General features: G+C 33.3%; 2 protein-coding genes across 2 annotated transcripts in view; both read right to left on the bottom strand.

Moving 5' to 3' along the window:
* The window catches only part of LOC139491299 (uncharacterized), an 18,361-nt gene extending 2,628 nt beyond the window's left edge, over positions 1-15,733 (bottom strand). The window contains exons 1-2 of the mRNA XM_071278917.1: positions 15,576-15,733; positions 1-1,344 (exon numbers count right to left, since the gene is read on the bottom strand). The exon at positions 1-1,344 is cut by the window's left edge and continues 2,628 nt beyond it. Coding sequence (XP_071135018.1) covers positions 476-1,344; positions 15,576-15,615 — 909 coding nt within the window. The 5' untranslated portion in view covers positions 15,616-15,733 and the 3' untranslated portion in view covers positions 1-475. The remainder of the gene's footprint in view (positions 1,345-15,575) is intronic.
* A 32,004-nt stretch (positions 15,734-47,737) lies between these two features.
* On the bottom strand, positions 47,738-48,247 carry LOC139485287 (beta-1,3-galactosyltransferase bre-5-like). Its single transcript, XM_071269723.1, has one exon. It carries the CDS (start codon positions 48,245-48,247, stop codon positions 47,738-47,740), a length of 510 nt encoding a protein of 169 aa, XP_071125824.1.
* Positions 48,248-72,089: the final 23,842 nt, after the last annotated feature.

The following is a 72,089-nucleotide window of genomic DNA, read 5'->3' as shown; positions in this document are numbered from 1 at the left end:
TGAAAGCAAAGAAGAATATATAGAAAATATGGCCTTTTTATTAAAATTTGCAGGTACATGTACAAAATAGTTGAAATCCTTGTGAAAATGACTATGTTTTTGGTTCTTTGTTCAGGTTTAATTTATTTTGGTCTTTTGTTAAATATCAGTTCTAAAAATGTATGGGTTAAAATGTTTATTTTCGAATGATTTTGCCCTGTGCATAATTTTTCAAAATGCGCAAGTGGTGCAGTAAAATTGGTATTATTTGATTTATTACCGTCCTCTTTGTAAAATTAATGCAAATTCCTATGTGTTTGTTTGATACCTTAGATTTAATGACCAGTAGGGATATTTGATTTAAACATCAAAATACTGATGAATGATGCATCTAGCTGGTTAAGTATTGTCTTCTGGTTTCTTGTATATATTTGTTTGATTTCCTTTTTATGCACATCACTTCAATTTATTAAAAATAAGATAGTATGACATGCAGTTATTTTGTTAACCTCTGACAAATATTCCCTAAATAGAACCATGATTCACCCTTTCCTGATTTTAAAATGTTCTCGTCAAAGAATGGTTGAATGGGTACCCTCGGCTGAAAACATAATATATTTCTCGAATACATTGCATACAATATTTGCTGATCAGAGTTCATTAGATTCATTCCCATCAAGGTTTCTACTGCTAATTTATAATCCTCGATGAACAAAGAGAGATATTCTGGTCGTCCAATGAAAAGTCCACCAGCTAAATAATATTTAGTTTGATACATTATTTCTTTTAGAGTAAGCATAGGTTTGAAATAATCTACTTGCGAAAATGATATATGATCATCTCTCATATTTTTGAGCGGTTTCATAACAAAACAATCAGATATTTTGCTTCTGAAGTAACCTATATCAATCCATGCAAGATGTGTCGTCGTTAAGATATTTTCTTTTATTACATTTCCTATCAGTTCATACTTAGCATGCATTGCAGATGAATAAGCTGGTTTACCTGGAGTTGGGTATCCTTTTTGGTTGTAAATAGCTTTGATTCTTGATTTCAATCTAAAAGCCCAAAGACTTGTTTGACGCCGAATATAAACTTTTGTCATGTTAACTGGGAAATGTGTACGATACGATTTGAATAACACAGATAGATTAAAGTCATCCGTATAAAGTATAACATAATTATTCACAAACTGAAAATTTTTCATCCATTTATAATATGTGCTTTTAGAATAAATTAAATGCGGAGTTTTGTTAAATGAACCTATGTTAAAATATGCTGTGACTAATGTTAACTCGTCTCCATTACCTCTGTGCTGGTAAGTTGCTTGACCCGACAACTGAGTTGATGAATTTGACTTGAACTCTGAAACATATACAAGGTGCAATTTTACAATTATATATGAACACTTTTCGATCAATTTGAAATGGTTCCGTAGTGAACTGAACATAAATGGACTTAATTGCATTGGCGTTATCTTGTTTATGGAGAATGAAGATAAAACACGCTGATATATGTATATCAAAAATATCAAACTATGATCTAACAATGCACGCAATTATAGTTTTCGTGAAAAAAAGGTTCAGCTCTTTTGAAACGGCTGTTAATTTATTTTGCGCATTTTTATTCTTTTAACTCAAGAAAACTGGTTTTCATTATTGAGTCAATATGGGGCAAGAGAACGCTAAAGAATGTAATAGACATTTAGAGGCTTCATACTGTACAACATCTATTACTTATGTCATAGAAAATATCGTATAGCGGGTTATTTTCGCGGGTGTAGAATTTCGCGATTTTCATTAAATAAGGTATACGAAATATTTCGGCGGTTATTATTTTTGGCGGAATTTATTTGGCAATCTACGAAAATAAGCGAAAATTTGCATCCCGCGAAATTTGAATCAGGTATTGAATCCCGTCTACACTGGTATGTCTTCGTATCAATGACATTTCAGTCATGGTGTCAAAGGGGAATTTGTAGCCAAAATCACATTTCCATCAGATTTACATTAATTTTTACCGTATGATAGTTCCATCTTAGTATATAATTTCTAGAAAATATACTTTCATATGACTTCATTAATACTTTGTTGCACATTCAAAAATTCGTTTGAAACGGTGGACTTTTGAGAGAAAATTTAATATACGACCTCCAGTGGCGACACGGTTCATATAACATTGAGAATGGAAATGGGGAATGTGTCAAACCGACCATAGAAAAGACAACAGCAGAAGGTCACCAATAGGTCTTCAATGTAGCGAGAAATTCCCGCATCCGGAGGCGTCCTTCAGCTGGTCCCTAAACAAATATATATACTTGTTCAGTGATAATGAACGACATACTTACTCCAAATTATACACAAGAAACTAAAATTAAAAAATAATACAAGACTAACAAAGGCCAGAGGCTGCTGACTTGAGAAAGGCGCAAAAATGCGGCGGGGTTAAACTTGTTTATGAGATCTCAACCCTCCCCCTATACCTCTTTCCAATGTAGAAAAGTAAACGTATAACAACAGACTACTCGCATTTAACTGACATGCCAGATCCAGACGTCTATTAAACAGCTTGAAAGATTATGTATTTATCATATGAATATCAGGCACAATCCCTCCCGTTAGGGGTTTAGTATCATACCATCATAACATATATGAAAAGAACATAACCCGTGTCATGCCAACAACTGGTTTTTAAATAAAATGTGTTTAGTTCCAATTCAAAGACCCTATAAGTGAATCAATAATAAAGCTTACATATGCAATCTTTAAGGACCTGACAACAGTGTCGTAACTATATCCCTTCTTAATAAGTATATTTAAAGGTTTTGTTAGTTTCTGAGTGGATACTGACACTTTTGTGCATTGTAAAGAATATTTCCATAAAAGATTGGATGTAAAATACCTGAACAAATAAGAAGTATGCATGTTGAGCTATATTTACGATTGATGTCCTTGTACCGATGATACAATTTAGTAAATGTTTTGACTAGTTTGTGATATCGAAAATAATAATAATTTTCAGTAAAACATAAAGTTCTCTCGTTAAAATCTAAAACATTGTTACAAACACTAGCGAATCGTACAAGTTGATATGTTTAAACACCGAAAGATGGTGACAAGGGAACGTCACCATCTATAGATGGATAATAAACGATAGGAAATAAAAAAAAATCATCTCATTTATCATAAATGTTAGTATTAAGTTTTCCGTTAATGATATAGATATCAATATCGAGGAAAGTGCAGTGGTAATTGTTAGTATTAGTTTTATTTAAGGTAAGTTCAACAGGATAAATGTCTGCAGTATATATACTGAAGTCGTCATTATTGAGAGCCAATATATTATCAAAATATCTAAAAGTATTATTAACTTTTTGTATCAAATGTTTTTTCGATGGGTCTTTGCAGATTTTTGTCATAAATTGTAACTCATAGCAATACAAAAACAGGTCCGCATATGACTACTTTCTCTTTTAATATGAAAACCCCATGCAAGATTGAAAAGAGGGACGAAAGATACAAAAGGGACAGTCAAACTCATAAACCTAAAACAAATTGACAACGCCATGGCTAAAAAATGAAAAAGACAAACAGAAAAACAATAGTACACATGACACAACATGGAAAATTAAAGAATAAACAACACGAACCCCACCAAAAACTAGGGGTGATCTCAGGTGCTCCGGAAGGGTAAGCAGATCCTGCTCCACATGCGGCACCCGTCGTGTTGCTTATGTGATAACAAATCCGGTAAATAGTCTAATTCAGTAGGTCACATTCAGGAAAGGGAAGGGGATTGTAGTTACGACGTAAGGAACTTATCCGATATCATTTGTGATACGGTTATTCCATAACGGTCAACCAACTCGTAATGGCGTCCGTAAAATTTACGAAGGGATGATTTCAACTTCACCATTTGGTACTCTTGGTTTAATAGTTTCCTTGTGAGCAGCAACCCTCTATCAAGAAAATCATGATAGGAAATGCAAGCACGGGAATATCGTATCAATTGGGAGATATATATTCCGTATGCAGGTGCTGCTGGAATGTTGCTACTTAGAAATGAATTTAGGTCTTAATATTTCATTTTCTACGATCTACATTTTCCTGGATGTTTTTGCCATTTTTACACGATATGCACTTCCATAAAGCATGCATTTGAACGCATTTTTCTTGGTACAATGCCTGATATCACTGCGTCATATTGAAGCTCTATATTGCATATGCTTATGAATTAAAAAATGTCCACCTTTTCTTTTTTGTAAGTTTTTTTTTCCAGTTTTCGCTGTCTGAATTGACTTTGGACTGATATGACCTTATGTAGTTCTGATGCTTATCTGATTACGCTTATATCATGATTATGTTACTTCTTGATATATTAAAAAAAAATACACTATATGTTGTCGTATCCATGATACACAATCAGTAAAATCAAAGCAAAAATTAAAAAAAAACCCACAAAAATAATCCACAAAAATAAAAGGAACAGCGCAAAGGAATAACCTGTTTTAGATCTAGTATGCAAATTATCAAGTATTTTGGACAAGTTAATGCAGGATTCAGGTTGCAAAGGCGCAGCCCAAAATGGGTATACAGCCCAAACAAAATGTAGAAATTCCTACACATAAGTTTTTTTTTTACTGATTATTGTCTGTTCTTTTGTCCTTTTATAAAGTTTCGGAGCCAATATAATATTTACACTATTGTTCAAAACTAGATGGATAAAGCGCTTGTAATCATACCCCCCCAAAAAAACCCAACAAAACAACAACAACAAATACCCAGCTCACATTCGAGGACATATGATTCTGTGGTAACAAATGAGTACTTGCTATGTGCCACACTTATCACTCTATTTTTTGGCGTAAATAAGGCATTGGTTTTCCATTTTATTTGTTATAAAAATTTGTATATGCCGTTGTCTTTTTAAAGAAAGTCGTAAGATACTAAAGGAAAATTCAAACTTATAAGTCAATAATGAACTGACATCGCGATGGATAAGAAATAAAAAGACAAACAGACAGACAACAGTAAGTACACAAAACACAACATAGAAAATTGTAGACTGAACCTCATTAAAAAAAAACTGGGGTTGATCTTTTAAAGCTTGCTTTAGAGTATTGGGTTTGTTCATTGTTGAACGATATTATAATAATTATTAAAAACTTACATGTAAGTCATCTTGTATTAGGTGTATAGTTTTCGTATTTGTAATTATGCCACAACTCATTAGTTTTAACTCTTAATCTGACCTATAGAAGACAGGATTAACACTTCAACAAGACCGAAATCGTTGAGTGAGTTATTGCTTTTTATTGATAGTTTTTACCAATCATTACGTTTTGCCCTCTAATTCGGAAAACTAAAATATATAAAGAAACTCTTTACAATGAAACTTTTGTACCTGCTCTTTCAGAATCTAAATGATAATTTTTGCTAGGAAGTTCAATCTGTTGCTAAGGGTTATATACTTTGTACATATCTGTTGTTAAAAAATAAATATTCATTGAAAGTAAAATTCACATTTTTATTAAATATGTGTGTATTAATGTTCATTAATTAAAGTTTATGTAAGTGTTTATTTCCTTGCAGCTGCCATTTGTATCTTTATCTCTTATTCTTGACTTATTTATGATGTCTGCAAATTGTTTAACCGCAGTGTTTTGAAATTCTACTTTGTCATGTTATCTGATAAATCAGACGCGTCAAACTGGAGGTCACTCCTTCCCAACATCGTCTATAGCTATCAGAAATTTTGTAATAGTAGCAGTTGACACTTTGTATAGGATAGATATACATGTTTATTTTTGTAATAAGTTTATTTGTATTTATTGAATATTTCAACTACAAGTTACAAGTACCACCATTGATCACTTTGTTGATCTTTCACGCTAGTTTCAAAAGTTTATTTCTATATACAACATTTTAATTGGAATATATGCGGATGTACACGAACTGCACAACAATACTTATTACGTTTATATTACAATTTTTGTTCGCTGTTAGATCGCGGAATATATTGTGGATATAACATTTGACGTTTACATTCTCAAATATTCACAGCTGAACATGCCTCTATAGTACCTTTATTGATACTTAGTAAAGTGAAATGGATAGTGTGTGTGTTTTTATTCATATCTTTATTGCAATAACTATCGTTTCCAATGTTTTCATTTAACAAATAAACAATGTGTACTAGTATCTGTAACATACAAGAACTGTTCGTCATTAAAAAAAATATATATGGATAGTAAGTGATCGATCTTCGGTCATAGTCGATTTATTGGTCGACTCATCGCCTATTACTGCAGAATAGGTGGATACAGTCTTGACGATATGGATGGAGGCATACAGAAGTTTTGAACAGTTCAATGATTAAACTGGTACAAGTTTATTTTTCCAAGACAGGTCAGTTTATTGTACATTTTTTAATTTCTGAAGACAATCAAAATGTGGTTCATATTACTTGGCTATTTGAATAGTTACTAAATAAATAATCATATTCATTGCTTGAAAATCGAAACGTACAATTCAATTATTGATTACAAGAATCAGCTTAAAAAGCTTCAGTGCACTTGATGAGTGTAACATATTTGGATTATCATATTCAACAAAAAATATGAATGTATTTTCTCTCGTTAGATTATCGTTAGTATGCACCTTAAAATGATTTACTTTGGATTTACTATATCACAATAAATTTATTATTTTGCTTCCCTTTATTGTTGCGGACGTACACATACATGTATCTACTATTTGAGTAAGAGGCAACACTCATCATAATTATTGATTACATTCTTAATATTTCACCTCAATATATCATACATACACATTGACATGGCCTAGAAGTGGCATACATTATCTGGATCTTTTATACGATGTAAATAACGAACTATGAAACAGAGTTGCATCAGGTTGTATACTATAGTTTTGTTCCCTGTTTCTCAAAGCCCTTTACCATATGAGAAGTTTATCCTGTAGTCATACACTATTTGTATGCATTTACCTTTAACGTTTATTAAGTTCTTATTATATATTCTATGGCTTGGAATATCACTTCAAGCATATGTTCGGATCTTGGCTACAAGTTAACTCATTTTCACGTACGCATTTTAATAATGTACAGCTCATGTTATATATATTTGCTTTATGATTAATGGTTCATATACGCATGACCATTCACAATTATATTTTATACTTTCTCCCTGATGTCACACACAACATTATTTACCTCATTTATCACAACTATAGAGAAAGGTATAATAGACATGTAAGTATGTAATGAGGAGTGATAAAGACAAACAAATCTACAGCATCATCTTTTCTCAACACATGCATTGACCTTATCCATTTAATTTTGTCTTGGACAATTAAATATTGCATTACAGATGGGGAAAGGTTAAGGAGTACAGATCTACGACGATTTAATACGATAAACAAATGTTGATATTTCTAGCTTATGAAAATCACCTGTATTGTCTCTCTGTGTTTTTTGAAATTACAACAATGAGTATATAGAAAAGAAGTTGTGTGGATGGAAATTGATAATAATCGTCCCAGTCATGCAATATATATGTTAGCGGCTATTTATACATTGTTTTGAACAGTATTTTATTTATTTTCATATTTCGACTACGGAGAAAAACGTTTGGTGCTCACATAACTTACCAGATCTGCGATACTATTAAATGACGAGTTTACTTGAAACAAAGAACTAACACCAATTGAACATGTTAGTCTAGACACAGAGTTAATTTTAACGGAACAAGATCGCTTGAAATCAACATCTTTCCTGATAAAACGTTCATACATCAAAGTTTATTTACACAACACGACAATATTGAAAGGTTGTTTCTTCAAGAAATTGGTATCATAAACAGTTGTACATTGTTTTCTATAACATCTATCAACACAGTATTAATTCCATAGTGATATCTGCTTATTCATCTAGCAAATAGAATGACATGTGTTAACTAACTCAAGTGTGATACGATATATAAGTTAACTTTTACAGAGAGGTTTGCATTAATTCCATAGTGATATCTGCTTATTCATCTAGCAAATAGAATGACATGTGTTAACTAACTCAAGTGTGATACGATATATAAGTTAACTTTTACAGAGAGGTTTTTTGATCCGCACTTATATAACAATGAACTTCAGTTATAATGAGATGTTTTTTGATACCTGCTTTATTCCGAATATACAGACAAAGCTAATTGACTGTTAAAGTAATAGTTTTACATTGTTTTATCTGACTGCCATTTTGTTTTTTACCAACGAGTAATTATTCATCAACGTATTATAAATCATATTTGTCTATAAGATCAGTTGTATAAATATGTGATTCATTGGTTACAGCAGCATTTAGCTTTACATAAGCACCATTTATATTTAATCAAAGATACTATTTATAATGGTTTTTATCGCATATTCAAATTTGGGTGCGTCAGATATCTGACGGAACACCCGTTAACTAATAATTGAAAGATAACAGGCATCAAGATCTGTTGAATGTTACGAAATCATATTCAAAAATTGGGTCTTTTATTTCTTTATTGAATTAGTAGATGGCTATTTATAATTAATTACTATGTCAAGTATTTTCTTATATATATATATTTTTAGAAGGAATATTTTTTTTTACAATTTTTTTAGCACAATCACTATCTCGGAATAATTTTGGGGATACTCAATGCGTTACAAGGACAGCATGTATGTGTAACACATTTTGTTTGGGCAATGTAATAATCGGTTTTACCCATTCTTTACTTGTCACAAAATTATTACCCGAGTTCTCAGGCAGCCCTGAATAAAACGGATAACTAGGCAGCCCTCTCGTCGGGTGAACGAATCATTTGTTTGTCCATTTGACAGTTCTTTTGGATACATGTTTTAGTGTGTAAATGGTTTTTTCACTCGAGGTTATCCGTCTCAGGTTGCAAAGTGAGCCCATACCCTCTAAGCATGGGCTGGGCCAGCGCTCAACAACAGGTATAAAATTTAAGAGTAGATATTAATATACTTGAGTTACCTATGTTTGACATGGGATGGGCCAGCGCTCAACATGTCACGCGTAGAGAGGTATAATATTTCGAAGTAACAAGTCTTCTTCGAATTATGCTTCAAGCTCTTGTCAATACTCTCTTTTAAAGGCTCTCTTTACTATTAAGTTCACGTTGTTGAGGGTTTCATTCAAAACTCTACGAGTTATGTTTCTGATAGATGTATAATCAAGCGGCTCGTAACTTTCTCCTTATGGTCTAAGTTATTTGAAGTCACATTTATACATCTACACTCTATCGTCTATTGCAGTTGCAGCGATAGATGCTCGAATAATGTGAAGTTAATTTCTTGATTGATATATGTATTTTATTTATTTTTTAAATACATATCAATCATAAGCATGTTGCTCGTAACGCCAATTTTTATATATTTTATATTTGTATTTATTGTGTTTTTATGTTGTTATGTATATATATTAAATATTTTTCATTTTTGATTTATTTTGATTTTCCATCGGATAATTATAATTTATTACTATTAATTATTATTATTATTATTATTATTATTATTATTATTATTATTATTATTATTATTATTATTATTATTATTATTATTATTATTATTATTATTATTATTATTATTATTATTATTATTATTTTCTTAATTGAATGTACTTCATCAGTCGTTTTGGGTCTGTTTACATAACAGGTTTGATTAATACCACCGAGATGCTTCCAACATACATTTAATCTTAAATCAGCTGAGGGAAGGTTATTGTTCGTTCATATCTTGGATTGAAAGAAACTAGCACATAAATAGATGTTAAAAGGGATTTGAGGTTGCGGAATAGATATATTGAGATTCTTTAAACATGAGGGTAATTTAATTTAAATCAACCAAATCATTTATCTGTTGCCAAGGATTTCGTTTCTTTTGCTACGGAAAATAGTGCATCGTGGTTTCTAGTTACAAAACTAAATGTAAACCAAATTTCATGCCAAAAATTGGAGTTCAAAGATACCCTCAAAATTATCTATCGATGTTCATATAGAAAAAAGCTTCTGCGTAATAACGTTTTATCGAACCGCGGGTAAATCATGACGTTTTGATTTGTTTAACGCCGTCACGTGGTGACCCCCTATGAGACTGTAGGGGACTAGTAAATTTCATAGGGGGTTCGTGACGCGTTAATGGTGACATCATCTATTAATGTTGTTGTGTTTCATTGTTTATTGTTAAAAAAAACCGCAGCATAAAACGGTTGGGAAGCAGGTCACGGTTTGACCTTATTTCTATCAGTAACAATAGAGTTACGTAACAGTGAAAATCAGTAAAACCACGGACGAAACAAACCTCATTTTACTCACTAAATACCACTGTCGTAATTTAAACTTATGGATCCAAATAATCTTGAATATACATATTTTGTTTTGTCGTCCATACTTACACATCAATTGAAGGTCCGTCATTCTTTATTTTATCTTTCAACTAAAAGTTTGTGTGAAAATTCTCAAGTCTCGAAATACCTATTGAAAAATATTTTCGAGGAAATTAAAAATGATGGACTGAATTTAAATTTAATAAAGTGTCTCATTAAGAAAAACACTCGATAGGAATATAGGCAATAGAATCTTGGATACGCAAACATCAAGTTATTTTCAATACGAACAGTCGAATTTCCAGTGACACTAGAACAATAGAACAGTGACTTTTCTTATGAAATGGATAGAAAAGGTAAAATTATATAAATAAAGGTGTTATGTAGTATCCAAACCGATTCTTGGGGTGCACACACCATTTTCAAAAAAATCTCGCGGCCTGCTAGGTGACTTTATTTGTTTAAAATTATTATAAACGAATTCTGTTACATGTAATGCAGTACAAGCTAATGTTGATTTTTTCAGAACATGTATTGTTATACGAATTTCAGTTAATTTCATGCATCTAAGTGAACGACTATATAAGGTACAAGTCATAAATTGGACAAATACGCCATTGAAACATATTTATGTGACAAACCAACATTAGCTTGTACTGCATCATCTGTAATAGTATTCGTCCATACCAGTTTTAATAAAAAAAAAAGTCTTTTCAGGCCTCCAGATTTCAAAATGGTTTTAGTGTGCACCTTAAGAACCGGTTTGGCCACCACATAATAATTTCAAGTTTACTTACAATTTACACAGTGTATGTTAAGTATGTTTAAATGAACATATGTGCCCATAGGTTATGACTTTATTCATTATAGGTTGAAAAATACACGCAAAGGTAATATATATGTTTGTGTAGTGTCCTATATTTTGACTTTAGTAGAACTTTAAGCAGTTTGTTAAAAGGCCCCTCCGTAACTGTTGGATTCTATGACAGACTTCCATCCATACAAAACCGATGGAGCTGTAAAATTATTTGAAAATTCAATTAAGGTGATAATAATATTATTTTGCAATCCAAAGAGAACCTGAAAATATTAGACCAATGTTTGAATAGAGAAATGTTGTTGTTTTTAAAGCGGTATTTTGAATTCCAGTGATGTTATTGCCAAATTTAGCTGCCCCCTAATAATCTAATGGTTGTTACCACAAATAAAAATCATCTAAATTTCGTAATATTTTCAGTCGACCCCCCCCCCTTATTTGTTCAATTAATGGTGGTTTTACGCCTTTCAGTATGTCATATTGTATATCTTTAATGAACATTGCATTGATTATATGAATGTAGTAAATTTCCACGATATTCTTTATCATTTGACAAAATACCATGCATCTGAATTAAATTGTTTACTATTTGAAAAAGCGTGCCTTCTTTATCTTTAATTTACCTACCTTTATTTTACGTAGCAACCAAAATAAAAATTACCTGCCAATCTTTTTGTATATTAATTTGTCCCCCCCCCCCGATAAATATATATATCATGCAACATAATCAACTTTATAAATTTGGAAAAAAATCAAGGTGTTCCGACCATTGGATACTATTAAAAAGAATATAGAAAAGATGGCATGATTATAAGTTTGAACTTTGATGACACTGAAAATCGAACATTCACACGTTTACCTATCATAGGAAATACGACGAGTAGGTGATAAACTTAACGATCAATAATTTACATGATTCATTATCATATTCACATTATGTTGACACGTCTTAGTTCGTCTGTACTAGGTCATTTCAAACAAGCAAAATAATTACACCATCATCCGTTTTTCTTTACCGATCGCCTCTTGCTAGGGAAGCGCACTGTTTACAGTAGAGGTAATATTTTATAACCAGTTCGCGCACCGCGAAGTGGTGTTTTTTTGCCGATTTGTGCAAGTGGTTATCACCCTTTGATATCACCAGTCAAAAAAAAGAAGAAACCAAGAAACCCAGCAAAATGCATAAAAAGGAGTTTACTTTACAAAAATCAAAAAGTAAATAAACGAAATCAGATTTACAACTATGTTATAATAATATATTACATTGGTTGCAATGAATTACATTGATTTCCTAGTGAAATAAATAACGATAATTTCACATGCGAAATAAACGTGGTTTTTTCACTCCTCTACATGTAGAAACCTAGCTATATTGATATGAATTAGCTCTGGCTGATTGAATATACTTTGTAACCTTTATATTGGTAGAATAGTAAGATTTTATTTGTATACATTTCTGATGATGTGTAATGCAAAAAAATCATTTTTCATACAATTTGAAAAATCTCTCTGAAAATGAAAATAATCAATAGTACTGATCATTTATATTTTATATTCTATAATTTGAGATCAAGAGTCACAATAAGTTTCATCAAAGTCAAAGAGCCTTTAAAATCAAGCCTATGTTTCTTAGTTGAACAGTAAAATACTGCCAAGAAAATATCCTACAGAAAAAGGATAAGTTTACCAAAATTATTGACAGAAATTTAAACAAAAAATAATGCTTAAAATAATAAGTGAAAGTGACACAATTTTTAATTTTAAAATCATTTTTATTGTAAATTCAACTATTGGATTAGCTATCATAGCCTTGTCTAATTTCCCAGGGTATTTTATAGATTATGAAAGTATACTTTTTGAGAAAAAAATGAGGTTTCTTCTCCTCAGGTTGTTGTGTCAGCTAATTAACATATTTATAAACAAAATATTGTATATTTAACCTGAATAATTGAATATTTATCTCTGAAATGAAATGAATGTTGTTGGGAAAAATCTTATGCATTTTACTTTATTAATGATCAATGATGACAAAATTTTACAATAATTTGCCATTTGAATGATCACATCTCTAATGACTTAACTAACTTTATATGAAAGTATACTTTTTGAAAAAAAACATGGGGCTTGTTCTCTTCATGGAGCTTTATCAACTTCTTTACATATTTATACACAAAATAGTGTATATTTTACCCGAATAATTGGATATTTACATCACAAATGAAAGTTGGTGACACAAATCTTGTGCATTTTATTCTAATAATGATCAATGATGACAAAATTTTACAATAATTTACCATTTGAGTAAATTCAATTTCTTAAGATCACATGAATTAACTTTTTTTAGTTTTTGCTCTTATTAATGTAGCTTACTAAGTAAAATAAGCAAGGTTTTTAACTAATAAAATATGAATATATAATTAACTGACCTTATTTCCTTTTTTTATAATTTTTTTTCCCTCCAGAATTTTTCTTTGCAATGCATTTTCAATTGCTATTTTTTGAGCTTTTGACCATCCATAGCCTATCATAAGGGGTGTGGGAGGGAGGTTCGAGTGAAAATATTAAGAAATGTAGATGATTTTTATTTGTGATAACATTTGATTATCAGGGGGCAGATAAATTTGGCAATCACAACACTGGAATTCAAAATACCGGTTAAAAAAAATAATCTAATATGCATTTACTTTTTTTATATTCACAATTAAAGGGACATTTGACTAACAAGTTTTTCAATTTCATAGTCTAGCAAAATTACTGTTTTTGTGGCATTATTCTGTTGAAACTTTGGTCTGCTATTTTCCGGTTCTCTTTGGATTGCAAAATAATTTTATTATCACCTAATTGAATGATCAAATTTTTTTACAGCCATCATCGGTTTTGTAAGGAAGAAAGACTGTCAAATAATCCAACAGTTACGGAGGGGCCTTTTATTTAACTGCTTTACATCAAGATCAATGAAATATTCAAGTACCTGGTCCAGCGCAAAGTTGTAGACAGTTTTTCCATGTAATTGTGGCAGATACACAACTAGCCCCAAGCTGGGTAATAGACAGTTTCTGTCATTCAATGATATCAAACGGATGTTTTATGGAATGATTCCAAAGTACATATAACGATCATAAGCATAGAAATGTGGAGCTGTTCTCTTTCATGCAGCAATTTGTAATTCCCAATTTAAACTCCAAAAAGATAACAGCAAAGAAATGAACATCAATGAGAAACAGTTTCTGTGAATAACATCTGAAGGCTTTTTCGGTAATGTTTTGTAAATCTTAAAGATTTCATCAATCAATACTGTTGCCACCATTGTCAGTAAAACCACGTCTTTCAATATTTTGTTGGTGGTTTGTTTACATGTAAATTCTGAATGCTCATGTTTTAAATTTCTATTGATAAAGAAAGTGAACAACTGAGCTTTGTAGAAAGATGTCAAGATAAAATAAATGAGTTTTCCTAAAGTTTGTGCATTGTTGCTGGACTGTTAAGAGGCCATTTCCTTTGTGCTTTAATTTGGCAATTTCTGTCAATACAGCATCGAAGTACGTTTTTAAATGAACTGGCTAGGTTATTTTTTTAGAAAAATGGTCGTTTTTTTTTCTAGGACTGCCACTGATTATACTTTAAAATACATGTTAATGAATTCGCATGCGGACTTCTAAATAAACGCCTGCAAAAGTTGTTCAATTTTACACAAAGAAAAATTAATACATTTTTTATTTGTCTCGGACAGATATTTTCATTTTGCACATACTCCAACATATTACATGAACTGGCAATAAATATAAATCAAAGTTAGAGAAATAAGAATATTTAAATAAAAAAATTACCAAATAAAATACTCCGGCCTTATCCCCTATGGATTTTACTTACCCTCTATGGATCCGCAGGGGGTCAGTAGCGAACCATATAACTTATAGAAGGAAGGCGTCAAAGAATAATAAAATGAAATAGCTCTTAATAAAGACTTCATAATCATTTTGACTAGGCATATAACTTGAATTAATTGTTTTTATGTTTTACATCACTCATGTGAGCGCTCCCCAACATATCTAACCCTGCAACACTGAGTATATGTCTGTCCCAATCCCGATTTCTGTATTACTATGCTCGAGTTTGCCTCTGTCTACCATAGTTGTTCTCTAATTATTGCTGTAGTTTTTGTCTAGCTTTTTTCACATTGCTTTTTTTCGCCTCGGACCTTTTATATCTCCTTATAACATATAGATTGTGGTCTTATGTGATAAGGGTACGTCGAACAAACATGTATGATCTGACAGACTCATGATGTCTCCTTGGAAATCGTATCACATCTTCTACTTTTTATATCGGCGTGTCTCGAATAAATAAAGTATGATTGGGCAAATGCAATCCATTCTCTTCTAATCAAAATACATACCTTGAAATATCTTGACTTTTACCAATATGTAAATTCCCATGAACAAAATGCAAATTTCTTTCGAAACGGAATAAATCTTTTTGCAGCATCTCGACCGCCTCTGAAATGATAGTGTCGATAAATAAGCGTTTGTGTTTCAAAATATATCGAGAAATTTAGAATTGCAATTACTCTGCAGTAAAAGAAAATATCATGATCTTCATTGATTTCCTTCTCAGTCAAAATATAAACAGAAATTTATTCTATCATTAAAATTATGTGCTTGTTACATTACCATCGTGTCATTTATTTGATATGGTGGATTACTATATGAAAAAGTTATGCATGACAAGATTTAGTTTTTAGTTTTAACTATTTGAATATGTTGATACTATAATAATATGGATTGGTAATTTCTCGGTGCAATTACAATTCCCGATTTGCTGCAAAATTGTTTCCGTTTCACCTACTTTGTAATCACTTGTTAAGACATGACGTTTTAGACATTCATGCACAAACATGTAATGTGTATACCTAAACATGAATAGTCATGAACAGTAATCCTTCAAACGTACATGTCTCAAGGTGTAATAATAATCGTAATTATTGAATAATCGGATGAATAACCAGCATTGTTTGGATTTCTAAAGGAGAACTGTGCATATGTAAGAGAATGCTAATCCCTTTCTTCATGAGTAAGTACGAGCGTTAGTGAGTACTTATCATGAAGAAAGGGGTTCTCATTCTCTTACAAACTTAGAATATTGTAAAGTGCTCAAGGCTCGAATGATCCTATGATTGGTTTCATTGTCAGCATGATCAATGTAAATAAAATGTTTGTTATTGATGCATGACTTCGTTTTTTCAGCAGTTCATTTATGAGTTAGTTTTAGTGATGTAAAGACTATTTTTTAATTTGGGAAATATTAAAAAATGCGTTATAGACATTAGGTGACACAAGAGTACAAAGAAAAGTTGGTAATAGTAGTTGCTTCCTGATTGTGAGTATGAATGTAAATCATGTAATATTTTAGAGAAGAATTATCCGTTTGAAAGCTTAAGATTTATGTTATTTTGTATTTTAAAACATGTTTTTTTCTGGCATTACTTTGGTATTGTCTATTTATTTTAGTAATTTGAAGTTAATAATAAATTCATAATGAAATTCGAGGTACAATTTAACTGCACTAGTGATATCTTTTGGTTTGTTTTACATTGCAACTTTTAGTCAGGTTCAATCACTGAGATCCATCCTTTCAATCTGATAAATGTGCTTCGAGGCAGTTGTACCTCATTTATAGAACCTCGTAGTTTTGAACTGTAAATATATACAAATAAAAGGATAATCCCCTGCTAAGAATGATTTACATTCATTCTTCACAATTAAATCCTACAATTTCATTGGTCGAGAGCACTTAACTATATACTAACACGAAATACCAAACTAGGAGTGTTCAACAGATTAACTACTAGTTCCGATGCATCCACGTCGCTGGTATAGAATGTCTTGTCTGAAAATGAGAAAATATTTATTGACACATTTTTGTTTTTTACTGTAAGTAAAATATAAAAAGGCCTATAAACTGTCAAAATCATTATGTCTCTCTTAGTTCGTCTTTCTTAATATTTTTCGTCAATCTTTGTTTCCGGCTCCATGTTTGTGCATGCATCTGCCATATGGTATCAATTGTATCAACGACACCGAATTATGAGTGATGAAACTAGAGGCTCTCAAGATCCTGTGTCGCTCACCTGACTCTTCTTTGGTTTTGGAAATTATTGGTTCTCTACAAAAGGACATTTGTATGTATTTTCCTTAGGGTCCCATGTTTAAATATTCTGGTGGTCAACTTAGATCAGCTTCAAAGTACCAACACTTGGTCAGCACGCCATAAGAAACATTCATGACATGTTTGTTTCCATTCTATTCAGTGGGTCCTATGTTATATGAAGTCCCGTGCTGGCAGTTATCTTCTACATGTTCTATGATGGATCAGATTCAGAGTAATAACAATTGATCAACACCTCACAAGCAACATTCATGTAATATTTTGGTTCCATTCCATTTAGTGGTCATCAAAAAGAAGACTTTTGAACACAATTATTATGGATGTAAGCCTTAAATATAAAATGACAGTAAGATACAATTGCGTAAGTCTCGGTCACACCTTACCGGATAGCACGAACGGACGACTAACGGATGAAAATAAAAGTTGTTCGTTTGACAAAATCGTTATCCGTCTGGAATCTGTTGATGTACTGACCAAATGAAACTGACGCGTAACGAATGCAAAACGGACACACACTGGATATGCAACGTACGAGAAACGGAAAAGTACCGGACAGAACGGAGGTCAAACGTACATCCAACGGACGAGTACCGCATAACGCGGACACCTAACGGAAGCGTACCGGATAAAACGGTTGAACAAGATATACGGAAAAATTAAAGACGACAATAATAATACATGTAAATCGCATCAGTATTCAAAATGTTTTTGTGTAACTGGTTTTGGTTTGTACTTCAAAATGACAGCAAAGGGCAATGTCTGGCCTGAATAAGAGCTGTTTTAGATCGATTATGAATAATAAGAATTCATGGCACTCAAGAAATCTGACATACCAATAATTTGGCAAAATTTTTCAATTGGCATTTATCCGTTTCAGATTCGTTCATCAGCCGTTGTATCCGTTATACGTCCTGTAGAAGTCCGTTTCACAGACCTCCAACGGATGTATAACGGACAAGTAACGGAAACAAAACGAAAACGAAACGGACGAGTACCGTACAAAACGGACGCCTATCGGACGTTCAACGGAAATTTCATCCATTTGACGTCCGTTCAATGTTTTGAACATGCTCAAAACTTTCCACCGAACAGAACGGAAGTCGACGGATAAAACGTACGTTAAACGGACATGAAACTGATATGGACGGACGTCTAACGGATAAGAACGGATCTCCAACGGACATGAACGGATTGGAAAACGTTATCCGTTAGGCATTCGTTCGAGCTATCCGTTAAGGTGTGACCGAGGCTTAACGGTTAACTTTTTTCAATCCGTTCATATCCGTTCTTATCCGTTAGACGTCCGTCAATATCCGTTGCATGTCCATATAAATGTCCACATAAATATAAATGTAGGTGCAGACACTTGCAAGCAGTCATACAGATTTAACTGATATAATAACAGTGTATAAGAGAATATACATTCAGTATTAAGTTTTTTTGGTGTGCTTTTTTACACAAATGGTTGTTCACCATAGGTGATTCTGCTATGGTAATGAGACCTAGGCCTATCCTCCTCAGGTTTTCCTAGCCTTTATGTTTCCTTTCTTGTAATATGTAGAATAGTTCAAATTTGATACGACACCTGTTTATACAAACTAGTTGAGTAGTCTCTATTTTAGTGATTATATATGTTGTTGTTATTGAGATGACTTGTATTACCAATCTCCTTTTTAGAGATGAGCGTTACTGTTTTTCAAAAACAAGACAAAACAGTTTTTTTCTTTCTTACAGTATGAATGTTGTCTGCTTTATGGTCGAGTTGTTGTCGCCTTGACACTTTCCCAATATCCACTGGGGTAAAGCTGAAGACCGTAACTGCATTCACGGTCATCCCAAGATGTCGGATGAAAAATTAGGTCAGTATCTGTATTGTCTGTTACAGTGTTTCTATATCATTTTCTTTACAAAGGAGACATTGATACGATGTAAATGTATAAAAGATTCACACAGAAATCACAAATTGCTACCGAAAAATGTTCAGGAAACGCGAAATCAATTTGAAAAATCGCTAAGATGTCCGTAAATCATTATCAAAATATTTTCAAGATGACCGTAACATAAAACAAGGATGACCGTGATTGGTAAACAGATGACCTTAACTTGTAAAAAATGACCGTAATTTGTAAAGATTGACTTTAATTTATAAAGGATGATCGTAACTTTTAACTATTTGCCGTATTTTGAGTTCATGACAATGATAGTAAATTGCAAATTTCTCGTAAACAATGAAATATTTATAGATAACGACTTTTAAATTTTAATACAAATTGACAGAGATACGACGAAAAGTTGCTGTATATACAAATTGACAAGGTTCCCCTCAGTGGGGGATCCAAAAGGAGGGGGGGTGTCGGGGTCTCTTTTTATTTACCGATCAGTGCATTTGAATGGGGACACATAGTTTGAACCACCTTTACCTTGGGTTGGGACCCCCCTATTTTTTTTTAAATGGCTTTATCCGCCCCTGCCCCTTGTGATACGCTATACGCACAAGACTATTTTAAGGATCTATTTTGCTGGACCTCGCCTTCACTGGTTTGGTCGTAGTATTTTAAAAACAGGTTCTGTTATTTTACTTGCTAGACAAAATAGAAGACAAATCAAAGACAATATAAATTAATATCAATGGGTGTACATCCATTGGCATTTTAAAAAAGTGCATTTATTATATGTCATTACAAGGAATTCCAGAAATAAAAAAACAATCTTTTGGCTTTTAGTTGGAGGCTGTGCAGCACACTTTTTTTTATTATACTTGTAAGGTGTCATTTAATCGCGCTTTTGTTGCATGTTTTCCCCACTTTTTCATGTGCATGTCTTGTTGTATGTTCATTTTAAAAATTATACTCTCTACCGTAAAAACAGATATATATGGTGAACTTTGTATTTATATCAGGACTTTAATTTGTCTCGTAAGTTGTTTAGACGGACCTGTAACTTTGCCGTAGTTTGGCTTTGGGTGGGACTGTTTTAGCTGTGAATAATAGAAATAAAGTTTCTAATATTTTAATATGCCGCAACACCGAAGTCATGTATTACTATTAACAATACATCATAATATATATACAAACATAACAAATATAGATAAAGAATAATTGAATAAGTTTCAATAATATGTATATAAATAAGCGGTTGACCTTATGAGGTTAACATCTTAACTCAAATGTAAATAAGTTGCCCATTTAAACTTGATAATAGAAAGAGAATTTATGACCTTTAACATCATTAATCTACAGTGACCGTTATATCGTAACTAACTTTATTAAGTATATTTATAAATGAATTTAATCAATTCTTGACAACTTCAATTTAAAGTCGCTTTACTGTAAAATATTCTCAAATTATGGATTGTCCGTTTTACCAAAAATAAAGTAAAATTTATTTCCTCACATTTAAAGCACGTCTTATTTTCTCCTACCTAGGATAATACTCTCATATAAATAAGTTTTATATCAACACCATCAATCATTTGATACAAAGAAAAAAGTAGTTATACAAATACGGATATTTCTTAGAATTGACGATCATTCTATAAAAGTTACGGTCATCATTTAGAAATTACGGTCATTCTTTACAAATACGGTCATCTTTTAACCAATTACGGTCACCCTTGTTATGAATTGCTGATTCTGTTACGGTCATCTCGATTGTGATTTACGGTCATCTATAGCCATTTTTTTAAATCGAATTTCCTGTTTCATGCACATTTCTCGGAAGTAATTTGTGATTTCCGTGTGAATCTTTTATAAATTTACATCGTATCAATGTCTCCTTTGTAAAGAAAATGATATAGAAACACTGTAATAGACAATACAGATACTGACCTATATTTTCATCCGACATCTTGGGATGACCGTGAATGCCGTTACGGTGATCAGCTTTACTCCAGTGAATATCCTTTCTCAATTTAAGATCCTACACTGTTTGATATATACAGTCCGCCACAAGTTAAGCACCGCCGATATATAACTGGCAATATTTTTTTAACTATTGCGAAAAAAATATTTATGTTTAGTGTTATGAATTGCCTTTAACATACACTAAGAAAATTCATTACGACCATAATGATTGATCTCCGATAAAGCAGTCAAGCAACTTTTTATTAAAGGGCATCTGCGCGTTTACAAATACACTGTTTCTCCAGGTGGTCGTGTTAGTGTGCGAACATTGGTCCGTCGACTTCACAGAGGCAACCGAAGAGCAAGTCGTACTGTCAAAAGACATGCCCTAACAGACAGGCACTGTAAAGGCAGGTTTCAACAGGATAATCTATGATCGAACATGAGAAGCTTACAAAACACTCATTGGTCAGATAAGAGTCGGTTTATGATTTGACCAGTAGTCGCCATAATACGATTTTTGCGGGGAAATAATACGACCAATGACCAAACCAACATTTGCCCAATGATTTCATTCGGTCCTGGTTGTGTTACTGTACGGGGTTTCTTCTTATACCGTTGTAAGCCGGGTATGCATATCCTGCAGGGTCAAATAAACAGACAGACATACAGATATTTAGTGCCTAAAAATATTGTAGTCTTTCATTTGATAATTCCCCAATTGCGGCAACATGGTCACGACCCTTGTAAAAGGACGACAACGCTAGACCACACAGGGCAAGGATGGTAACCGAGTCCAAAGAGCAAAAAGCCATTTACACTATATTTTGGCCTTTCGTGTTTCCATATATAAACCCTATCGAGCATGTCTTGGATATTATTGGCAGAAATCTCAATCGCAGAGATCAACTTTCACAAAATTTTGTCGATTTAAAAGAGGTAATTGTTGATGAATGGCTTAGATTTCCTCAACTCAAGTTTTGAATGCTTGTAAAGCGTCTCAGACGTCGTGTTATGGAACTGTTCCGGAAGAGAGGTTGTTACACATGCTATTGACTCAAATATTGACATTAAATTTGGCGAACATTTCGAAGATTATTTCTAAGAGATTTTATTGATATTTAATGATAGTGGGTGATTAATTGTTGTAAAAATATAAAATCACAGTGAAACTTAAATTCCGTTTCTGATTTGTGTAATTTACACTTTTTCTATGAACGTAAAACCTAAATGCATAGAACCTTCATAAGTGACCCAAATTGTATGTGTGGTTTGTTTATGGTATATGTTAGCAAACTTGCTACATGAACGTTTTCTTTTTTTCGAGGAATAATCGATTTTCTAAATTGGAAAAAATGTCGATGCAATAAAAACAGGTGGTGCTTAACTTTTGGCGGACTGTATATATTAGTGTGCGTGTCAGTCAAATATTTCTTCCACGTGATTACAAGATCTTGTATGCTGATTAGTTGATTCTATATAGGTCACAGATACTCGAATGTATATTTTTTACCTAAACTAACTTACACTTTACCTTAAAATAGTTTAGCAGTGGCGGAACAGATACACACAATAATGTATTATTTCCTTCATGTGTATCGATATTACGAATGAAAAATAAATATGAAATCCTTTACATACATTGTATGTATATATGTTAGCGGCAATAAGTGAAATTAGGCATTAAGCATAAATCCTAGGCAATAAGCTAACGCCTAGAAATTAATTTATTGCCTGAAATTTTCAGGCATTAAGGTTATTTCCTGAAATTTGAAGATGATTATTCATCCTATTGCCGAATATAATTTTAGGCAATAAATAACTCTGGAATTTATGCATATTTGGTGATTTATTCTTGATATAAAGTCGTTTCGTAATTATATTTTTAATATTACATATACAAATATACATTCATTTGACAGATCTTCAAAAGTAAGTTTAATTAGAGATTTTAAACAGTTAAAACAACAGAATTAACTCATACTTTTTCATGTTTTTGTGGTATTACAAAATATTAAAAAGATTTAAAATAAAAAAAAGCGATTATATCCAATTTTAAAAGGGGGGATATTCTATATAATAATAATAATATCTATTTGAAAATTTGTACACTTCACTACATTTTGTAGTAAAGATGGTTTGAACTGCTCAAAAGTAGACAAAATTAAGATATGATTGTTTGCTCACACCATTTTCCATTTTTTTTATTGTAAATTTTCTTTGTTAACAGTTCCACAACTTGTGATAACAAAACAATTTCAACTCAAGTTTTCATATTTTTAAATATTAATTGATACGTTTTAAATTGAATAACACATTTTATTAGTAATTCTATTTTCGGTCTCTTCTGGACAGTTGTCAAATTGGCAATCATACCACATCTTTTTTTTTTAAATTTACAATAACACTGGGCCCTGTAGTTTTGCAACAGTAACATTATTTATTTTTCTTTTGCAGTAATAAAAAAAAATATTTTAAGTACTCAGTATTTACATGAAAGATATTTAATTTTAACTATTTACAATTCAATTCTGATATAAAACGTAGTTATATTTTTTGTTTCAAAGAGTTTAAACGTACAATTATATCATCAACATTATTTATTACCCTTGAATATTACATTAATAAATATTTTCTAATAATTAATCGGTTTTTAAATTAAAGTTGTTGGTTAAATTTGATACAATATTTCAATTTTTTTATTTGCTGTCTTATACGCCAATACTTAGGAATTATATTTTAGGCATTAAGCTTAATGCTCGCACACATTTTTCACGATTTTAGCTTAATCCTAGGATTTCAAACTAATGCCTAACATCATTTAGGCAAAAGACTTACTACCTAGGCGTTAGCTTATTGCCTAGGATTTAAGCTTAATGCATAATTTCACTTATTGCCGCTAACATATTTATCTCAGATCTCTATCAAAATAATAGAATTATTTACTAGTTAAATTGAGAATGGGAAAAGGGAACGTGTCAAAGAGACAACTACCAGACCATAGAACAGACAACAGCAGAAGGTCACCAATAGGTCTTCAATGCAGCGAGAAATTCCAGCATCCGGAGGCGTCCTTCAGCTTGCCCCTAAACAAATATAGATACTAGTACATTGATAATGAACGCCATATTAAACTCCAAATTATACACATGAAACTAAAATTAAAAATAATAAGACCAACAAAGACCAGAGGCTCCTGACTTTGGACAGGCGCTAAAATGTTATGCCCCATCCCCATTTTGAGCAAGATTTCTGCTTGGACCGGATTTAAAAATCTGAAAATCTTGCACGCTCGTTGAGGAGGTTGTGAGGGAAAAATGGGTGGTTGGGTCGATGGAAAATTTGCCCTTGTAAAATAAAGAAAAGAAAAAAAAAACCCACACACAAATCCACAGATAGAATAAACACAATGTATTTGTAAGTTTACAAATATGTCTGATCACAGAATGAATACTGCTCATGAGATAGATATCCTGGCAAAACTGGCCACTGTCAAGGCCAAGCGTGAACAGCGCTGCAATGATGAGGAAATTCTCAAATGGAGAGAAGTAGGTTAGGACTTACCATGGATTGTAAACGACATAAAAAATGACGAAAGGGGAAACTATTCGTACTTGGGGATGTGAAAGACTAAACAAGCAGCTGGCCACCGTTTGGGCAAAGAGAGATACCAATGAAACTGCGAATCGTGAGCTATTGGATGAAAAAATCCAGGCGCACTGGATATGATTATCATGACTTTCATATTTTCTGTTAAGGACGGTAGGATTGGAAGTGTTAGGATTTGATTATTTAGGCCCGAAAAAAATCGGGTCTAAAAAAACATTGCATTGGGGGTAGTGGGAAAAAACCCTAAGAGGAACATTTTGACAGATTCTCGCTAAAAATGGACGTGGGTTGCCGCTGCTGATTTTTATCTTTGTAGAAGTTTTTGAGGCAGTTGACGACTTTCCCGAACTTAGTATTATCGATCTGTTCATTATCAGCCAAAGCAGAGCTGATACATTGCTCTACCAAGGACTTTTTGGACTGCGGTGTTTCTTTTTCCGTTTGGTTAGATGTCTTAAGATAAGTGTAAGAACCATTACAACGGTAGCATTCAAGCAAGCTATGAACACCAGGCAAAGGGTGGCTATAACACCTATACCAGTCAAAACAGAATCCAGGAAAAGGATGGCTATAACACCTATACCGGTCAAAGCAGAACCCAGGAAAAGGGTGGCTATAACACCTGTACTGGTCAAAGCAGAACCAAGTAAAAGGGTGGCTACAACACCTATACTGGGCAAATCACAACCCAGAATACCGCTGGTTAACAACAAACTGCCCACAGAACAAGCGCCCAATGATACAGATACAACTTTGTCCAGACGTTTATAAGTGTTCAAAGTACGTTGATACCTTCGAATTTCTGCATCAAGTTGATACTCCACACATTCGACTCTAGTCTGCCGGAACCCAAAATATAAGTCATCCATTTATTTATAGAAGCATACAGAGGAGAGGAATGTCTTTGTTGGGACTATAAACACAAACGATCAGACCGGCTGCGTCGTGGAATTGCTGACCACGCTTCCATCACCATAGGTGATCCGGGCGTTTGAGGATTTGAGGTAGAGAACGTTGCCACTAGGTTTCACAGTGCAAACGCATCCACCACGTTTCAGGAACAATCCAGATCTCAATGCCTTGTTGATGGCTTCATAACCCAAACCGCTCATGGCTCCAACACCCAAGGCAGGTATAATGGTCTTAGCTACCATGGGAAGTGCCCTCATTGCAAGCCCTGATAACATGTGTAGGAATCCACATACTTTTTGCATGCTTTCTTTCATTTGGGTGAGACTTAGCTCCACATTCATACCACCAGTACCTTTTTAGAGAAGATTTGTAATGTTTTGAACCTGACGAGAGGTGAGCCACATCTTGTTTTCGCCTTACATGTTTGCATTTTTGGCAGCTCTTTGTAGTTCATAGCTTGACCCTTTGTCAAGTTCAAACCATGTTCGTCATTTATTTATACTTCTCGAAGATGAAAACGGACGATGAGGTGTTCGCTGCTGCGGAGATCGATGGGAGTACCATCCTGATCGATGAGATAAGTGCACATGAGATTGAAGGTTTTCAGGGTCACCGGTAAGTATACCAGATTTTTATGGGATTTGAATAATATTCATACAAGGATCGACACCGGGAAAGAAACTGTAGATGGCGGATTGTTGGATATCATTCACATAGCTCCCATGTATGATATCGCTGTTTATCAGGATGCTATTGATGCTGATGATATTTACAATTTATTTCCCTTCTGTATATATAACTGTCTCAGACCCTATCGAAGGTGTAAATTTCCTGCTCGAATCCAAAGACGGTGTTGATGCTATTTGCAACGTTGAAATCTACTTGTTAGTTTTGCTCTTAGGGTTGCCCGATTGGCATCGATATTGGTCTTTGCTTTGTGTTTGTTGAGCTGTAGCTGCCGCTGGATTTCATCGTTGATGTCTTCAATGCCATAGGAACCTGTGCTCAGTGAGATGATAAACCAGTTAGCACCATCGTCGGGGGAGTAGCGAAAGGAATTGTTGCCTGCGTGAATGTTGGGGATGGAGTAGTATGTATCCAGATTTACCAATGCCATCATATAATCCTTTCCATCTTTAAGTTGCATAGATGGATTGAAGCGGGTAAGAATTTGGCTATGGTTCCCGGATATTATGAGCGAAAAAAATCTGCTTTGGATTGGTGTTACTTACGATTTGCTCCAAAGTAAGTCGTTCATTTATTTAGGCTTAACACGATTTTCATCTTCTAACCGTCAGATTCGAAGTGAGGAACTCTGTCGGAGATTGAAAGTGCAAATGTTTCGGCGTTGGCGGGAACATTGCGCTCGAATTCTGCTAGAATATGGATATCCACCGTGGATTCTTTTAGCCGCTCGGACTGATGATTTACATCGATGACAAACAGCGGTTATAGGTCTATGAAATCAGAGGAGTTGACGCCGCCGTTACTGAGGAGGTTGTTCACGTTGTAGAATTTCTTCTTGAAGTCTGCAGCCTCCTTCAACACTCTGGCAACCCTGTTTTGGGTATTAAAGTCGAATGCTGGGTAGCGTTCAGCGTTTAGAGTAACATGAATGTTTCGTAATCGACAGTGATCGAACACGGCGGCGTTATGGGTCTGATTCCCACTTTTATCGGTTTGGAAGGCAACGATGATGTATCTAGGCTTTTCGCAACAACTTTTGGCAGATAAGCGATACGTGAACTGTGCTTCAGGGAACGGTAATAAAATCACACTGACTCATGCAAAATCCACAAAGGAGTAGGTCCGGTAAGGGCCGATTTTGGCCTCAAATTTCAGGTTCATCTGACGAAAGATTTTGAACACTTTTTAAACACTTAAGTGTCTATTTTATTTGAATTCATTAGTTGATGTGAAATATTTTAACTGATTTAATCATAAAAAACGCACCGATTCAAGCTGAAATATGAAAAACCTACCAAATATGCCGAAAAATGTCACTTTTCAGCTTGTTTTTGTCTGAAATGAAAGTGGCCGCATCCGTGTTCATCCTCAACCTTCATATATGTTATATATTATCGTAAAATACAACTTACATTTCAATATTAAGGATGAACACGAATGCGGCCATTTTCGTTTTACACGAAAACCGTCTAAAATTTAACTAAAATGCTAGAATGTGTGAAGTTTTCAGTAATTTAGCATGACTTAATGGTGCTAGTACCCGATATATGTGCATTGTATTGTAAAAAACAGCCCATATTTATGTAGCAGAAGCATTTTACTGTGCAATAAATAACTAAAAGTTTACATTTTAACAATTTTGTAAAACTGCTATATTTTGGGGCCAAAAAGGGTCTTACTGGACCTACTCCTTTACTTTTACTTTGTATGGTTTTGTACAGCCGCATCTTGTTTTCGTCTGAATGGGTGACGCGAGGTACGAACCAAGAGATCTTTCTCAGGATAATTTTGCCACATCGTTGACAGCGGCGGCTCTAAGCATGGCATCGGTGTCTAAATCACGCACTAGTAACAATTCATGCTTGAATCCGTAGACGATTTTGTCGTAATCGTCTGCAAAGCCGAAAATGGGTCTCAGGGTTATAGTGAATGAAAACGATCCTTTGTTGGCAGGTTTGGTGATAATGTACCCATGACGTGCTGTAAACCCTATGTTTTCGGCCTCGGCTTCGGTAGATGAATATTTGTACCATAGTTGGTTGCGACCTTGGGATTTGGAGAAATCGTCTGGACATGTCAACATTCCCAACATGGTGGTGGCAACGCCTGGGTTGTTTATATGTTCGATCAGTTGGTCTGAGAGCTTGTTACTGATGGTCTTGAAGAGAAACATGATTCCATTGTGAATGAGAGACACTAGATCTGCATCAGCATATGCACTACCTTCGTTCTTTTACAGGCGCCCCTCTACCAAGAGATAACTCTCAGCGGGATGGAGGAACAAATATTGGGTTTTGATGTTGATTCGGATTTCAGTACCGGAATTGTCAGCCCTACGGTGATTGTAAGGATGTCAGAAAAAATATATTTATTTTTAGCGTTGGACGAAGTCGTGAATGGTTTTAATACCAGAGCCGAATATTAGATTGTTCAACCGAACTTACTCTGGCTTCTTGTTGAACACTAGGCTGTTGGGGGCTTGAATTACGTTTTCTGGGGCGGATCACTTTACCAACCACATGATCGACGGCCTTAGATGCCCCTTTTTCAACACCTTTAAAGGCTGCATTGGTGGTAGCATTCATGGCTTTACATCTTAGGGTTTTGGCGGTAGAGGAAGTAAACATGCGTCAAGCCACCGTAGGCGTACTTTCGAGCGTAACCTTTGTTGATTTGCAACATTTATTTATAATAGGCATGGCAACGAGTGATCGAGTTCTCGGATACTCGCTCGGAATGCCGAGTACTCGAGTTCAGTTTCAGTACTCGGATACTCTTTAGTCTGGTTACATTTTGAGATATGTCCTTCACTTTTCCTCTCACTTTAGTTCCGTTGAAATATTTCTTCGCTTTACTAAATAAAATCAATCAAAAACATTTGTTATAGTAGTACCAGCAAAGATTTTTTCATTTGCACAACTTGTAACAAAAAAAAAAGTCACACAGTCTTTTATTTAAAATTGTTGACCAGATCATATTTCTAAACAAGAATAAAATCAAAGTGACCTGCGGTGAACCCTTAGCAACTGATAAGAGACATTGTTTACGGTGTTTTTACACGGATCAACACTTTCATGGATTAATAAGTAACTCATCACAAGCCGTAAAAACTGACCTTGTTTTTTAATCAAGACTTCTATGTAAACGTGATTGGAATGAAATGTACATTTAAAATAATTTAATTACTTTGCATTTGAAACCCAACTATCATTGTTTAATTTACAATTTAAAGAAAGGCGGGAGTACGAGAGCGGCATTCAAACCCAAAAGTCAAACATAAACTGACATCATCGCTAAAAAAAACCCAGACAAACGAAAGTGCAAAAAAAAAAAAGACTGAGCATCACGAAAAACAGTACAATTTTGTTGTTGAAAAATTAGTGGACGTCGTATTATAAAAAAATACCAGCTCCTCAGAAAAAGATGATTCATATTTTGTCTTCTTTGTCGGAATTTATATGCAAATATTTTTGATTTTATTGGAATTTGGTAGAACACATACACAAACAATAATTGCTATTGTGAAAGGTTATTTGTAGAAACGGCAGTCGGTAATTCATTGTTCAATTGACACAAAACAAGAGAGAATCAAACTATGTTTGTAGTACGTTTGTCTTTCGTTAATATGTTTATGAAAGGTAATAACAAAAACACTGCATCCCACCTAAAATTTAGACTTTCAATAGACGTTTAAGATCCAGTCGAATATTCGCAAGTACTCGAGTATCATGACCGAGATCTAAAATTTCAGATCTTTTTATTTATAGGATGCTCCGATGTATCGCCTTATATTCCTCGATGCTGATATGTCTACCCTTTTACATAGCATCGATAATCGACACAATTTCGTTAGGCATACCATTATTTCCTGCTCGGTATGCTGCAGCACACAGTTTCTAGCGATCGAGAAGCTGCTTGTAGTTGGAAGGAAGAAACACTGTCTGCAGGCAATTGCAAAGCTTATCCCTATGGTAGATGTGGGACACGATTTCTTTCCACTTGTAACTCTAATTCGCCTTCGGGGTTCTCGAGAGGGTGGGATTGTCTTGATACATGGCACCAGAGAAATCTTCAAGATCTCTGTATAGTCGTCAAGGTCGTCAGGCTTGAATGATTCAGGTTTCTTTTCACCAGGAGTTCCCAGAGGCCAAGGGTTCCTTTGTACCGCACACCATCCACGAAAATATCATCGCCGTCAAAAGTAACTGGTTTGGTCGGCAAAAGGAATCATACTGAGCTGCAAATATTGCTGTACTCGAGGCCCTAGAACCGGTGGTGGGGGAGGGAGGGCTGGTACTGATGGAGGTAAATCAACGATTGCTTTTAGGTGATTTTTGAAGCTACTTACCATTGAGCCTCAACCACAGGCTTGAATACTTTGGAAAGGTCTCGGCTGTGTCCAATCTTGTCAAGGCGGTGCTGCATGTTGCTGGCGTGAATGCTCCGCTTAGTTTCATGCAACTCCTTTGCAAGTGCCCCACGCTGCTCAGGGTCGGTAATCTTGACAAATGTCCTTTATATAGAGGACCGAACGCTGTTTAACGTTTCTGAGCGTTGGTGCGAACGCCCTTCAGTGTTATGTGAAACGCTCTCAAGCGTCTGTGGGAAGGTTCAGATGCATTTTCCAATCACTAGAGGTATCGCCAGTTACCGTTGAAGCCCCAATTTTCTTCGCAAAATTCGAGTCTGAGGCATAGGTCTTTACGCGGTTGGCATGGGTGTGTGCACTGGTGGCCTCGAATCGTCTTGGTAGCACATTGGGGTTGGGGACAGCGCTTCACTTCACCATACTGTCGGCCAGATTTTTAATGCGTCGAAATCACCTCCACCGCTATTGATCGGGTGGGTGATCACGCAACTACACTTCCAACACACACTTCTCATTTCGACTAGGTCCCACTCAAATTTACATTTGCAGGTCCATTGAAACTTGCAGGGCTAGGGTTCCTCTGTGTCCAGATATTCTTCATTCTTCAGTTCCAGGAAGAAATTTTCGAACTGATCCATTCTTTTTCTTATACCTTATAGAACTCATATAATTTGCATCGGTATTTCCCTGCTAACGTGGGGCTAACAGATCGATGGTTACAAATCGATAGGGTTGGGAACAGCAATGCTTACACAGATGTCAAATTGTTCCTTCGTAAGATCGTAACTGTGATCGCGCCGAATATCTTCGAGATTCTTTGCATCTCGCAGAAAGAGACAGATACAGATTGCATTTTCTCGGATCGATTGTCGGGGAAGTTTGAAGTAATTCTGACACAGGTAAAAACAATCGACGTTTTTGTGCTGACCGCGCACGTAGTAGTCTTCACACGTGTTCTGTTTGCTCAGCACCAAGTCGTCGATCACCATAAGGTTCTTGCGGCTGAGATCGAGTTCCCGGGGTCCGGTACATCGCTTCCTTGCTCAAGGAAAAAAGGTGTCGATACCACTCAGGTATCGTGGTGGTTGTAAGGCATTGACCACATCAACGAGTAGCGTGACTAGCCCTTGCACTGTAGGAGGTCTATGATATCTTCCTTAGGAAAGCCTTTTCCCAGCGCTTGCTGCAACAGCTGGTAGATTGGTTGGTGAATCGATTTTCCGAAGACGTACAATCGATCGTAGTCGAGCCATCCATCGCGCAGGAGTAGGCGGTTCACCAGTGTCGTCTTACCACAGTCCAACTTCCCAATGATCAACGCTCTGATTGACTGCTGTGGTAGGAGGTAGTGATTGCTCCTATTGGGGGCCTTGGCACTGTAGGAAATGTCGTATATTTTTTTTATACCATCTTATATCGATCAGTACCGTTGTGCAAGATTTTAGACTCATATATATATATTTATATAAGTACATCTGAACCAGTGACAAATCTACAACAGATTTATCCATCGGATCACCAGCAGTGATGATGATATATGGCTGTGTACATTTTGTATATGCAACTCGTCTAAACATTAACCCAACAATGTTAGATCTGTAATTTTTCTTTCGCAAATATATATATATAAAGTTGCTACTGCCCCTTCAAAAACATAATTGATACGCAAAATTGCTCGTTATCAGGACAATTGTGCACAGTTAATCTTAAAATATGTAACGTCCCAATGTCGGAAACATGTTTTAATAGAATAATCAAAATGCTACAAATTTTATAAGAAAAACGCATATTCATTTTCAAAACAATTGCCTATCCATAGCATTGTAGTATCATAATATTTAAATGCTTCTAGTTAAATAAAGATCGCTATATAAACCTTGTTGAAGACCTAACATATCAACTAGCTGACATTCTTATAATAGAAAATACACAAAACATATCTGATTAGAGAGTTCTGTAAGAAGACATAAATGATTTCACCTATATTCTGAAATAAGTAAAAATGTTACGGAGGCGAACTCGTTGCTGCTCAAAGACTTATTTCGTTCTAACAGTCATTTGCATTTTTTACTTTATTTACATAACCGACATCAAAGTAACTATTTCAAATAATAGGACGAAGATGACAGTTGTCTAAGTATGTCTTACTCAACTGAGAATGGAATGTTTTGCGACTGTTTTAGCTTTCATCCACCAATTTTATATCGGGAAATGCGTGTGGTCAGTTAAGAGTGTGACAGTTGTATTCCATTCGTGTGATGAGTTTTAGCTTTTGATTTTACTATTTGACTAGGGACTTTCCGTTTTCTTTGGGACTCGGTGATTGTATTACTTCAATTTTTACTGATCTGAGACACACACTGTGTTTGTTATTTTCAGTGCCCGGTAATTTAGGAACGATCAGGGTAAACTTATCGACCCTTTAAATACACTTATTATAACAGGTTAATAACTCAACACTGTAATGAGATCTTTGAATATTGTTTTATTGGTATAAATATTGATGTTGACATCCATAAATTGAAAGCAAACTTTAAAGTATTGTTATGTACACCTGCATATTCATGGCTCTCTAATCTGTCGATACCTGTATCTTGTCATAACACAAGGTCATGTTTTTTACTGTGACTGTTTATGACGTTTATATACTAAACCCATTTGATGTTAGATATACAATTATTGATACTTTAGATTTAGTTGTAATGGTTTTGAACTAGCTGTCAGAATCTGCGATTAGTGCCAGATCTATACTTGGTATCCTTTTGTTATTGGGATGTACAATAGTTATCAAAGGTACCAGGATTATAATTCAGTACGCCAGACGTGCGTTTCGTCTACATAAGACTCATAAGTGACGCTCATATCAAAATATCAAAAATACAAGTACATGTCAACTCTGTGGTTGTGCTAGATGTATTTCGATTTGTATCCATCTGATGAGTTCAGTCTTTTTCAACTGATATTTATAGTTTGTTCGTATGTTGTACTGTAACAAAACTGTCCTAGGTTATGGGAGGATTTTTGCACCCTCTAACATGTCAGGGGCCTGTAATTCAGTTGTTTTCGTTTGTTGCTGTGTTACATATTTATTTTTTGTTCACTATTTTGTACATACATTAGGCCATTTTACTTCTTTTTCAATATTATTTGTTAGCGTCTTATAGCTTATAAAGCAGTATTGACTTTGCTCTTAAATAAAGACTTTACTCTTATCCTCTTATCGTTGATGTGTTCGATTTTGCTTTTCGACCGGATTTGTATTTGCTTAACGATTTATTACTATTAAATGTGGTATGGGAGTCTTAAATAAAAATGATAGAATTTGTTCATACTTTGCCAAAACGTAGTATATATTGATATACGTTCAAAAATATAATAAAAATGATAGATCTCCGTGCATTTTCTCAAACTCACTGACACTGTATGGATTATACAGGAAAATACACCATTTTCTTATTGGAAACTTAACTGAATGATAGAACTGTAAAACAAATTACGAAAAGATAGCTTTTAGACAAGTCTTTGAGAATATCAAAAGAAAAGATAGCGTCACCATACATTTTTTTTCTGGCTAAAATACAAAATAGAAAAAGTCCATGTAGATTCAATAATTTCCTGTTCCAAAGTTACCTCCTCTTAAAATGCCAATTTTAAAAAATAAATGTCAACCAAAATATTATACACTTCTAAAAATATTATACATTTATTTCCCGTGCCTCACCTGAGAATATTCATATTTTACGAGGGTTTTGCCCGAGGTGAATATGATATTTCGAGGGTTAACAAATAATATATATATATATCCATGCCTTATATATCATGTACTGAAGTACGACGCTAGATTAAAACTGACGTGGAAAAGTAACACCCGGCCACCGAAAGCTTCAGTTTTATGAAGCCCAGGTGGTCGTGTGGTCTAGCGGGACGGCTATAGTGCAGGCGATTTGGTGTCACGATATCTCAGTAGCATGAGTTCGAATCCCGGCGAGGGAAGAACAAAAAATTTGCGAAAGCAAATTTACAGATCTAACATTGTTGGGTTGATGTTCAGACGAGTTGTATATGCATAATGTACACAGCTATGTATCACCATCACTGCTGACGATCCGATGGATAAATCTGTTGTAGAGTTGTCACTGGATCAGACGTACTGATATTTATTTATGTGTGTATCAGAAACATATATTTTATTATTTTTAAAACCAGTATGAACAAACATGTATATATTCAATTTTATATATCTCTAAACATAAGTAATATCATACTGAATCAGTCAGCCTTAACACTGGCTTAAGAAGTGCTAACAATATTAATGCAAGTCATAAAACATATGATTAAATATTGACCATACTATTAAATGTACATAGGTTATATATTTTTTAATCTGTGGTCATTTTAAATTTGAGAAGTTTAATATTTCTCATTTTATATCTTTGTTCTAAAACATATCCCCCTTTTGTGACCATAGAACATGAAGATTTATTCAAACTATTTTTAACAAAAAGATATCCAATTTGTATACAGTTTTCAAAATACCCTATTGATTTAAAATAACAGAAATAATTTAAATTAAGGGACAATAACTCTTGGACTATATATCATCATATACTTAATTACCAATTATTGTCTTATTAACAATAGCATGTTTATAGTTAAAATGTCAATTTCCTTTTATCTATTCTATTTTTCAAAAAAGAAATTATGGTCTTTTTATCATTTTAGACAGACATTTTTACTTTGATGCAGCTTTTTCCACATATCAATTAAATCCATGAATTTGAAAGCAATGCATCAAACTGCCAAACAATCTGGAACTCTGTAAGATCAATATGTAAATGAGATAGCTGTAAAGTTATATGAAAATCCAAGTTGATTTGAAAAGTTATAATATTTTTCAAAGACAACTATCTGGAATCCGGCTGAACTGGAAATTTAACCTTTTTTTTTAACCTATTAATTAAATTCCATAAAAATGACAACAATACACCAAAACTTCCAAACAACCTGTAATTTTGTAAGATCAATATATAAATAAGATAGCTGTAGAGTTTTATGAAAATTTAAGTTTATTTGAAAAAGTTATAACAAAATTTAAAGGTGACGATCTGAATTTAGCCTAAACTGAAAATTTTAGCTTTTTTCACCTATTTATTTAATCCATAAAAATGACTGCAATACACTAAAATACTAAACAAACTGTCATTCTGTAAGATCAATATATATATGAAATAGCTGTAGAGTTATATGAAAATCTAAGTTTATTTGGAAAAGTTATAACAAAATCTAAAGGTGACGATCTGAGTTTAGCCTTTACTGAACATTGTAGCTTTTCCCCCTATTGATTAAATCCATAAAAATTACAGCAATAAACCAAAGGACTAAACAGTCTGGCTTTCTGTAAGATCAATATATAAATGAGATAGCTATTAAGTTATATGAAATCTATGATTATTTGAAACAGTTATAACAAAATTTAAAGGTGACGATCTGAATTTAGCCTTAACTGAAAATTGTAGCTTCCCCCCTATTCATTACATCCGTAAATATGGTCGCAATGCACCAAAGTACTAAACAGCCTTGCATTCTTTAAGATCAAAATATAAATAAGATAGCTGCAGAGTTTTATAAAAAGCTAAGTTTATTTGAAAAAGTTATAACAAAATTGAAAGGTGATTATCTGATTTTAGCCTAAACTGAAAATTGTAGCTTTTTTCCCCCTATTTATTTAATCCATAAAAATGACAGCAATACATCAAAGTACTAAACAACCTGGCATTCTGTAAGATCAATATATAAATGAGATAGCTGTGGAGCTTTATAAAAATCCAAGTTGATTTGACAAAGTTATAAAAGAATTTAAAGACGACTATCAGGATTTAACCTAAACTGAAAATTATTGTTGAGACCATGTCCCTTATGTTTGGTGTGCCTTCTAAAGAATTCCTACACACCGATAAAATTGAAAGCAAATATTTTCCAATAAAATAAGTTCTGGCCCATCCACTTTACTGTGTATTAAAATCACTACAAACCATTAAAGTCTGAAATGGCCTATATCTGTATTCGACTGTACTGATTTTTACTCGACCAGTCTGAATTGGTCTGACTTTTACTTGACATTACTCGACCCTAGTCTGAACCATACTTGACTGTACTGAATCATACTTGAACCTTATCTTTGCCGTTGAAAATAGTCTGAATATTACTCGACCAGTCTGAAACAGTCTTAACCCATTCTCGACATGTACCTGACCTATTTTTCCAGTCTAAACCATACTTAACCAAAGGTCAATACTCGACCAGTCTGAACCATACTAGACCAAAAAACCTGTACTTTGTTAACTGTTAAAATTAATTTCTTTTTAACTGACATATATAATAACAGCCAACAAAATTTATAAAATAAATTTAACCTTATAAAAGAAATATATTTTTTAATTATATTTAGGATAAAAAAAAAAAATTGTATATAACTTGTATCAAAAAGGGATAAAATTAAATAAATAAATAAAATTGTTTTTCTGATTAGGGATGAAATATAAATCATAACCTCTGCTTGGGGGCAAACTCATAAATAAGATCACACCTGGACAGAGGTATTAAATTCTAAATAACATTGATTCAAAATTGCAACATCCTGTTTAAATTAAATAACAAGGCCTTTCGAATACACATGTATGTACTAGATAGGTAATACACGAATTTAAGAAAATAGGGCTTTCTTTTTACCTGTAAAACACAAATGTACTGAGGTAATTAGAACATATTAAAGTGCTTTATGTATGCCATGTTAATTTGACAAAAAAATACTTAAATTAATTGAAATTTTTTTTTACTGTTACTTTGGAATATATTTCCTTTTTTAAAAAGGTTATCAAGGACTGCTATGGAAATTCTATCATCATGATTATATTAAATTCTTGGTTTAAAAAAACAAAACATTTCAGCTCTCATTTTTTAAAAATTTATTAAGTTTTTTTATATATTATTTTATATATATCTTAATAAAAAAACATTCACTGCATTATTACCTGAACTCAACTGACACCATAAATCAATACTAGGCTTAAGTCAATGGTGAAAATAGTCCAGTTACCATAAAATACTTCCGGAATATTCATAAAATTTTGAATAGGATTGAAAATATTAGTCACAATTCATTTTTTTAGATTATTTGATCAGCTTGTTTTATTTATATTTAAAAAAAAAGAGGGACGAAAGATACCAAAGGAACAGTCAAACTCATAAATCTAAAACAAACTGACAACGCCATCATAAAAGTTGATATATATTATTATGTAAGTGTTGATAAACATTGAGTTGAAGTTATATTATGATTTATTATTGTGAAATTTTAATTTCAATACTGTCTTGAATACATTTTTAATTTCAAGTTGTTGTTCAAATTTCATTTTTTATTAAAAAAAATTCCTAAAGTGATAAAATTCAGTTGATAGACAAAAAGAATAGATCTCGGTTGGTTAAGACTTGGTCGAGTATGGTTCAGACTAGGTCGAGTATGGTTCAGACTAGGTCGAGTACGGTTCAGACTAGGTCAAGTACGGTTCAGACTAGGTCGAGTACGGTTCAGAATCGTATACAATGGTTAAGTATGGTTCAGACTACAGTCGAGTATTATCAAGTAAATCTCAGACGAATTCAGACTAGTCGAGTAAAAATCAGTACAGTCGAGTACAGATATAGGCCATTTCAGACTTTTAATGGTTTGTAGTGTAATGTTTATTTATTAAAGTTCATGAAAGTGGTCATTTCCTTGCAGCTGCCATTTGTATCTTTATCTCTTAATCTTGACTTATTTATTGATGTCTGCAAATTGTTTAACCGCAGTGTTTTGATTTTCTACTTTATCATGTTTATCTGATAAATCAGACGCGTCAAACTGGAGGTCACTCCTTCCCAACATCGTCTATATCTATCAGAAAGTTATAGTAGCAGTTGAAACTTTGTATAGGAACAGATATACATGTTTATTTTTGTAACAATTTTATTTGTATTTATTGAATATTTCAACTACATGTTACAAGTACCATCATTCCAAAATGGACTTAGTTACCCGCACTTTGTTGATCTTTCACGCTAATTTCAAAAGTGTATATCTATATACAACATTTTAACTGGAACCTAAGCAGATGCACACAAGCTGCACAACAATACTTATTACGATTATATTACAATTTTTGTTCGCTATTAGATCGCGGAATATATTGTGGATATGATATTTGGCGTTTAATTTCTAAAATATTCACAGCTGAACATGTCTCACAAGTACCTTAATTGATACTTAGTATAGATATTGAAATGGATAGTTTGTGTGTATTTTATTCATATCTTTAGTGCAATGACTATAGTTTACAATGCTTTCATTTAATGAATAAACAATGTTATTTTTATCTCTATAGAAGTCGCTCCTCACTATCCTACTATCTGTCGATACATTTATTTTTGGCATTGCACAAGTCATGTATTCTATGACTTTTCATGACGTTAAAATGCTAAATCCCTTGGATGTGTTTTAGTTGATTTTAGTCTCTGATGCATGATTTTTTTTATTATTAATTGTTTTTGGCTTTTAACCAGCTGTCAGTAACTGCGAGTACTCTCAAATCGTATTTTCTTGTTAATTCGACCTGTTGATAATGTTTATAATGCTTTTTTGTTGTTTTATATTTATATGGATCTTGTCTATATTCCAGCTTTGATTATTTGGAATATCACTTCTTCTTACTACATTTGTATAAACTTCAAGATTTACCTGTATTTTTTTAAAACCTTTTTTTTTCTAAAGTGAATATTTTCGAAGGGTTAAATATTTCGCCGTGGTGTCTTGACATGGCTTTGTTTGGACTTGTTTGTTTGCTTTTTGGCCTTGAATGTTGTTCCTAATATTTTATTAACTGTGCATTTGTATTCAGATATCGCAGATCAAATTTATTCGTTTATAGTGTCACAGTGTGGGAACGGAACTGTACGGTTTTCTAATAATTTGGTCATTCGGGAGACTGTCAAGCGGTGCTCCGACATTTGCAAAATAACAAGTTGCTTGATGGAAACTTTGACGAACTCTTATGTTCCTATATAACGTTTCTGCTTCAAGTTTTGATAGCTAAAACATTCTTTATGTAAATATAAACCAATAAAATAATAAGAAAGATATATGCATCCAAACGTTTTCCTTAGAATGGTGGAGCTCCGTGTAAAACGATCAAAATTGTCACACAACAGCGATCAAAAATGTCAAATAAACATCGAAAAATCAATGTTTCCTAACTGAATTTCCACATGTACCTTTTCTGATATTTAGTCTTACCTGTCTGAAAGTTTCAAAGCCATTGTCCCAGTAGAAATCTAAATATATTCATTTTCTCCATGTCGGATATTTTTATTGACTGTACAATCGCTTGCAAGTTTACTGTAATATCACTCGGAGCCTTCCTGTACAATCGCTTGGAGCTTTCCTGTAGAATTGCTTGGCCAAATTTATTAAATACATTGTATATGCATTGCATTGGTTGTTTCTTGCTGTCCTATTAAATTCATCTATGGTATTTGAAGTGAAAATAAGTACAAAACCGGTCAGTCATTTTGACAATTAAGATTCTATCAAGGAACCCTTTTAAGGTGACTATATCAGAGACAAAAACAAAATTTGTACAATAGATATAAAAATGAAGGTGTGGTATGATTGCCAAAGAGACAATTCTCCACAAGTGACCAAAATGACACAGAAATTACGAACTATAGGTCTATAGGTCACCGTACGGTCGTCAACAATGAACAAAGCCATAGTCAGCTATAAAATGCACCGAAATAACAATGTAAAACGAGAAAACTAACGGTTTATCTATCAGTTTATGTACAAAAAATGGACGCAAAACAAACATGTAACACATAAACACAAAACCACTGGATAAATATACAAAACAAAAAGAAAAGGACAGTACAAAATATGTAAAGAATCTAATCTATAATAAAACTGAAAATAATCCTGTTACAAAATAAATATTTATATATACCGAAAAGGTGACTAGATTCTCTTGAAGGGTAATTAGCATATTTTGAATTTTACTTAATATATTATTTACCAGCAATTTAAAAAATAATAATAAATACATATTTGAGCAATACAACAAAATATTTTTCATCACAGGGTCGGGATATTGTAACTTGATATGTAACATAGTTTGTCTGATTTTCCATTGAAAAAGTGTGAGGGTATCGACACATACACCACAGTTCCATATCGACCCTCTGATTGGTTTACCAGAAGATTGAAAATGGTCATGTGGTGTATGTTAGATATCAGTTGTTAACTTTGACACATGTAATTTACCAAATAAAAAAGTGATTGGCTATGTGTAAATACACCATAGGATGAACTAAATTTACACGTACCCAACACTTTTTAATTTGGTAACTATAACAAGGATTTCGAATGTGGAATGGTGGTAGCTAACCACTGATCCAATAAAAGACACGTATATGTCAATAAACATGATATTAGAATAAGAAGATGTGGTATAATTTCAAATGAGATGTCTGTTTATTACAAGCTATAGCAACTGGTAGAAAAAGCTCCAGTAAAATTAAATTGTATGAAGGATGGGAAAGGACTTGTTATCTGAAAGACAGAGAAAACACAAAATCCTTCAACATGATTTTTTTTATATCAAAGTCACGATTCAGCAACTTTTCAATATTCCCCAATATAGCATCCGACAAACGAACGAAACAGTTGTTTTTTTTTTAGTAAGAACAAAATTTTTATCAAACCACATTTATATCTTCAATATAAAAATAAGGAGATGTGATATGATTGTCAAAGTTCAAAAAATAAATGGATTTAAGCAATTATTATAGTCGGCTATAAAAGGTCCCGACATGAAAAATAAGAATCAATACCTTTCGAATTTAAACTGACGGCCTAATTCATAATAAAACAATTTACGAAAAATATATATATGACAGACATGAACCAACGACAACCACTGAACTACGGGCTCTTGACTTGAAACAGGTACATAAAGAGTCTGGTAGGGTTAAAAATGTCTGTGTGCGCTCATTTCTCCCCAAAACTAGCACAGCACAAGACCAAACTATAAAAAATCAGATGAATGATCGGATCATCATACTATTATTGACGATATCAGACCAGGTGCGGATCCCGTCTTTTTGCAAAAGGGGGATCCAAACCACGGAACACACTGAAACGTCCACAAAATAAAAAATATAATTGGAAAAAATGGTGTTTCAACCACCAAAACTCCCTCTCCCCGCATACCGGATCCGCTTATGCAGGCTGCATCCATTCAAATAAAAGCTTCAAACATCGTTAACACTTTTAAGTGTGTAATTTAGGTTTTAAGAAAATGAAAAAAACAATACCAAATAAGTAACAGTTAAATCGTAACAGAAAAAAGGAGAGAAAAATCATGCCAGACATATATTGTATTGGATTGCAGTAGTTTTAATAAATATTTATATGATAAAAGTATCATGGAAAACATAAACTGATCATGAATGTGTCAGAAGAGATAGTAGTAAGCATTATCTACTTAAGAGTTATAATTAGTCATATGCCACTAGAAACTATTACAGCAAAATGCAATGAGTGTGTAGGAAAAAGTAATACCTTTGACTAGCTTGCTTGCTAGCTGGACCGTGAAGTCATAACAAGGTAAAGTAGGTTACCTTCCTTCCGGAGTAGCATGTCTAGTTGGCCAAACGATGAAAAGAAAAGCTCCAAGCGATTGTACAGGAAGGCTCCGAGTGATATTACAGTAAACTTGCAAGCGATTGTACAGTCAATAAAAATATCCGACATTAAGAAAATGAATATATTTAGATTTCTACTGGGACAATGGCTTTGAAACTTTCAGACAGGTTAGACTATATATCAGAAAAGGTACATGTGGAAATTCAGGTAGCAAACATTGATTTTTTTATTTGACATTTTACATTTTTGATCGCTGTTGTGTGACAATTTTGATCGTTTTACACGGAGCTCCATCATTTTAAGGAAAACGTTTGAATGCATATATCTTTCTTATTATTTTATTGGTTCATATTTACATAAAGAATATTTTAGCTATCAAAACTTGAAGCAGAAACGTTATATAGGAACATAAGAGTTCGTCAAAGTTTCCATCAAGCAACTTGTTATTTTGCAAATGTCGGAGCACCGCTTGACAGTCTCCCGAATGACCAAATTATTAGAAAACCGTACAGTTCCGTTCCCACACTGTGAGTGTATTAATGTACGCTTTTTGTTTGAGTTAAGCCTGCCAATTGATATTTTATTGTGTGTTTTTCTATGTTGTGATGTTATTGTTTCAGAAAAAGGGAGAAGGTTTGAATCCATTAAAACGTTTTATCCCGCTGCAAATGTTTGCATCTGTCCTAAGTCAGGAATCTGATGTACAGTAGTTGTCGTTTGTTTATGTAATTTATACGTGTTTCCCGATTCTCGTTTTTTTATTTAATATATATTAGACCGTTGGTCTTCCTATTTAAATGGTTTTACACTAGTAATTTTGCGGCCCTTTATAGCTTGTTGTTCGGTGTGAGCCAAGGCTCCGTGTTGAAGGCCGTACATTGACCTATAATGGTTTACTTTTTTAAAATTGTTATTTGAATGGAGAGTTGTCTCATTGGCACTCACACCACATCTTCCTATATCTAGTATATGTAATATACAAGAACCACTCGTCATTAAATAATTTATATGGATAATAAGGGATCGATCTTTGGTCATAGTCGTTTTATTGGTCGGCTCATCGATTATTGCTGCGGAATATATGGAGAAGATATGGATGGAGGCATACAGAAGTTTTGGACATTTCAATGATTATACTGGTGTAAGTTATTTTCCAAGACAGGTCAGTTTATTGTACATTTTTTTAAATTTCTGAGAGCAATCTGATTCATATTACTTGGCTATTTGAATTGTTACTAAATAAATGCTGATAATCATTGGTGGATGATCGAAACATACAATTCAATCATTGATTACAAGAATCAGCTTAAGGTAACATATTTGGATTATCATATTCAACAAAAATTCGAATGTATTTTCTTTTGTTATATTATTGTTAGTATGCACCTTAAAAATGATTTACTTTAGATTGACTATATCTTAATACATTTATTACTTTTCTAACGTTTATTGCAACGGACGTACACATACATGTACATGTGTATACTATTTGAGTAAGAGGCAACACTCATTATAAATATTGATTACATTCTTAATATAACATCTCAACATATCATGCATACACATTGACATGGCCTAGAAGTGGCATACATTATCTGTATTTTGTATACAATGTAAGATATGTAACTATGAAACATAGAAGTTGCATTAGGTTATATACTATAATTTTGTTCCCTGTTTCTTAAAGTCCTTTACCATATGAGAAGTTTATCCTGTAGTCATACACTATTTGTATGCATCTACCCTTAACGTTTATTAAGTTCTTATGATATATTATATGGCTAAGAATAACACTCCACATCATATGCTCGGATCTTGGCTACTAGTTAACTCATTTTCACGTATGCATTTAAATTATGTACAGCTTATTTTATATATATTTGCTCTGTGAGAGCTGAGTTATTCTCTCAAGCAGGCTCTTCGTCAGTGGGCTCTTGTAAGGGTTGTGGAAACAAACGATGTCTGACTTGCAAACAAATACTGATTACCCAGACTTTTAACAGTCACTCTACTGGTACAGAATACACCATATTTTGCAATGTTAATTGCAAGACTACACATGTTGTGTATCTCCTACAGTGTAAATGTGGATAACAGTATGTTGGCGAGTCTGCACAGCCGTTTCACAAACGAATGAACGGTCATCGTAGCGACTACCAATGCAAGTCAGACCTCCGTCTTAGTCGACATTTGAGATCCCCTGGCCACACTAAGGGAGATCTCAATCGACTGACCATTACAATCATTGACCACAACTCTGCTTGGTCTAAGGAGGATAGACTTACCCGGAAACGATTTTGGATAAGAAAATTAACAACTTTGGCACAAAATAGAATAAATGAAAAGATGTAGTTCGACACCATGCAGTGCTTCACATCTGGGTTATATTACTTATCATTACAATCTCTGTTTTTATTTCTTTACCTTACTCATCTCTAAAATAAATCTGTTGAATATAACAATTTAAATTGCTTAATTTTTTGAGGGATGTACCACGTTCAACTCGTTAACTATAGTCAAAATTTATCATTATATTTTAATGGCCGTTTGTTTTAAACATCGCAGACTCTAATGTTACTACACTACCGTTGTCAAATCTGAAATATTTACAAATTTAGACCATTCAGTGCTGTTTATTTGGAATTCTTATTGACGCAATCTTTCTTGTAACATCATAATTGTCGACACCGTTAAAGCTTTAGAATTGTAATAGTTCATATCGCACATTATTATTTGTTATTTGAAGCATATATTTGAACTCTCTGATGTAATAAGTCATATTACCTATGTCGTGTTTAACAATTTTTTTGAATTGTGCAAGCGTCTTACCTGATGTCCGGTTTGACTTTTTTATTGTATAAATTTCAAGATTGTAACAGCTTAATCTAAGTAGACTGATGAATGATTCATTCAACATCACACTCATATATACCGATGAAGGATATCTGTTATCCGAAATATTTATAAATAATTACATTTATAGTTCCTTTTTATGTTATTGGTGTTGTTATGTACACTTTTTAGGCGTTTATATATATATATACAACTCGTCTAAACATCAACCCAACAATGTTAGATCTGTAAATTTGCTTTCGCAAATTTTTGGTTCTTCCCTCGCCGGGATTCGAACCCATGCTACTGTGATATCGTGACACCAAATCGCCTGCACTGCAGCCGTCCCGCTAGACCACACGACCACCTGGGCTCTCAAAAAAAGAGCTTTCGCTGGCCGTGTGTTACCTTTCCTCGTCAGTTTTAATCTAGCGGCGTACTACAGTACATGATATATAAGGCATGAAGATGTTATTGTTACAGATCAGCTAAATTATCTATAGTAAAGGATCCTACAAATTAATGTAATATACAGTCACAGAATTATATTTATAAGTACGTCTGAGTCAGTGACAACTCTACAACAGATGTATCCATCTATATTATCTATTGTAAAGGATTCTACGAATAAATGTAAAATGCAGTCACAGAAATAATATAGAAAAATATTTATTTATATATTTTCATAAAATGAAAGCTTTTGGTACAGAAAATATAGTTTAAAAATAACAAACACAAACAAATCACATTATAAATCGAACATTGTTTCTGTTAGCGCTGTTATCGCATCTCCTACTGTTCATCACACAATATTGTTATCGCTATTGTTATAGAAACGATTTGTGACGTTACCTGATAATAATTCTTATAGGATTTGCTTATTGGGAAATACGCTATTATGATTGATCGAGAGCTCTTCCGGTAGTTGTTCTTAACGTTGTTTATTTTTCGATAGACGACGTTGACCGAAATATTTTCCGTAACAGATGTTGACAAGATGGCGGCGATAATAAAACAATACCGGATCGACGTTATTTTCACTTCGCGTTAATTGGTAATTCAAATAATAAACATAACACATATTTTTGAATGATAATAACAGTTTTAGTAGTTTATATTTGATGAGAAAGCAAATTTCACGGAGTAGATATTAACCAACAAATATATTCATGCCCCGGCCAGGTCTATTTAATAAGTAGTATTTACAATTTATATTAGATAGACGTTACGAGTGTGGAAAAAAAAATTCCTTATCTTAGAATTAAACGCCCTTTTAAAGGAATGTTTTAGTGTATAAACTGGACCAAGTCACACACAAACCTATCATACAACGTCTTTCGGTAGTTTGTATATATTACGGAATTATATTCATGAACTGAGTTTCAATTCCTATTTACAGTCGTCTTGTACTATAAGTTAATGTCTTGTCTTTCGTTTTTGCTAAATTAAATGTGATTTGTCTATATGCCCTTTTGTTTATCTTTGTTGTCCCTTTTATTTTGTTATATACCACAAGTTTTAGTCCACCATTTTCTACATACGAAAATGCCTTTACTAAGTGAGGAATATGACATTTATGATCTGATCGTTTGATGTGCTTGAGCTTTTAATTTTGCCATTTGTTTAGGGTCTTTCCGTTTAGAAATGTCCCCGAATTCGATATTGTTGTAATTTTACTATTTATGATGTATCAAGAACATATTGACTTGTGATATAATGTATTTGAATGCTTCAGTTTTTTCACTGAATTTAATAAAGAACAATAAACTTTATCTCTGCATGGAATACGCATTGATCTATATTTCTACACCCTAAGTTACTAGCCAACACACAGATGGTATAGATGATGATAAAAATATGTCATGAGTATGAAAGTATCTGGAGAAAAATGCGAAATAATTTGAATTCTTTTTACATAAATTAATAAATAAATAGCCAATCAAGCAAAGAGCTGTTATTATCAACAAGCGTATCTGATATTCAATTTTTTTTATAACTGAGTTTTATTAGGAACAATATCAGTATTTTTATGGCAGGACAGAAGAACTGTATACTGGACAGACTATATCATTTCAGACTAACGCACGAGGAGCACGTGGGCAAATAGCTTTCGAGGTCGTTATTATTATTAGATAGAAAGACAATATGAATTTTGTCAAATAGGATTTTTTTTTCTAAAAACAGTTGATTTTGACAGTATTCGATGACGTGAGACTTATTGCTTGATTTAACAATAAAGATAATACATTATGTCATGTTTTATGCTATTTGTCTTTTTTTTTATATCTAGACTTGATTAGTCAGTGAAACCTAAATTACACCTTTTTTCCGATATATATGTGTTTAAAATTTCAGTCTCTTAATAATGTATATGGTATATCATATCCAGGACACGATAAAATATTACCTTATTGATTTACAGGTTTTTTATACGGTAAAAACTCAGAATGATGTCGCATGTTTATCTTAAAAGCATTCGCCACTATCCCAATTAAGACATCTTCGATTTGTATAATACTAACATATTTTACTGCTTCTACAAGCACTTGTACTGTTTTCATATTTGTTAGTAGTGTTTCTCCTACGATATGAGGCGGAAAGTAAACAAAGGGATATTCATTCCATGACATATTATTTTTGGAAGTTTCTCTCCTAAATGGTTTGGCTGCATGAAACATATATCCTTGCATAGCAACATCTGATTGTGCTACACTTTCTTTTTCTACATCGTAGACATTTACTGCATTTACTAAGCGATCATCATCTACCAAGTGTACAAATTCAGCTCTGATATTAAGTGTCGATAGGCATATAAGTGAATAAATCGACTTATACACTATGTTCTTGTAAGCATCTTCTACGTTCAATATGATAATATCTTTATTTGGTTTAGACTCGAAATGAACAACATCTGTCATATTTTGTAAGTATCCTACGACAAAGACAGTTTTCACACGTAGTTCTTCAATATTTCCCCAAGTTTTACGAATAGCGCCTCGTTTGCCGCAGTTAAGCAGGTGTGTTTTCACAACAAGTAATAATTGTATGTGATCAGATGCCTCAAATAATTTCTTTGGATCTTCAAGAAAGGCTTCCTTTATCAAAATTGCATTGACTGACGTTTCATTTGAGCTGCCCCTTTTTTGACAACATCAGCCAAAATGTGGTTTATATTATTCCGAAATAAATTGTTTTACCAATATAAAGCTTTGATTGTGAACCTTTATGAAGTTGGAAAAACAGAAATCCACACAATAATAACATGCATAGTTGTAATCTGAAATACAAAATAAAAGATCTTTAACAAAATGATGCACTACAAACATACTTCGAAACATTTTCACACTGGAGAAGGGCGTATTTGTTTTTCTTTAAGCAAATCCACTGTATAAGTCGAAAGCACACTGAATTTGCCGTAGTGAATTTAAAAAGAGAAAAAAATAAATTAAAACGGATTTCCGGGTATATAAGTAACAATTGTTAATGTTACGATGCAAATTGATATCATTTCGGTCGTTATTCATATATTCTGTTTGTAATCTGTTACATTACATGATTGGTCGATCTAAAAAAGTGATGCAAAAGAAACAAATTTGAGATTCAAACTCAGAAGTTAAAAATAAACTGACATATATATGACTTAAAAATACCAAAAGACAAACACTATTAATAAAACACAACATAGATCAATAAAAAAAGACTCAGCAACAAGAACCCTACCAAAACCTAGGGGTGATCCCAGTTGGATAAACAGATCATGCTCCAACAAGTGCGTTGGTATTTCCGAGATTCAAATAAATGTATATCTGCCAGACATTCCTGAGGATGTGACAAACATATATATATGTATATACATATATGTTCGTCATATCCTCAGGAATGTCTGGCAGATAAACATCGAAGAGATAAAATGACATCGTTTAGGAGTTATCTACCTTTACCAATGAAATTTGTGTTTTTCTTTAATTACTAAAAAACTATAAGCCGTGTAAAACTGGAGTCCTATTTCTTGGTGTCCATATCTATTCAGAAAGAGTACATTAATCAACAAAATATTGACCAAAATGTAAGTTGCGACATAATATAACTGTAAATATTTGTTAAAATGGTATCGTCATTTTTCTTAGGGATTCCAAGCTGCAGAAATTGTAGAAAGAAGAAATTAACTATAAATAGTTCAAATTTAAGAGCTATTATGATATGTATACATGCATTTTACAAATTGTCTTTATATATTTACCAAGGTACACACATTCCGTTTTCATACTGATTATGTTTTTGTTATTAATAACATTTTTATGAATTGAAAATCGTGAAAATCGCCCGTATATTTTACCTTGAAAATTAAACCTTCTGATGTACATTCTTCTGAATTAGATGTCCATCTATGTACAAATCTGTTCCAATTCAAGTTTTTTCTAAAAAATAATAGATATACGTTTTCTTCGAACACTGTAACAACATTATTATATACCTGTAAAATGAACCAAGAACACATATATTACCGTTAGACCGTTAGAAATAATAAGGTACACATGATCTACAAATGGCTTCCAAGCTCATAATTATTAGTAAACTCCAACAATCGAATGTCGAAACATACATTTAAATACAAGTTTGCGCTCCTAAATATTTTTTTACAAAAACATGCACGATCCGAAACCAATTATCGGTAGAAAAATTAAAATCAATGTTTATCGCGCTATTCTTATCATTACACATGTGGTCTGTTCAACGGTCTCCCTTCAAAAAGTATAAATACTCCAGACATATAGATTAGAGTCTCACGTGACTCACAAAGATCAGAACTCGAGCGCAGGCGCTTGCAATATATATATATGATACAGATAATTTGTTTCAAGTCTTTTTGTTCATTAAAAATATTATTTTTTTCATATTAATACTACATATCTATCACTACTGCGCAAGTCTGGTTTTGAGTAATTTTACCAATTCGGAGACGACAATTTTACTATCCACACTTACAAACAAATACATGAAAAAGGGAAATGAATCGAAGCCTATTCGGCGTGCTTTAAATAAATTAAAAAACTTGAACTTCCTGGATTCCCCATCGATTGTAATGGAAAACGTGCGTTTCGGGCAGTCTGGTCGCAGATGTCGTTTCTATTTTTCAAATCGGTAGTGTTCGTGTTCGTTACACTTTTAACCCACCTCAAGCATATAATAAAACATATTTTGACTAATTTCACTTCACTGTAAATATTATGCAAAGTTACTTTTACCCGAGCATTTCTTATAGGGAAGTTTTTCTTCAACGGTATTTTTTGGAACATCATTGCAAGTACACATGAACAAAATGAAGTGATACGATGATTTCAGATTTATTATAAAACAAGGCTCAACATTTGCATTGCTGAAAAAAATAAAAGATCTTTTTTAAAAATAATGAAAAGACAGTCAAAGGAAGAATTGCGGAGGGAAATACACACTGCACACGCAGGGACCTAAGTTTAGAATAAAACATTCCATATCCAAATTTATAAAACGACTTTCCAAAGACAAAATGTTACTCAGTTCTCCTAGAAAATGCAAACAAATAAAAAATCCATATGATGAAGATGTAAGGATATTTTAGTTTTATTGAGACACCAAGAGCGTCCGTTTAGTAGTGCGGGATTGTGACTTACGCAGTCACGTTTGGTTAAAAAAGAACGTTAAATCCGATGCCTCACATAGAGAGAGTGTAATGCAAACTTTTAAACAATTAACCAATCAATCAATCAATTAATCAATAATGTTTCGGAGGGGAAAGACCGTTAACAATTGTTTTATATTCATCATGTTTGCTGTTGAAAGACCTATTGTTTTCGTTTTGATAATTATTTCTTATTCTGATTTCGCCACTTTTATTTCTTGCATGGTTTTTGTTTGTTTTGCAAGGTGTCACTTAGATGGTGAATGTATGCTATTGCACAGTTTATGCGCCTTTGAAATTGACCTTGTTAAACCGAGTACCTTTCTATGAAGGAGCTAATTCACCTAACACTGGCTACCTTGTGAGTGTATCTTTCCGTAACCCTAAATGATAGGAACATAATTGTTTAACCAAATTGAGAGTTTTTTTTCTCTTACTGTATATTTTCAAATAAATGATATGTATAGATTATCACATACATTTTTCATATACGACCCCTTATCAGCACTATGTCTTCAAATCAGCCCGTGAGCTCATAGGCATGATTTTGACCACGGGCTGATATGAAAAATGACATGATATGTTCTTTTTATCATATACTTAAACAGAAGACATACAGACAAACGACCGAATGACGTCGAACTGTCATGCAATAACGTTTCAACAAAGCATGCGATAATAACCGGAAGCAGTTAATATGAAACGAAAGCAGTTGATATAAACTGGATGCAGTGGATAACAACAGTCACATTACAATATACGGCAATTCTTTATATCTAATGAATAATTTTTTGTACAAATAAGTTTTATCTTGGGGTACAACTAAAGCAGTATTTTCGATAAACTGATCTTTTGCATGAATATAAAGTGATGTATATCTTACATAGTGTGATTCTAGGTCCTCGAATAAATAAATGAGTATGAGGTGAAGGTAAAAAATTCATGTTTTAAATTTAGGCTTTGCAGTTTTATTATCTCCCGTCACTCTTTTAAAGATATATATGAAAGAGCTGGTGAAAAATGGTTCTTTCATTCTGATGAAGGTATGATAACTTTGGTCTGAAACAATCTAATGACATCTTATGGAAAACCCGTTTGCCAGATGATATCGAATATGTTCTTTACGTCGTAACTACAATCTCCTTCTCTTTCATGAATGTGACTTACCGGATTAGACTATTTACCGGATTTGATATAACACGAGCATCACGACGGGTGCCCCATATGAAGCAGGATCTGCTTACCCTTCCGGAGCACCTGAGATAACCCCTAGTTTTGAGTGGGATTCGTGTTGCTTATTCTATGTTCTTTTATGTTGTGTCATGAGAACTATTGTTTGTCTGTTTGCCTTTTTCATTTTTAGCCATGGCTTTGTCGGTTTATTTTCGTTTTATGAGTTTGATACCTCTGGTATCTTTCGTCCCTCTTTACATGAGTTATTGCTCCTGAAATTTTTTGATACAGTCAAGGTATTTGAATATTACCCAAACTTGGTTCATTATAAAGCCACAGGGTCTTTTGTAAGGGTTGAGTATCATATAAACTTAAACAAAGGGCAACACAGGTTGAATTGAGTAAACCAAAAGTACCCATTCTTGAACTTTTGTAGCGGATAATACACAGAAACCATATTTTCTTTTAAAAAGGCAAACACATCAGTTATCATTTGAGACCGAACGTGAACATCAAAACACGGGAAGAAGCTAATTGTTTGACTTATTATAGATCATTAAAGTGTAAAGAAAACACTATATCTTTGGAACGTATATGTCGTGTACATTTTATTATTTTGTACAGGTAACTACTTGTAAAAACATTATATACAAGTAATTACTTGTATGAAGCCACCATACAGGTTATTACTTGTACAAATATAATTGTACAGGTAATCACCTGTACAATTTTTGTGGAGAAAAAGATACTAACTTGTACAACTTACTATCTTTTAGTTATATGTGTTTCTTCTTATTTAAACTTGACTCTTATCTTTGAGTTTGCTATTCTGTTTTTTTTTCAATTGTTTATTAGTACATGTATTGATTTTGAAATGTTAGAAGTTTACAGACGAACGACGGACGCAAAGAAATAACATAAGCTATCATGACACCTTGAGCAAATTTAGCTAAACAGCTTGATGCCACCTAAATACGGACTTCTTGGGAAAGTGACAACGCCGTGAAAAGCAAAAATAAATTGTAACCCTTCTACCATTTATTTTCAAACATAAATCATTAAAAAAAGTTGCATACATAATATCATATATTGGAAACAAAAGTCAAGCCTCATAGATTAATTTACAAACCGTATTATAAAGATAATTGTATATGCACATGTTCCTAATAGTATACAAGAGTTGACACGCTGAAATGTCTCGCCTTCTTTACTAATCGTTGATATTATGTTGATATTCCTCAATTTTAAGCTTTATTACGACACATAAACTTAACATTAACCAAGAAAACTAAACATTGACCAATGAACCATGAATACGAGGTCATGTTCAGATGAAACATGCCAGGCAGGCATGTACAGCTAACAATTCTTCCATACAGCAAATATAGTTGACCTATTGCTTATAGCTAACAAAAACAGACCAAAACACAAAAACATAACACTGAGCAATGAACCATGAAATGAGGTCAAGGTCAGATGACACCTATCAGTTTGACATGTACACCTTATAGTCCTTCTATACACCGAATATACAAGACCTATTGCTTATAGTATCTGAGATATGGACTTGACCACCAAAACATAATCTTGTTCACTGATCAATGAAATGAGGTCGAGGTCAAAGAAAAACTGTCTGACGGGCATGAGGACCTTGCAAGGTACGCACATACCAAATGTAGTTATCCTATTACTTATAATAAGAGAGAATTTAACATTAAAAAAAAATCTTAACTTTTTTTTCAAGTAGTCAATGAACCATAAAAATGAGGTCAAGGACATTGGACCTGTAACTGACGGAAACTTCGTAACATGAGGCATCCATATACAAAGTATGAAGCATCCAGGTCTTCCACCCTCTAAAATATAAAGCTTGTAAGTAGTTAGCTAACGCCGCCGTAGCCGCTGCCGGATCACTATCCCTATGTCGAGCTTTCTGCTACAAAAGTCGCAGGCTTGACAAAAACCACAGAGCCTGAGTGTTGTAACCATACAGTGGTGTGACCATTCATACATGATCACAGTGGTGTGACCATACATGTACATACATGATCACAATGGTGTGACCATACATACATGATTACAATGGTGTGACCATACATACATGATCACACTGGTGTGACCATACATACATGATTACAAGGTCTGATAATTTCTCTGCTGATATTGGATTGTTTTTAACTCTTTATATGTTTTGTGGATGCCTCGCTCCATGCTCAACTCCAGAATGTGCAGGTATAATCAAAGGGTAAAGTTCATCTACTGTACAATAATGAATTATTTTATCTCCTTTGCGAATCAGTTGTTCAAGTCCTGCTACACTTAAAACATCATACTGCCTTTAGAAGTATCTTTGAAGTGCAGTCTTTTTGGAACTTAACTTTGCTTCTTTTACATTACTAAAAGTCTCTCTGTATGTTTTACGTGTAAATATTGAATTATTAGAAGCTTTAGTATCATCACACACTTTAGGTATTTCATCATGAAATGTCTTTTTTTATATACTGTTTTCCAACTTTACACCCTGGTTTTGACTACTAAACTGAACAGTTTTGCTCATATAATTGTTATAAAAAATGTACTCACACATTGAAAGTTTGTACCTTTTGGCTTAGTAATAAATTATTTGTTCAAAGATAAACGATTTGTTGTGAACTTCAAATGGACCAAGGTAAAATAATCATTTGTACAAGTTATTATCTTTTTCTCAGTAAAAATTGTACTAGTAATTACAATTGTATTTGTACAAGTAATAGCCTGTATAATGGTTTCATACAAGTAATTACTTGTATAAAATGTTTGTACAGGTAATAACCTGTACAAAATAATAACATGTCCACAACATATATACAGCTATCAAATGAGATCAGAAGGGATATTTTCTAAACCGTAGGTTCTAAGTTATCTCCTCTTATTAGGCAAAAATATATCAAAATCATGCATTTTTGGAATCCGTATTTATAAAGAAATTATAGAAGGCCAGAATTGGCATTTTCTAAACCGATTTTAATAATGATTATTTTGATAGTGCAGCAATTGAAAAATTATGTTCCGTATCATTACGATGAATAAAGGCAACAGAAGTATACCGCTGTTCGAAAGTCATTAATCGATTAAGAAAAACAAATCCGGTTAACATACTAAAACAGAGGAAAACACACCAACTATAAGAGGTAAACTACAAAACAACAGAAACACTGACGTGCAACAAAACCAACGAAAACATACATAGTAATGAACTAATTGATAACACCAGCCATATTTTTGATTTGTTACAGGAAACTTTAAGAAAAACATATAGGAATGGAACTTTTAAAATAGCCAAATCTTTCACTTATGCTAATTTTCTTTCTGGCTTAAATGACAACACTAAGTGACTGAAATACAGCACTCACAGATTTTTTTTTTTTTTTTGTAACCAGTTACTAAAACTGTTCTTCCTATTTTTATAGAAAATACACTGTTAAATGGGATGGTGAAATTGAACTTATCATTAACCATGGGGAACAGTAGTGTAAAGGGGTTTATGTTACTCTGAAGAGATTGGGATCTACGATTCAGCAGAAGAGCTGTAGAATTTTCGAGAATCCACATATGATTGACACCACTAGCTCAATATATTTCTTATCACAATAATTTTGAAGGCCATCTTTTACTCTAGAAAGAAAAGTAAACAACACTTTCGGAAGAAGTTTAGTAGAACATATTGATGATCCAGCTATGTGTCTTTCTGTATACGGAAATTTGCGTAGTTTTGGTATCCATTATAATGACTGTAGATTTTCTTCGTTTTTTTTGTTGTTAATACCAAAAGCAAGAAGGATAATTATATTTGTGATTTTATAATGGTAAAGCTTGCATTAAGGTTCATTTTTGCCATTTAGCTACATGTCCTTTTTTAACATTCGACTGCATTTATGGCAGTTAATATCAACTGTTTTTGTATAATTTTAGAAAACTAAAAAAATGAGAATTTGCTACACTGAAATATCAACGTTGAATAAAGAGATGTGGTGTAATTCCGAATGAGACAGTGATCAAGGAAGCGGATATAGTTATCAAAAGTACCAGGATTATAATTTTATACGCCAGACACGCGTTTCGTCTACATAAGACTCATCAGTGACGCTCAGATCAAAATAGTTCAAAAAGCCAAATAAATACAAAGTTGAAGAGCAAAACGTAACCGTACTGTTTTAAATGAATTTCAAACCCATGTCTATTTATTGTCTCATATAATTATTTTCAAATGGTTAAACAAGTTAAGAGCTAACCCTCTATATGGTGTTTATACCTGTATAGAGGGATACTCCTTCTTTGGAGGGATACTCCTTATGTGGAGGGATAAAATTATCCCTCTATGAGGGGTAGGTTTGTTTAGACTGGATTTAAAGCAAAATACGGCAGATAGGCATTTGATATTTATATTGGCTATAATCTGTAGCATATATATGCATCAATAATTGCACTTTACTAAATATTGGGATGCCCAGTTTACAGCTATGATATACCTATCTAAACTTATGATCAACAACAAGAAAGACACTTGACCTTTCAATATTATGTTAAATCAAACAATTGAAATTTTGTTCAATGAGGCATATATATAACTGAGTAGATTTTACCTGAGCATCACAGATTTCAATCAAGGTGAACAACATATTGTATTTTCAGTATGTTAAGCTGTAAACTGGGAATGTGCATATTAAACTTAGTACATTAATTGGTGCATCAAATGTTGCAGGTTAATGCCATAATAAGTAGAGAATGCCAATATGCCCTATTTTGCTTTAAACCCAGTCTTAACAAAAGAAAACATCCTCTTTGTAGGGATAATTATATCCTCCTATAGAAGGATTATCATTCTCTAAAGGTATAAAAACCATATAAAGGGTTTGTTCTCAGCCTGTTAAAGGTTCCAGAAAAGCAAGATAATCTAAAAGTTAAATAGCCAATATGTAAAAACACTATAGATAATACTTTGTCATTATCCTTACTCCATTTTTGGAGTTCTGAAATCGTTTACTATTATCTGTCCTGGAGGGCAAATAGTTATAATTTTTTCTGCGAGGCTGTAAAAATAAAACGCACATTGATCTGTTGATTAAAACTAAGAAGAGTTGTTCACTGATTAACTGATTATGTTTAAACCAGATTATCAGCATTTCTTTCAGATTCAATCAATTTATGTTGGCGTTATGTTGCAATTTATAACGTTTGGTGACTTTTAAATTTTGTGTACGACTGTAACAAAAACGAATTTTATTCACTTACTAATCAGAAATAATAACTCTATAAATTACATGCTTCTGGTGTGTTTTACGTTGTTAACCTTCATCAGTAACAGTCGTACAATTAGGTTTCTGTCTGTCCAATGCAACATAGTGACGCATTAAAAAAAAAAGAAATCTTCCTTTTTGTTCTTTTTTGTACTGTGTGCCTTTCTGAATCTTCACACTTAACACGCCTAGCAAAATATTTAATCTCAATCAAATTTTTAAGCGACAAAACGTTAGCTGGCACTTCATTTTGAGCTTATCCGGTATAAAATATAAAGATATAAGTAGGGTCGGTCGACATCTCGTCAATTTATTGTCACTTGACCAATACTTTTTTTTTTATAATTATTGAAACAAAACCCTGGTCCAAAATACGGAACCATAATCCTGACTGTGTATTGCCTTCTTATGTCTACCACATTTTAATTGATATATATAGTGCTAGACTTTTAAGTTCTCAATCTTAACTTTCATCAAGAGACACACCATCCGTTATTACTCGCCCGAAATCCTATCCATGTTATTTTTGTCCCCGTTAGATAGGCAAAATCGACATACCATATTTTGCAAATTAGACCGTTCTTGTTACCAGAACTTTGAATCCAAAACATACAGGTACTGCATCATGTGTTATACCAGGATCACCAGTTCATCACCTCAAGGTGTATCCCTACAGATATAGCATTTTTTTTACAAAATTGAATTTTTCTTAAAATTTGCATACATATACTATGCAATGGCCTCTTTACAAATTTGAGTCGAAAATAGTATGTCACCAGACTCGTTTCCATGGTAACGGTCACCAAAGTTGGTACATAACGTGTATACATTAATACATACCTGATGTAGAAACTCTGTATTTTTTTCAATCTTTTGAAAGGTTTGTTCTTCATTTATTACAAAATTATGATTAAAAATGTAAATAAAACACAATAGTGGAGTGACAGATCAAGAAAAAGGTGCTTATTTTACGACTTTAATGGACCGGCATACCTGCAGGCTGAAAAAGATTTTTTTGCAAAGTCAATACCCTAAGCTAACTTTTTTGCTCGGTCGTAGACATTTCATGCGGTGCAATTTTTTATAAAATGGAAAGAAAAAACACATTTGGATTTTTTTTTCAAATTTTAAGATGGGAAAATTTTTTTTTAACTTTTTTTTTGTCTTTTGACATATGATTTTGCATAATATACAGAGTTTAATTGTTTATTCATAATGTAAAACTAAAATTACTTATTTATTTTTCTAAATCTTGTTCATTTTCTCTCAATTTAGCGAAAGCACACTCTGTATTATTTTAACGAAGTGGTTACAACATTTGTAAATTTAGATTACATTGATAATTTCATGATTTTCCGAATTAAAATGTTTTAAACTTCCTATTGTAAAGTTTAAAAGCCATTCCAAGTCAGTATGTCTTATAAATTAACTTTAATGAGGACTTTTAGCTTTACATTATAGTTCAATGAATATGATATGGACCTCCTCAATATTATGAGGCTCATTGAAAGATGTAGAAATGTTTCTAAACTTCCTGTCGACAAACTGCGAAAAGTCCTAGCAATAATAGAATGTAGACTTGCTTTAATCATAAACCTTTTAACCCCATTTCATCTGGCTTGGGCATTACAACTACACCATAAGTATGGCTCTAAAAGAAATATTGAAAATCCCAGCTCTCATGGTTTTTGTGCATCCTATTCTAAGTATAAGTACGTAGATATCGGATTAGTTTGGAAAAAAGACAGAATCCAAGACATGTTCTATGTACCTAATGGTATTGATCTATTTAGAAAAGGTGGTCGGATTATACAGGAGGGAGCAGAAAATATTGACTTAAATGCTGAAACAATCGATGGTAAAAAATACGTTTCACTCAATAGCACAGTTGTATTTCAGTTCCAAAACGAATCATCGAACGACCACATGAGTTCCATAAAGGTTAAACGGGGACTAGAAAGGTCTTTGACGTTGAATAATTCGAATAAAATCTGTCTTTATGTCAGGTGAGTTTTCAATCAGACATAAACATGGAGCCTTAGTATCTGAGTGATATGGCTACAGATAAACTATTATTAAAGATTCTAATTCTAAAGATTGTAGAGGCATCATAGGACTGACAAGGAAAAAACCGCTGGTCTTCGATGGATGCATATAAGACACATCCTTGTATGATCCGAAGGGAAAGTTCAGGTATCTTCATGATGATCTAAACAAGCTAAGGTTGGAGTTTACCGCCACAAAGGATGTCAGTCTTGTGAAAATTCCCCCATGAATGTGAAAACACGTTTTAACAGCACATCCCACGTGCAATGCTTCTAACGCAAGTTTGGATTAACTCTCATATTGCTAAACCAGTGATCATACTTTCCAAAGACTAGTTGGTAAGAGGGTAAAAACGGTTTGCACTTGGTTTTCCTTGAGGGACCTATGTCAGAAGATTTCTTTCAAGACCTTGTTTGTACGTTTACGGACAAGGGAAAACAGCTTGCAACAACAACTGTGAATGCAACCAACAGAAATCCGCGTATACCAATATTTGTTCATGTGAAAGGTTTAATTGTTGTAGAAATTATTTAACCCACCGAGCAATATTGGAAGAAGACGACAATGAAAACGATGACTGATGTCAAGTTTTCGAAAGTTGATATGCCCTTTGTTTGTTAAAATAGCCCATAAAACCACTCATCTAAGGGGTCCGTGTGCGCTTTTGTAAGGCAAAAAGTAAAATCACAAAAATACTGAACCCAGAGGAAAATCAACTCGGAAAGTCCACAACCACACGGCAAAATCAAATAACAAAACGCATCAAAAATGAAAGGACAAGAACTGTCATATTCCTGACTTGGTACAGGCATTTTCAAATGTAGAAAATGGTGGATTGAACCTGGTACATAAAACCTGAAAAGTTCATAGAGCTAGAATATACGCTGAAACTTTAGTCCATCATTAAACTCATTTGACTTAATTTCCTTGTGAAATATTTGTGACTGGCAATAAATATACATCAAAGCAAAAACCAAATTGACTTCGATTCTTTTTATAAAAGCCGTAAAATTCAGAAATATATCTTTAGAAGTACATGCATATATATATATGCTATTTTCTTATTGTTGCTAGTCTGATTTCCCTGTAAAATGTGCATTTGGTGGTTTCATTATTTTCAAATTAAGTTGGAAACGAAGTGTCACAGTTTATTTTATTATGAATTTATTGTTTAATAACAATTCAAATATTATTTGGAGACTTTTTATAACCTCTTGTGAATTAAATTGATAATAGTGAAAAACTCAATCACTAACCTTTGACTTTATTTAAAAACAAATTGCACCATATTTCAATTCTACGACCAGGCAAAAATTAAAGAATATACATTTCTCTTTCCAAAAAGTCTTAATTTAGCCTGCAGGTAGGGTGGTCCATTAAAGTTGAAAAATTGTTGGTTTGGTCACTCCACTACAAATAATGGCAGCATTATTCATATTCATTAATGTTGGCTCCAATTTCATCAACACTGCTGCATACAAAAAAACACAGATTTTGTTTAAAATTTCTATTTTTCTTAAATTTCCAAAGAAAAAAAATGGTCCATTGATTATTTTTTTTAAATTTGAGATGGTCAAAACAATGAGGTTTACAAAATGAAAATAAAAATATGGGTCACCAGACCATTTTTTGACCGAAAAACGTTTTTGTGACCCCTAACGACACAGTGATCAACAGCAGTTCTTTGTATATCTTTCAAAATCGGTGTACAAAGTGTGACACATGTTTCTATATCCTTTGTTAAATTTACACAGAATGATACAGTTTCACAAGACAATAAAATGAAAGCATTTTTTGGTTCTACGAACAACAGTTACCATGGCAACAGGACAAGAAGTTGGAAAGTTCAAGTTTTTGCATTGATCTAAAGTGAAAGAGTTATTACCTAGCATACAAAACAGATCAAATACCATGATTTTAGAGCTACAGCACATTGCTTCTATGTAAATGTAAACAAATATCATGAAACATTGCAATGCAGCTTATATAAGCATTACTGTGGTAAAAATGTGCAAAATAAAATAGTCAGAAGTTTGCGAATAATCATCATGATTTTTTTTTTATTAATTATCGATTCATAGATAACAGTCATGCATTTATCCTTTATGATAAACCTTCCTCTCTTGTAATTTGTAAGTTGTTTACACTCGTTATCGACACACGACAACAGAATATATGTATAGGAGATATATTTTAAGATTAAAACAGGGAACCAGTTTATCATCAGTAAAACATTATTATCTCCCTTAGTATCGGAATCTACCTTAATCATTTTATATCTTAATTCCAAAAATATATTCTACATTGTTTGATACACATATGCTTGCGAATTTGTTTTTAAATACTAGTAGGTTCTACTTTACAGCATGTTATTTTGACCTGGCCTGATTAGGTAGTGACACATACTACAAAGTTCTTCCGAATAATTTTTGCAACGAGCCATCTTAAACTTGCAGTGATTTTCTGAGACATATGTATCCCATAGCCTTTGTTTTTATATCTTACGCCTTGAGGAGCACTTAAAACAGGCAACAGTAGTGTACCGCTGTTTAAAAATCAGTCCAGAAAAAAATCTGGGTACAAAATAAAACCGAGAGACACAAATCAACTATAAGTAGAAAACAATAAAACACTTAAGGGCAAGAAAAACCAAAAAAAAATAAATTTGGAAACGAACTATAAGATATCAACCGCCATATTTCTGACTTATATGAGTACAGGACATTTTATAGAAAATTTGTAGATGAAACTGTCTTTTTGGCTAGCAAAACCCCTGCCCTTTATTACAATGTTAATTTCACTTCTTCAACAATTGACTGAATCTTCTCACTTAGCGCTAGACTTTTCATCTAATTGTCTATACTAAAACTGACAACTCTTTAGGATCTGTATTGAACCAACAGGTCTCGAACCAATGTTAGAACTAGAGAAAATTTAAAATAAAAACCCATTAATATCAGTTTCGTAAATTTTGACGGTCATATCAGACTGACAATTTGTAACACAGTTGAAAGGTTTATGTTATTGAAGTTCACATCTGATCCAGTATATCTCAACTGATACCCGACAATTTTAACCTGATATAATCATGACAAATTTAGCCGAATTAAAGCATTTTCGTAAAGAAACACGAAAACTGTTATCATACGTTTATATTGATTAAGAAAACAACTAGTATACTATTATATTCGTACACCTTATTGATGTAATTTTGTCAGAAAAGAAATGGCCAGACGGGTAAAAAAATGATTCCGATAACATTTTTAATTGCATTGGTCCTCGGAGTAAACGAGACAAGATCTTATTCAGTTATCTGTAGAAGCATATTCTCCTATTAAAAAAATATTCAATTAACAATAAATGTACAAAAAGTCAACCTACTTTATGTATACGTTTGATAATTTATACAAGAAAAGATCAACGGAAAGTGAAAATAATTATTTTTCTTACTTAACCATTTGGTTAAGATTTCATGTTTTACCAGGTGGGCTTAAGTTCATACACACGATACATAGTATTAAACATTAACAATACATAAATCGATTTCCAAAATCACAATTTCTATTTGAAACAACGTTTACAACACAAAATTGTATTGACATGTTATAGAGTACTTAAACTTAAGATTATTAGATAAATGTATCATATAACTAGCCAGCTAACATACAGATTTGTACTATTATGATTTAGAAATACCATTGTAGCAGGGTTTTTATTTTTGCCATATATGTACTCTTTTTTTCATTTATTTACCGTTTGCCTGTTGTCGAATAGTAAATAGAAGTAAATACGATTCAATTCAGATCCCAGTTTCACTCTACGAAGACATACGACATGTTAAAGAACAAAAAATTGTCACCGATATTCAAAATACAAACTTATCTTTTTTGGAATTCTAAATCAGGAGGAACTGTGCAAGGAAGAAAAGCTCTACATAAGGAGTATATTCCGTTATTGTTAATAATTTCCAAAATAAATGCGGATCTGGAATTGAATTCATAATTGATGTTAAATGGAACTTAAACCGCTTTGTAGTTTGGTAGATATATTGGTGTTTCCTCAAGTTGTTACGATTACGAAGAGCATATCCATAAAAGCATAGAATCATTTGGTGTCTTAAATGTTTTCTTTTTGTTTTTGGTTATGAATAAAAAACATATGACTTACGTGTCTAGTCTCGTCGAGGCATTATGCGTATATTTGTTTCATGGAAATAAAACGAGATACCTAATACATACACAAAACAAAACAGGTATATGCACATGAAAGTAGTTTCATAGCCTTCCAAATACTTTTCGATCCCTAACACCACTGAAGAGACATTAATTGTCGAATATGGTGTACACATTTAAGCACCCCATGTTTGTTGTTTACCATATTTGTCAAAAGTTTAATGTTTTCTATTTCGTATCAAATAAATATAAAATACACATTTTTACATCTTGTGTTCAATGTATTTTGAAATCGTCAATGGAAGTCATCAGGATTTAAAAACATCAGTTGTTCCACCTGTAAGTCAAATGCATTCTGTTATTTTATTTTCTTCACTAAATTTGTTTTATATGCACACGTATAAAATTGCGGTTTTTATTCAACGCAATCGTAGGTTTGAACGTCGTTTTCAATTCGGACTTGTTTATATTTATATTTATTTCGTTTGGGCTTGCGTTATATTTTCCCTCTGGTTTATATAATTCGGTCATTCTATTTCGGCTCTTTATAATTCAAAAGTCCATCCTAAATTAAGGTACGTTGTATGGCCTTCCAAATACGTTTCGATCACTTACATCACTGACGAGACATTAATTGTCGAAATCTAGATCCAGTGTAAAACAAATTAGCACCTCATGGTTTGGTTTATCATCTTTGCCGCAAGTTTATTGTGTTCTGTTTAGTATTAAATTAATATAGATATCCATTTTGTTACACCTTGTGATGAATTTATTTAACAATGGCCAATGGCAATCAGCAGGGTTTAAGAATATCAGTTGTTCGATCTGTTAGTCAAACGTATGTCTGAACCAGTGACAACTCTACAACAGATTTATCCATCGGTTCATCAGCAATGATGGTGATACATGGCTGTGTACATTCTGTATAAACAACTTGTCTAAACATCAGCCCAACAATGTTAGATCTGTAAATTTCTCGCAATTTTGTTGTTCTTCCCTCGACAGGATTTAAACTCATGATTCTGAGATATTATGACACCACATCGCCTGCTCTAGATCCGACACACTAGACCACTCGACCACCTTGGCTTTACAATAATAAAGCTTTCGGTGGCCTGGTGTTACCTTTCCTCGGCAGTTTTAATCTAGCATAGATATAAAAGGCATGCAGATGGAATTGTTACGGACAAGCTGAAATATCTATGGCAAAGGAGCCTACAGATTAATGCAAGATAAAGTCACAGAAATAATTATAATTATAAGTACGATGGTCTTGCACGTCGGAAATGGTGCAAGCTATTTGGTGTCACACTTAAGTAGCATAAACCTGGCGAGGTAAGAACCAAAAAAAAAAATAATGCGAAAGCAAATTTTACAGATCTAACATTGTTGGGTCGATGGAATATATATGGAATTTACAGATCTTACATATTGTTGGGTTGAATTTAAGACGAGTTGTATATACAGAATGTACACAGCCATGTATCACCATCACTGATGGTGATCTGATGGATAAATCTGTTTTAGAGTTGTCACTGGTTCAGACGTAATTATCAATATAATTATTTCTGTGACTGTATCTTGCAGTTCTTTGTAGTATCATTTACTGTAGATAATTCAGCTGATCTGTAACAATAACATCTTCATGCCTCATATATCGTATACTGTATTACCACTTTAGATTAAAACTGACGAGGAAAGGTAACAACCGGCTACCGAAAGCTTTTTATTGTGAAGCCAAGGTGGTCGAGTGGTCTACAGCGGCGGATACAGTGCAGGTGATTTGGTGTCATGATATCACAGAAGCATGATTTCGAATCCCGGCGAGGGAAGTACAAGAAATTGTCAAAAGCAAATTTACAAATCTAACATTGTTGGGTTGATGTTTAGACGAGTTGTATATACATAATGTACACAGAAATCAACAGCTATAAATCCCCGTACGGCCTACGACAATTAGCAAAGCCAATACCGCATAGTCAGCTACATGTATAAAAGGCCCTGAAATCACAAATGTAAAACTATTCAAACGAGAAAAACTAACGGCCGAATTACTGTAAAATAAAATGAACGAAACACAAATATGTATAACACAGAAACAAACGGTAATCATTGAATTGCAGGCTCCTGGCTTGGGACAAACACATACATACATAATGTGGCGGTGTTAAACATGTTTGCGGGATCCCATCCTCCCCTTAACTTGGGAAAGTGGCGTAACGGCATAACAACATGTTTGTGAGAACTCAATCCATTCAGAAGCTGGGACAGTGGTGTAACAGTACAATAAAAGAACAACCTGCACTAATCAGTTAAATTAAATTAACCCAAAAGATCGGTCCGAAACTAAAATTCAGACAATAGACACAAAACACCGTCATTAGAGTATTTGCACTTACTAGAAGTTTGCTAAAAAATTATAACAACTAGTACTAAAATAAATCTTGTTCTCCCAGACTGAATTATCAACGCGCCGCAAATGATTTATAAAAAAAAAACAGTCTGAGAAACGTCTGGTTTACGTTGTATGTACATGTAGATATAAGAAGATGTGATATGAGTGCCAATGAAAAAACTCTCCATCCAAGTCACAGTTGGCAAATGTATACCATTATAGGTCAAGTACGGTCTTCAACACGGAGCCTGGGCTCATACCGATCAACAAGCTATAAAGGGCCCACCAACAAATGACTAGACGTGTAAAATCATTCAAACGGGAAACCAAAGGCGTCTAATCTATTTGCATATAGATCCATATACAATAAAAGTTGTGAAAAATGGTGGTCTAAACGTTTTGACTATCGAAATTTTGAATAGAAATAATAGTTAGAAACGGAAGATTTTTAACTGCCTGTGCACGAACTCACACGAACGCAAGATCTAGTTAGAGGGGTGATAGTCTGTCACTTTTTAATTCTTGGTCACTCATGTTTAGAAAGAAAGGGGAGAAATCCAAACAAATACCGACCAATCACAAACGTTGTTGCAAAATTGTCTTAATGACGTCAAAGAATTTCTATACCAATTATATGAAAATATTGCATGCAAAAGAAAAGTTATACCTATTGAATAAAATATTGCATTTGAATGAAAAGTTATACCAATTTAATAAAACACTAGAACACACCCGCGAAATCGCGGGGAAATAGAGCGTATGTAAACTGTAAAAATATATACTGACTGGAGAATTTCAATAGAGATATCAAAATTCAAAGGTCCTTAGGGACTGGGCACATTATTTGCCCCCCCCCTATTTTCCAAATACTGATTTTTATACCTTCTGTTGTTCTGTAATCTATGAACATGCATATGTACTTTAATTACTGAACAGAGAATTTCAGGAGAGGTATCAAAAGTCAAAGGTACTTACACACATATATATATATATATATATACACCAGTGAACGCCATGAATAGTAAAGAGCCTCCCCCCCAAGATAACCATTGGAATTTATAGTAAATTATAACAAATACAGTTATTCATAGTAAACGTATGTATACAGAAATATATCCGCAGTGACCGCCGTTGATAGTAAACCATAGGCGGATCCCAGGGGGGGGGGTCGTTGAAAAATGTTTGTTGATTATATGGGGAATCACTGAAGCACGAGAGGAACGCCCATCCCCCTTTTAGGTCAGTCAGTGCCCCCTCCCTTATGAAAAGTTCTGGATCCGCCACTGTAAACTAATTGATAGTAAATAGCAAATATTATTCATTTTCGTTTTCCTCCCAAAATAACCCAAACTGAAACACTTAAGCAAGTATGATAAATGCTAGAACTCAAAATGATAGCAGAAAGCAAATTTATATACTTTATTCATAGTTTTTGTATGTTCAAGGTACAGAAAAGGAATTTTATATATAGTAAATTATAACAAATACAGTTATTCGTAGTAAATGTATGTAAGTATGTACAGAAATATATCCACAGTGACCGCCTTCGATTATAAACCATAGGCGGATCCCATGGGGGGCCTGGAGGCCCTGCCCCCCATTTTGTTGAAAAAATTTTGTTGATTATATGGGAAATCACTAAAGCATGAGAGGAACGCCCCCTATTTAGGTCAGTCAGTGCCCCCCTCCTTTATGAAAAGTTCTGGATCCGCCACTGTAAACTAATTGATAGTAAATAGCAAATATTATTCATTTTCGTTTTCCTCCCAAAATAACCCAAACTGAAACACTTAAGCAAGTATGATAAATGCTAGAACTCAAAATGATAGCAGAAAGCAAATGTATATACTTTATTCATAGTCTTTGTATGTTCAAGGTACAGAAAAGGAATTTATAGTAAATTATAACAAATACAGTTATTCATAGTAAATGTATGTAAGTATGTACAGAAATATATCCACAGTGACCGCCGTCGATTATAAACCATAGGCGGATCCCATGGGGGGCCTGGAGGCCCTGCCCCCCATTTCGTTGAAAATTATTTGTTGATTATATGGGGAATCACTGAAACATGAGAGGAACGCCCCCCCTTTTTAGGTCAGTCAGTGCCCCCCTCCCTTATGATTAGTTTTGGATCCGCCACTGTTAAAGTAATTTATAGTAAATAACAAATATTATTCATTTTCGTTTTCCTCCCAAAATAACCCAAACTGAAACACTTAAGCAAGTATGATAAATGCTAGAACTCAAAATGATAGCAGAAAGCAAATTTATATACTTTATTCATAGTCTTTGTATGTTCAAGGTACAGAAAAGGAATTTATAGTAAATTATAACAAATACAGTTATTCATAGTAAATGTATGTAAGTATGTACAGAAATATATCCGCAGTGACCGCCGTTGATTATAAACCATAGACGGATCCCATGGGGGCATGGAGGCCCTGCCCCCCCCCATTTCGTTGAAAAAATTTGTTGATTATATGGGGAATCACTGAAGCATGAGAGGAACGCCCCCTCCCTTATGAAAAGTTCTGGATCCGCGCCCCTGTAAACTAATTGATAGTAAATAGCAAATATTATTCAATTTCGTTTTCCTCCCAAAATAACCCAAACAGAAACACGTTAAGCAAGGATGATACATGTTAGAACTCAAAATGACAGCAGAAAGCAAATGTATATTCTTCTTTCATAGTCTTTGTATGTTCGAAGTACAGAAAAAAAACAAACCGGAAGTCTAATCTGACTTAAAGTTTTGTCCAATGACGGGAAAATATCCGGACGCATTCTTTTTAGTTTTTATCCCAAAATAACCCCAACTGAATGATCCTTAGAATGGATGGCTAATGCGACTATACATGTTACCTATAGGACACAGAGGCATGATGATTAATTTATTGTGGAAGGAGGAGAAGCGACACCCAAAATGAGGTCTTCTCGTTTAATAGTATAGATCTTGCTTTTAAATGAAAAAATATTGCATATAAATGAAAAAATATACCATTCAAATAGAAAATATACCATTTAAATAAAAAATATTGCAATTCAATAAAGAATATTGCATTTAAATGAAAAAAATATGCCATTCAAATAAAAAAATAAACCATTCAAATAAAAAGATATTGCAATTTAATGAAGAAATATATCAATTAAATAAAAAATGTTGCATTTGAATGACAAATTAAACCATCTGAATAAAAAATGTTGCATTTAAATGAAAAAAATGTACCATTCAAATAAAAACATGCATTTAAATGAAGAAATATACCAATTAAATAAAAAAATATTGCATTTAAATGAAAAATATCCAATTTTTGCAACCAATACCATGCCAAAGATTTTTGTGTATTGTTGCTGTGTATGGAATGATTAGGTTAAATACAAAACTTTATGTCGAAAGAGATGATTTCGGCTTTCCAAATTTAAATGAGCTGACAAAAAAAAAAAAAGATTTTGTGTCGTTTTCTTGTCATTTCTGTAGAATTATCAATAAAGAGGTATTGACATTATGATGCCAAATGTGATCATTTTAAGCTGGTAATAAAAGATGATAATTCCAATATTGAGTCTATTTCACCAACAATGTTTCTGCGTACATAAAGGAAATAGACTTTTTCAGTGATGATGGCTGTACAGTGTCATTTAATTGCTCATAACTATGACATTTGAAGTATAGAAGATTTTAACTTATTTGCAAGCATACAATTTTATGAAATCGTATATGATCCTGGTCCTTCAGTTTCTTGGGTTACAACAATACATTAAAAATAAAGAAAAGGAAAGGTATCTGCTTTAAATTTAATGACAGTTGAAATAAGTTTCAGCAATGTGTTTCCTTAACCCTCTTCCATTCTGCTCTCCATTGTAATTGTTTCCATTTTCAACATTCTCGTTAACAAGCTCTTTTGTTGCTACGTCTGGTTCATTCAGTTGTATACAGATGTTGTGAAGAATTCCACAAACCATAACTGTGTTTAGTTACCTTTTTTGGATCCATACGAATCTGCAAAATATCAAAAACAAGAATGTGTTCAAAGAATACGGATGCCCCACTCGCGCTATAATTTCCCATGTTCAATGGACTGTGAAATCGGGTAAAAAATCTAAGCTGGCATTATGTCAAGAAAACATACGTAAACAGTTGAGGTATTTGAAAAGTAAATAGTCTTACCTAATGTGTCACCTATGACCTGGAGGAAACTTCCACTGGCAAGAAATCTCAATGTGACCATTATCTGTTGTTCTACACTGAGGGCATGATTCCAGTTTGTCTAACGTGTTAACCTGTCCCTTACTAGATAAGATAAGAATAGAATTCATTCCCTTCCAAATCTGTAGCGTGCTCTAAGTTTTGTGTCGATGTAGTCGAGGGTAAGTTCTTTGTTGCTTCTAAAAGTTCTTTCTTTTCTTTCAACTGGTACATGAAACAAGGCTAAATCATAGGCGGCCATCTTTAACGCTGCATTTGGGGTTTAATCGAGGTACATTTTGTATGTGAGGTGATTAAGTTTAACACAGATTTAACGACTGCGTTAAGCGTTAAAAATATTGAACAACAGTTTACGATTACGTTAAATTTAACGACTAGTTAACGACACTTTAACGAAACCGTTAGCCTAACGACACTTTAGAACAACTGGTTCCATGCTGCAAGGAATCGTCTCTTTTAAAATGATTTTATTTTTCAAACTTCACCAGATAATTTTTTTCATATAGGTAAAAATTTTAAATCCCACTTCTGACACCAATGTAACGTTCGGGGGGTTATCTTGTCAGGATATATCCGTAGTTTTGTTGGCCTCCGATGAAGAAAGTAATAATAAAAATCATATTGGAAGTTCATTAAATTTTATAATTTCTATTAAAATCAAATAAAGTGGTCATGAAACAAAATACGTGAATTATATGATAAGCAATACAGCAAGGTGCATAACTTGCACAAAGTTTAACAAAACAACGTCCCGCTAGCACTCGGTGCAAGAAAATATACTGGGTGCACGGCATTTAAACATTCAGCGTACTCGGTGCAGAAAAACTACTTGGTGCACTGCATTCAAATACTCAGCATACTCGGTGTACTAATTATTATCCCCAAGTACTCCTAATTGGTGCACTGCATTACTTAGTGCAGGAACATCTACTTTGTGCGATGCATTCAAATACTCTGCATAATCTATGCATGGTTGGCTATTAACCCGAGCAAACAGTACATTAACATTTAATATTTTCACCAAGCAAGTTTACTTGGTGCAGCAAATTATAGTTTAAGAGATACTGCTAACTGCATGGAGGTTATTGGAGAGAAGCTCAACGTAGGAACATGCTTTCCTTATTTTATACATAATCGTCGTCGTTACGTGTGACGTTATACACAAGTTATTATAGGATGAAACACATTTTGTCTAGTGGTTATTGATGTGTAAACCGGGGGTGATTACCTCACAAACTCAATAAAAGTAAGAGCCCCGGTTTACACAACAATAACCTTTAAAAAATAAGTCAAATCCATATGATTCTTAAGACAAATAATCGCAATTTTTTATTAATATTTTTTGTGTTAATGCTACTCTAATACCCTTCAAATGCAAAAATTGACATGTCGTTGTCCCAGGTAGAAAACACTAACCGTATTTGGCACAACTTTTTTGAACATTTGGTCCTCGGTGCTCTTCAGCTTTGTGCATGTATTGGCTTCCGGACTTTTTTCATCTGAGCGTCGCTAGTTAGTCTTGTTTGGGCGAGGCGCGCGTCATGTGTATTGAATTTTCAACTTCGTACCTTTTGGGAGCTATTACTCGTGTGTTTCTCTGTCCTATATGTTCTCCAATTTATTTGTATTGTAGTCCTGTCATGTTATGTTGTCATTTAAATGATATATTTAACATTAGCAGGAGGTCAATGTTGTCATTCCACAAAACCAGGTTTAACCCACCATTGTTTTTCTTTAAAAAATGTCCTGTACCAAGTCAGGAAAATTACCATTGTTATATTATAGTTCATTTCTGTGTGTGTGTTTAATTTTAATGTTTTGTTTATGCT

The sequence above is a fragment of the Mytilus edulis genome, chromosome 1 (assembly GCF_963676685.1).
Source record: "Mytilus edulis chromosome 1, xbMytEdul2.2, whole genome shotgun sequence".
NCBI lineage: Eukaryota > Metazoa > Mollusca > Bivalvia > Mytilida > Mytilidae > Mytilus > Mytilus edulis.
The sequence above is the reverse complement of the archived record's forward strand: the minus strand, read 5'-3'. Positions and strand labels throughout refer to the sequence as shown.

Bases quoted from the DNA above. Each gene is read 5' to 3' on its own strand.
- LOC139485287 (XM_071269723.1), bottom strand. From the start codon at position 48,247: ATGACAGATGTTGTTCATTTCGAGTCTAAACCAAATAAAGATATTATC.